The sequence below is a fragment of the Ixodes scapularis genome, unplaced genomic scaffold (assembly GCF_016920785.2).
Source record: "Ixodes scapularis isolate PalLabHiFi unplaced genomic scaffold, ASM1692078v2 PGA_scaffold13__105_contigs__length_92229423, whole genome shotgun sequence".
In the NCBI taxonomy this organism is placed as follows: Eukaryota; Metazoa; Arthropoda; class Arachnida; order Ixodida; family Ixodidae; genus Ixodes; species Ixodes scapularis.
This window is the reverse complement of record NW_024609839.1, coordinates 24,180,260-24,252,348: the sequence shown is the minus strand read 5'-3', so window position 1 is coordinate 24,252,348 and position 72,089 is coordinate 24,180,260. Positions and strand designations below refer to the sequence as shown.

General features: G+C 46.3%; 2 protein-coding genes across 2 annotated transcripts; both read right to left on the bottom strand.

Moving 5' to 3' along the window:
• Positions 1-46,904: 46,904 nt before the first annotated feature.
• On the bottom strand, positions 46,905-48,014 carry LOC121835416 (beta-1,3-galactosyltransferase 5-like). The gene has a single exon (XM_042289597.1). It carries the CDS (start codon positions 48,012-48,014, stop codon positions 46,905-46,907), a length of 1,110 nt encoding a protein of 369 aa, XP_042145531.1.
• An 8,576-nt stretch (positions 48,015-56,590) lies between these two features.
• Positions 56,591-60,050, bottom strand: LOC120844454. Its single transcript, XM_040216247.1, has 4 exons — positions 60,010-60,050; positions 59,008-59,185; positions 57,799-57,921; positions 56,591-56,811 (listed from the first exon to the last, which is right to left on the bottom strand). The coding sequence occupies exons 2-4, from the start codon at positions 59,153-59,155 to the stop codon at positions 56,591-56,593; spliced, it is 492 nt and encodes a 163-aa protein (XP_040072181.1). The 5' UTR covers positions 59,156-59,185; positions 60,010-60,050.
• Between the last annotated feature and the right edge of the window lie 12,039 nt (positions 60,051-72,089).

Here is a 72,089-nt window from a genome sequence, read left to right as displayed (position 1 = left end):
AACAAAACAAAACAAAAAGGTGATAAGTGGCAGTTGACCAGCATTCTCCCGGCTAATTGGGTTGATGCTCATGTCCAGTCAAGCCTTGCGCAGCTGGTCACGGTGGCGTCGATGAATGTCGCCGTTCTCCAGCTGCACTCTATACAAGACTGTGCCCATTATGGTAACCACAGCTGCTGCTTTCCATCGCGGGCCACGGGTGAAACTTCTCATGTAGACCGCATTGCTTAGTTGGAGCTTTTTCATCTTTGGGACTGGTCTCTCCGATTCTTTAATCGGATCCGGATGAAGCCTGTCTAGTGGCGAACGTAACTTCCGTCCCATCATGAGCTCAGCTGGTGTCTTGCCGATCCCTGAGGGGGAGGGGGGGAGGGGGCGGAGTGCAGCTTGAATAGAAATCGCGAAATTTTCCACTGGGTATCTCCTTGCGATTGCGTCTTGAATGTCCCCTTCACCTCCCTCAATATCTGCTCTGCCATGCCATTTCTCGCAGGTTAGTATGGAGCTGTGTACGCAACGCGGAGAGCATTCAGCCTGAGGAAGTATTGCATCTCCTGGATGAAAACTGCAGTTCCGTTATCAGACAAAATGACGTCCGTCAAACCATGTGTTGCAAGACACTTGCGCGGGCTTCTGACAACGGCAGTCGAAGTCGTCGATGGCATGATCTCCACTTCCGCCCAGTTGTAATATTCAGAAAGGATTACCAAGAAACTCTCGTTTTTGACTGGACCTGCGAAGTCGATGTGCAACCTGCTCCAGGGCTGCCCTGAGTGATCCAAAAGTGTACTGGTGCCTTGGGGTAGCTCTGACGGTTGGTTTGGCGCTTGTCACAGTAGCGCACGAACTTTTTTGTCTCTTGGTTGAGTTTCGGCACCAGATAAGGCTAGGAGTCGTTGCCTCCATCACTCTCATCGCAGGATGATCTGCGTGCAAGAGCTGTAGGACCTGACCCCTTGGGGCTTTTGGGATCACCACAGGGTTACCCCTGACAAACTGTTTCAATGCAATGATACCTCTGTTTCTTTCTCTTCGAAAAAGCCGGCGCCTTCGCCTACCACGACAGGCCTGGTGCCTACGCACCGGGTGGGCTTGCCGACAGGTTAAATTCCCAATGAAGGTAAGCCCCAGGCGCCTGGGTTTGATCCCCTCAGGGCCGGCACATTGGGCGAAGCATGCAGCGGGGGCCGCGAAACCTCGAAAGGGGTCGGCTGCAGCTCGCTTACGGTGAAACCCGGCTATCTGACCCTCTGCAAGGTTTAACAGTGGCGGAAAGGCCCTAGCGTCAGCCAAGAGGCGGCTGCAACGGGGGAATGCACCAGCGGAGCCGAAAGGCAGCTGCCGACGTGGGAGTGAACGGGGCAACGAAGGGCAGCAAGTACAGTCTGACGCCTGCTTCAGTTGCGGACAGCGTGGCCACTTCTGCAACGAGTGCAAATAACGTCATATCCGTGAGCAGAGCCAGGAAACCATCGATGCCAGCGACGCTGAACCGGTAGCTCTCACCGCCGAAGGCCACGGCCAGCCTTAAGACCTGTGAGTCGCAAGCATGGCTCCCTTCTGTCGGTCAATTCGGACTACGGACCAGGATATCGACCCACGCATGACAATTTGTTTTCTTGAAGTGCCTTTTGTCGCACCGGCCGACACCGGAGCTGGAATTTCCTTATTGGAGACGTCGTTTTCGAGCTATGTAAAACAAAGAAAGTAATACTTAGTTCGTCGAGTAGGCCTTTGCAATTAGCATCAAAGTCACTGCTTGACGCAGCGTGCGCCATAAGGCTTCGAATTTTTTTTAACGTAAAGAAAAGTATCAGCGCTTTTCCTTATCTGCCCGGATTGACCCTTTTTATTATCTTGGATCAAGGCTTTATCGCACGCGAAATATTTCGCTCAACTTTGCTTCTGGCGGCTACCGGTTGAGCAACCAGCCTGATGTAACCCCTTTTACACAAATGAAATTTAGGCATTTTACGTGCCAAACCAACGAGGGTCATCTGGCACGTCCCAGCAGAAGACCGACGATTAATTGTGACGGTATCTTTTGACGTGCAACCGAAAGCTGTTACACGGCGCCTTCTCGGCAATAAGCCTCCGTCAGTTTGCGGGCACCTCGGCCGGAATTCGAACCCGCCACCTATAGATCCATAGGACGGCGCTTTGCCTCAAAGCCACCGAGGCACCCTCTTTAAAAGGCGAGAGGACTGCATCACCGAGCCGTCCCTACAAGCCCACTTCTCAGCGTAACCTGCTGCTGCCCATCCTGCCGGCGTCCAAGACTCCCTGCAGGCGTGTCCATTTCTCAGCGTGCAGAAACGGCAGCTAGAGAGCATCTTGCGGCCGTACACACCGATTTTGACGAACGATTAGGGCGAGGCTGACATGCTGATGCGTCTCATAGAGACTGGTGACGCCAGGCCTTTGCGGTGAAACCCGAGACCAGTCAGCGTCCACAAACGAGCCCTCCTGGACGCCGCTCTACAGGAGATGCTGGACACCGGTGCGGGTTGAGAGTCCCAGAGTCCGCGGGCTTCCTCCGTAGTCTTGCCACCGAAAAAAGACGGCTCTGGACGCGTCTGCTTGGACTACCGCAAACTCAACGCGGTCGCGCTCGGAGAGTCATAAATTTTCCCTTTGATCGACTCGTTCATGTACGCGATTGGCGGCAGGAAAGTGTTCACCACTCTAGATTGCAGTCGAGGTTTTCTGACGATCGAGGTAGACCACGCTGATGCCCCGAAGACCACATTTACCTGTCACAAAGAATTGTTATATCGCCTTCCTTTTGGTTTTTCGAACTTTCCCACTAGTTTTCAGCGCCTAATGGACATTGTTTTCGGTGACAGGAAGAACAGATTTACGATAGCTTACATGCATTACGTCGTTGTTTTTTCCCATTCTTTCGAGGAACACCTCTAACATCTTAAGATTGTCCTCGAGCAATTTCAACCGGCCGGCTTGGCAGATCACCCTTCAAAAATGCATCTCGCTTTGTCAAAGATTAACATTATTAGTTTCGTAGTGGGCAACGGAGTTCTCTGTCCTAACCAGGATAAGCTGAGTGCGATAGCCGAGTACCCGCAGCCACACAACGTCAAAAGCTTGCAAAACTGCTTAGGATTGACTGGGTTTTATCGCCAGTTTATCCCACAGAGCGCTCAGATCGCTAATCCCTTGAATCTGCTTTGCGCAAATGAGCAACGTAGCGTTGGGGACCAGAACAACAAGAGGCTTCCCATTGGCTCTCAAAGGCGATAAACGACGCCACTTTGTTACAGCTGCCGGATCGTGACCCACCGTTTGTTGCTCAAACAGACGCAAGCAACTCCGGACTAGGCAGTGATACCAAATTGAACAGAGAGCTCCAGAACTGAATCCTAAAGACGGGATCACACTGCTGTCAATGAGTTCAAGAAAAAAACTTGGCAGGCGGCATTCAAACAGCGGATATTGCGGTGAGTCGTGTTTGCAGACTGTATTTTGTATAGTGTATGAGCTGTGTGGCCCCGGCTTAAGGGACCACCATAAGGAAACAAAAGACCTCAAGACAAACATTTCCTCTCCCACACCTCTTAACTCTCGCTCAGCGAACGCTACAGCCCTATTCTACACCGGAGTGACTTTGTTCGTCATCCCGAAACGAAACACAAAAGGCCACGTCACATAATCTCCTTGATCACTTCAATAAAAAAACATTCAAGGTCACCACCACTCAAAACCCAGGACACGCCACAATCAAGAGGTACCTATTACATAATGGGAACACCCATCATGTTCCCTGTGCTTCTTCGCAAAACCTGTATTTGTTGAAACAAATAAATGCGAACACTAAACGTGCTGGCCAGTGTTTTGATGCGAAATTTTCTGCGAAAGTCGGGAAAGACTACTCGCTTCGAAGGTTAAGTACTCTTTTGAACCAATGTGTCAAAATATAAAAATATACTCCCGAGGATGACTTGCAATTATGAAGCGCTATATAAGTCGATTAGGAGATTAACTAATGGAATGAAAACTTGACTTTTGAACTGCTACATTGGCAAGGTTCCGAATTATTCCTACTTTTACATGATTTGAGTGGCAGCCACTGAATGATGAGGAGGTTTGCTGCGTACTTTCCATATTCTCTACAAAGGCCGGTATTAGTTTCAAGTTGAAGACTCAGGTATCGTATGTAACCGTCCCTCGGCCTTTCTAAAGACAACTTTAACTCCGGAGCGCTTTAACCCACTTATTTCTGAAGAGATTCTCTAAAGACAGGTTGGTAGATCAAACCAAAACATCGTCAGCGTTCTTCGCACCTAAAAGAGTTTTGTTGAACTCAAAAAGCGTCGTTTTCAAGTCACCACTTTCTCAACAGCGGAGGAACTTCAAACGGGTGGATTACGCTTGTGGGCGAAGCTTCGGGACTGTTCTTGACTTGTCAGAGACTATAGGACGTCTGACCATCGACTGGTGTCGCCTTGTTTCGAAAGTCACGGACCTCACGGCAGCCTGCCCCGTTTCGATTTGTTGGTGCTTCGCGGTTTGATGAAAGCGGATGGGAGGAATCGCTCCCGTAGCGACAGGCAAATCCACGCGATCCCAGCCGCTTTTTGGTTGAAAACGCGCGTTTCGACTGGAAACGGATGTCCGCTTCCAGTGTGAACGGACCAAAAGTCTCGCACCACTTTTTTTTTTCCGGCAACTCCCAAGCGACAGCACTAGAAAGTCCAGAGTCTGAACTGGGAGAGCGAGTCACCACATGCCTCCCCCGCTTCACGGGGGTCGCCATATTTGACGCCGAGGGAGACCGGTCCTCACTTGCATTTACATGCCAGATTATCCATCTTTTTCTAGCCTACAATATTTAAGTTTGAAATAAAATGTACTTTTAGACTATTAAAGTTTCTTAACACCCCGGTGGTGTGGAGCTTAATTTATGTGTGACGAATCATACACTACACTTCGTCTCACCCTACGATGGACTAAAGGCAAAAGCTTCGAACCACCAGATCCAATCACGAGCCACTTGGAAATTGCCTGGTATTTCGCTGCGATGAACGTTACTGAGCGACTCATCAATTTTACATTGCAAATAAAGCCACGACATACAGGTTCTTCGCAGTGTCGAAGCTATAGAAATGATGCAGCGCATTTTGATTAGGAGCATTATTCGTCCACCCTTAATCAATGTTAAGCATGCCATAGTTTAGCGTGGAACGTGATTGGATCCGGCGGCCCGTAGGTTTGCCCTTTAGTCCATCGTAGGATGAGACGAAGTATAAAGGTGGAGATGGGTTTGAATGACACTTACCAGGATAAGCCACACCTGAAAACGCAAGCAAGACAAACTCAGAAGTTGAGGCAGTAACGTGGTACATATCTCTCGAAAAAAAAAGTATAAATAATGTTTAGAGACATCGGTTACACAGTTTGAAAACATTTACCAACATGATTACACACCAATCTAAGGCAAAGGAGTTGATAAAAAGCACTGGGTGTTCACGAAGAAATAAAAACCGCGTGTTTCACAAAAAAAAAATATATATATATATATATATATATATATATATTTATATATATACATTGCCGGACGCTATGTCTGCACTCGCCACCCAAGTATAGTTTTAGCGCCTGAGACCAGATGCCAACGTTTCAGGATTTGCCGTCATTTCATTCAAAATTTATACACGATTTTTGAACATTTCAATAAGAAAGTTCACCGACCAACGAGCCCTACTTATAGATAGAAATAAATGGTCTCTGCTGCCGAGAAGTATTTTTATTTTCTCACTGACAATGACACCGTTTTAAGGAATAATCTGGTTTTAGTTTGTATCTTCGACATTCATGGATAATGTGCTGGCGAGCGTTCAGTTCTGAGACGCCTACAATAACCTTATTGTCCTATTCGTGCTCGAATTATTCTCTCCTAGTTATGATTGTGAAGAGTTAGACTGCTTATGAAAGCATAAACTGATTTCTAACGGTGCACTACCATCCCAAAATTTATTGCATCCCTCCGTTTGTGCATTTTTCGTTACATTTACCGGAAAAATAGATGTCACATGACGACGTCACGCGATCTGTTTCTTACTAAACTTTGCGGGAAAATTTACGCTACGTCAACTTAGTACTCAGTTTCCCTTTTATATTGATCGTGAACTTTTGTAGAAGTAAGGGTCTTTTACTGCCCGAAACGAACATATCATGCCGTCTAAACAAAATTAAACGATTTGTTTTCAAATCCTGCATTTTATGCATTGGAGATAAGCGCCGATGTCAATGCTTGCATTTACTATTTAAAGCACTTTTTTTATATCGTATTGTTTTTTAAATGTCCACGAGAAGCTTCAATAACGATATACAATCAAAAAATTTCCCGCGTACTCAAAGCCAAAAACGAAGGATCGGATCTCGGTATGTGAACGCGAAAGGAGACAAGGGACACACAAAAACACGTCAGATCCGGACAGCGTTCAACGCGCAAAGAGTTTATTCTCTCTTGCAGCGTGCATAGTCCGCGTGATCTTGACAGCGTCCTTGCCGGCTCAAGGTTTTTCTCATCCCTGTTGCCCCTCGCCCCCCCCCCCCCCCCCCCCTTCCCCCGAACCGAAGCTCCCTATCTCATGCTCGAAAAAAACCTTCACCTTTTCTGCTCAAATAAAGCGATTTTTTACTCATATTGTTGTCGCTTCTCTGTATGAGGAAGGCCTCGCCCACTTCCCGTCCCAACCAGTAAGGGTGCTTTTTGATTGCTGCCGCTTCGTTAAAGATGGGCTTGCATCCCTCGCAGCTATTCACATGCACTTTTGGGTGTGATTCTCCTGTTACTGAAAGCTAATATGCGTTATTTTAATCTTATATTAGACAACGCCCTGTCTGCCCAATGTAAGTCTTGCAGCAAGGCAGTGGAATCCTATATACTGCCTTCTCTTCGCAGTCGTCAAATTTTCCTTTGGGTTTCTTTTGGCATTTCTTTTCTAGGCTATCTTCTTCATTAAATTTTTGTATAATTTTTGAAAGTTTGTTCTTACACGTGAAGAGTGCGTTGTAATCATCAGAGAACAGTGTTTTGATGTGGTGAAAGAACCTGTAAGGGCACAGAAGGGTAAGAAATCTCCTTGGGTGTTTCTGTTTCCTTTTCACTTTTCTTGTCTGCTAATAGCCGAGAGGCCACCATTTTCCCCAGGTATGCGGGGTACCCTGCGCTCCTTAGTCGCAGAGCTTGGTTCTTTAGGCTGTCCTCCCCATGATGAGGACATGACTTTATCAGTGATGATGACCATGATTGACTTAATTATTCCTTGTTTAAATGTCTTTGACTGCGAACTTTTAAACGGAAGTAAAGGTTTATTTGTTCTCTGCTCGTAGATCCAGCATGTCTTTTTTTTTTTTTTTTTGCTTTTTAACTTTAGAACTAGGAACTGTAGTACTTCGTTTTCTGTGTCGTCAGTGAAGTGTAATCTCAGCGACTGCATCTGAAAATATGAAGTTGCGTTTTTTTTTCTGAATTTCATTTGCGTGCATTATCAGGTAAGCATCTACGAAGCTAAAAATATGTGTCTCATTGAAACGCACAAAAGGGCACGCATTTTTGGAGACCAGATTATTGGGGTACTTTGAATCATCATAGAAAATATTTATAAAAACCCAACTACCAACCCACACGAAAGCAGGTGATGTCGGGGAACCTCAAGGGCCTGCAGGTTTTCTCAACTCCTCCAACCGGCATCTGTCACCCCACACTGTAACAGTCCTCAACGAAGGACCGAAGTTCAACCCAGCCGTGGGACGGTCTCGTATCCGTGTAGTGGCGACTATTCATCGAGCGTCAATCATGGAGCCAGGGACCGAGAGGGACCAATTCGTGACCTCAGCGGTGCGCTTAAGTATTCAAGGAGTGATCTATGATGAAAAACAAAAAAAAGTCAGAAGCAACCTCAACGCTATTCATGAGCTAAAGTCCTTTGAACTGCGCTTACTTCAATCAAACAAGGAAGGAGACTTAGTAGTATTGAGTGATGGAATGCATAATAAAGAATCCTTAAGAGCGGTCAAGAAAAGCTTTCCTGAAAAACGATCGAACCCTTCCTGAGAGCTTAAGGAGAAGGTGTGCGAAGTACTGAAAAAGAACGAATTGGAGACTCTTTGTGCATCTATCAAAAAGAAAAGGAAGTTCTCCGGGGGGGGGGGGGGGGGGGTGCTTTTCTGCGCAATTTTTTGTACATCGGCAACTATCAGTAGTTTATTTTAGGGAGTACATTTTACAGCATATATATATCGCCATGTGTGCGTCGCTGTGTGTCAGTGTCGATCACCGTGCGAGCGTGTACCATGTGTTCATCGCCGACACCACGGTGCACACGGCGGCAAGCACAAATCTGAAATCTTTAATAGCGAATCAGTCGGAGTCGCTACTAAACGGACTTTTGGAACAGCTCTGGAGGAAGTAGGCGCCCTCTATAGGAACTTCCGGTTGTTTTGTTTATTTTTTTTTTCTGGTGGGATATCGTCGCAAGATGGCAGGCTGCTATGGAAGCAGACCAAGCGGACGTAAAAGTGATCGATGCCGCGTTACCTTCTCGCCAGAACTGGAGATTGAAGCTAACGGAAGCACGCTAGGATTCCATTACCAATGAATTTAGTCAATAAAGGCAACGTGGCGTTATTTTGCTTACATGCCACTACTAGAAGCTCGTTACATGGCACGTGAACAGCGTCTCGGTATGCTCGGTAAGGATCATGGCCCGTGGGGGTGGGGGGGGGGGACGGGGGGGGGGGGGGGGGAGGGGCTCTGCTTTGCTTGAATCTCACCAGGGGGGAGGGGCACGAGCCCCGATGCCCCCCCCCCCCCCCCCCTCCGTAGTCTGCGCCTATGGGCAACAGTGTGAGTCACGAATCCCTTAATTTCAGCAGAGAGGAGGATTGGTTTCTGGAGAAGGAGATAGAAAGCCTCGGTTGGCGGAGAGAGCAATGGGCGTGACCTTGCGCCGGCAGGTGCGCTCTCAAGATCACGCGGGCTCTGCACGCCGCAAAAGATAATAAACCTCCTGCGAATTGAACACTGTCCGTGTCTGGCGTATTTTTGTGTGTCCCACTTGTCTCCTTTTGCGTACGCCTACCAAGATGTTTAACCAACTCACTCTCCTAATTCTATCGAAGTATCGGATAATGGTATCGAATCACAAACGCAATCTACTCAAACGCACTACCCCTAATAACACACAAGTGCATTTTATAGGCTTGGTATTTCGACGTCGAAAATTTACTCTAGATTACCCTTCACGACACAAAATACGTGAATAAAAAACAAAAATATACAAACTTACAACTTGACACAATGGACACTAGTAGAAGAACGATGGCCAGATTTCCCATGACTGTGACTGAAAAAAAATAATGTACATAGTTCTACCTTCTATGAACACTGCAAATAATCGCAATAATGAAGCGTCTGAACTAAAAGAAAAATAAGTACATAATATGTTATCGCATCGGTAAGTCACGTAGGGATTTTTTTTTAATCACGAGATTACAAGTAATGTACTCACGGACTATTTATGCTTAAAGCTGCATCTCCAGCAAATTTCACGATATCACAAACTGTGTACTTTGATCTTTTTCGCTGATAAATCACCAGCGCGTTAGACCCAGGATGTCTTTAGAAACGTGGGTGAAATAGCTCCTCCAAAAACTACGCATAGCGCGAAAAAAGGTGGAAGCAGTAGTGGGTTGTGACAAATGCTCCATTAAATAATATGATTAGCGTTAAGTATAATTGGGTAATTAACACATTTTAGTACTTCACTATTTTATAATTTACTTTATCTGTACGGTTTCATGATGAACAACAACGCGAAAAATAAGAAAACAGAGAAGACAACACACAAGACAAGGCGCTGACTATTAACTTCGTTACTGTTAGGAACTGTGACCAGACGACGATGGCGAAGGTCGTTCTTGTGGCGCCGAGAGCACGAGCAGCGCCGATCTGAATTCGGACATCATGAAATAAACACGTTCGTTCTTTTGGCTTCACAGTAGCAGTGTTACATATCACCATAACGGCGATTCGGTTAGCACTTTGCTCCATTTGCGACAACCACGGATGACCACGCAGGAAACGGTCCCCTGATCGGCGGGCCACCACCGGTAATCTGCTTAGGCATGGCTTACAGCGTTCCTCCCTTGGACGATGTGGCAGACAAGTGTGAATCGTATCTTATTAGAGTCGAAGCTGACTTCGAAAGAAATCGAATCACGTCTGCAGCTCAGAGGCGAGATCTTCTAGTCTCGGCAGAAGGAACGAAGGCTCTCAGCGTCTAATCCGCGACTTGCTTATCTGCAAACGTGTCTGAGCTAACCTATGACGCGACTGTCAAGCACAAGGATAGTTACTTCACACCTAAGCCAACTGAGATAGCAGAGAGTTTTCATTTCTACAATCGTTGACAAGGAGGTAATGAGACAGTTCACGATTTCCTGGTGATTTTACGTCACATCGCGAACAATGTCAATTTTGGGTTGCTGCCCGAGCGCATGTTGCGTGACCGCATTGTTTGTCGGCTGCACAACGAGAAGCTGCAACACACTTTATTGCCACGCCGGGACCTGACGTTGGATTCGCAGTGGGTATCGCTGTTGGAAGAGAGGCGGCCACGAAAGACGCCACTCGGATGGTGAAGGCAGAGGGAGGACTAGAGATTATGACAGCCGAAAGGGAGCCGAGCTTCTCAAACCCAAGCTTCAAGCAAGGTTCACGGGAAGATGAGAATATCAAATTTCTAAAACCGTTGTGATAGAGCCTGACACCTACCCAGTGACAACGGGTTTTGAAAAAAGACATGTTTTGGCTGTGGCAAGGTTGGACATGTTGCGCAGCGCAGTACTTCACGCAAGACAACATCGGCTGCAGAGGGCAACGTCTTTTTTGGAAGTCTAATGACGTCGGCGGTATTGATATCATTTTTCCGCGACCGCATCAAGAGAGCACGATCAACCTGATTGCGCAAGTTCAGCGGCAGTTCACGTGGTGCAGTGTTGAACTGCTCATGGGAACTGGACAAAGGCTTCCCGGTCTGCACCATTCCGAAAAGAGTATGCTAAGAGAAAAACGCAAACTGGCCTCGTTTGCAACACACCGCATTAAGCTTGTCATGCCAAGTTGGCAACATTCCCGTCAACGCGAAGTTGAGTTTGAAGGTCCGTAACGAAGGACGTAACGCGAACGCGGAGCTAACCGTTTTGGGATGCAACGGACCAAGTCTGGTTGGCCGCGATGTTATTCGAGCGTTCGGCCCTCTGCCAGCTCAACTTTTCTCTTTAAAGACTGAACGTGGAGACTTGGATGAGGTCTAGGCAAAATACCAAGAACTATTTCAACCAGGATCGGGTCTAATCTAAATGAAGGCTGTGCGTTGATTTTAAGCTCACCGTAAACAAGGCATGTCCGACGAAGCAGTATTCGTTACTACTGATCGATGACATTTTCGCTTCCTTGAATGGTGGTGACTGCTTCAACACGCTGGACCTTCTGGAAGCTTACAACCTAGTTACTCTAGATGAGGAGTCCAGGAGGTTGTAAGTATTGAACAAGCACAAAATATTGTTCTGTCACAACCGTCTACCACTTGGCGTGGCATCAGCCCCTTCCATTTTCTAGAGGAGAATGGAAACCCTGCTATAAGGTATATCAATAGTACAAGTGTATCTGGATGATGTACGGGTCGCGGAGAATGGGGACGATGGTTAAAGACTTCGTCGGGTTTTGCAGGTGCTCCGCGATAATGGAGTCAAGCTGAACAGGGAGAGGTCTTCCTTTTGAAAAGCACAAGTGGTGTACCTGGGACACAGGATTGACAGTAAGGGGCTACATCCCACTGGCAAGGGTCTGGAGGCGCTCAGGGATGCACCAGCTCCAACGAGCTTCAGCGAACTACGCTAGTTCCTGGGCCTCATAACCTACTATAATTGGTTTGTGCGCACAATGGCAGAGCTGTTGTGGACACGACTCCCTTTATCCGATGAGAAACGCGGTGAATATATAGTATGACTGCTGCATTCCTTTGTCTTTCTTTGCTTTATATGTTTGCTGTTTTGGGGGGGACCCCCTTTGATGTTACGGATTAGTTTCTTACATCCAGATGAGATGTATTCTTGTTTAAATGCATACATTCGTATTACAAAATTAGCTCCCTGGTTTCAACTATTAACTAATATATACCTGGCAGAAATGTTCGTTTTAATCGCACATTTTATGTCCATTATACTGATTTCACGTCACCCTCAGGCCAACTGCAAAACTATTTCAACCATCTGGAATCAGATGACAATGCCATTTTCAACCATAAGTTACCCCAATTCAAGAAGTGCTTGCTTTATGTACTGGCATAATGTTTATGCTTTGTAAATATTACATTCTTTTCTCGTTTTCATAAAGTGTGTGAAATGATTAATCCCTTCAGTTTGTATTTTTATGTAATATACGTTGTTGCTAACAAGGACACCAATATGTAGGCTTCAGCCGTTATTGTGGGCTCTCAAAATAAACAAATAAAATTACAAATACCTGTGTTGGGAAAGTTCGAGTCTCTGAACCTCGCAATTCGGGCGGAGAATCTTATTTTCATTTTGTGGATGCAGGATTTTGTGAACGCTCACCTCGAACCACCAAGACCTCAAATAAGGTATTCGTTGTTCGAGATTGAAACATCCATCACACGTTTTTAATTGACGTCCACTAGAAAATAAAAAATAAAAATTAATTTCGTACTTCTTGGGGACTCAACGGTGAAACGAAGGCTTAAACCTTCTTTGGTGAATGACCTTAGCGCGTCTTCAATCGTCCTGCTAAATTCTGCCTTCGCTATGAAGACCAAGTAGTCATCTACAGACTTGAAAATGTGTTTTCTATTACCTACCAATCTATGTTGAAGGGCCCCGCCTACGGTTTCTAGAATATTATTGCGAAGCATAGGGGTCACCCTTGAACCCATGCAAACGCCTCTCTTGTGTACATAAACGTTGTCCTGCCAGCCGATAAATGTGGATTTTAGATTAAGTAACAAAAGTTCAAGGAACTCTTCTGCCAGGATTGCGCTTCATGTCCTGAACCTTTTTCATCGTTTTGGTCTGAAATACATTCTTTTAAACTCTTCATGAGTTTATCATTGGGCATAATATAACTCTTTAACATCAATACTGAACGCGCTGTATCCTACTGGATTATTATATGTTAGAAATTCAATTACCGTCTTTAAGTTAGGAATACAAAATGTGTCATCTATCTGTAGTAAGTTAAGGTGCTTTTGTATGTACGCCGAACCGCCTGAAACCAGGTATCTCGCTCTAACACTATTGTGCGAAAAGGTATTCCTGGTTTTTGTGTTTTTGCAGCAAAAAATACCACCAACATAAGGCTCTTGCCGTTTTTGATTTCTTCTGTGACCTTTCCCAAGCTTACCCTGCTGAGTACTTTTAAAGGGATACTGAACATAAATTAGGATTTCGCAAAATAATAATAATAATAATAATGAATCTTTATTTTGGTTCATCACTGAAACGGCGGACCAAGACAAAAAGCTACTGCGGCAGCTTGACGCAGGCCCTGGCCCCCTTTACAGCAGGCGATTCCCAAGCAATTTCAAAAATGGGCAATATAGCTACATTGAGAGAAAGAACAGCATTTTAAATTTACAGACCACAGATCAAACAAAAACAAGAGAATAAAAAATAAAATTAATACATACATAGTGGTATACAATGGTACAGTGATCCGTATGTCTTAGCCGTACCTAAGAAAACATCTCTAAAATAATGCTCGTACCTCTGCCAGCGTTATTGCACGAATATCAACACCTTTTAAAATAATTCATTTAATAAAGTGGTTAATAGATAATTTAGCGTGTGGTTATAATATAATGTATGTAGTGGTGAAACAAACCTTTTTTTTTAAAGGCGGAGTTGATATGAGGAAGTGGAAAGGACTAGGTTATATAATTCCTCAAAAACTTTCTTTTTGAACTGCGCAGACTTCTTGTACGCCACAAGAAGGCCGCAGAAGCGTTGAGCGAGACGCTACGAACGCCAAAACATGACTCATACATCGGTAATCTCAAACGAATGGCCGTACTTTTGGAAAAGAAGGGCGCGATCACGCGAGGTTTTTGATGTCATTGTCCCTCGGGAGAATTTGAGAATAAGGGGAAGCGGTCTCGCTTCTCTCCTCCTCGCTTCCGTTCGCCAGCTCGACGGCACGTAGCGAGGAAGAGAGGGAATGGAAATCGTGACGTGACCTGACTCATCGGCCTCGTCGGCCGTGTTCGGTCCCACATTTCTTTTCCGAAAATACGGCGAACCGCTAGAGACATCTCTGTGTGAGCGATATCTCTAGCGGTTTATGCAGCTTTTTTCCTCGGTCTCCCTCCGTCATACACTTCTTGACAGAAAATGAAACACAATAATATTATTATGTTTTTTGGGTTTTGCAGCGTCCCGTCTATCCTTCCAGCCTTGTTTTGTGAGCTCGAAATTTCGATTCACTATCCCTTTAACGATTCATGAAACACGCGTTCGTTTTTAACGACACTCAATATAAAAAAAAGTGATGTGTGTATATTTATAAAACAGGAAGTCAGTCTGCCTTACTAGGCGTATAGTGCCTTAGCTGTAGATGAGCAATATATCGTGTGAGGTACAACCGCTAGCCTGGTGTCTTTAATGTGCACTAAGACCAAGCTGTAGTGATACACGACGGCACGCCGGTACCATACTCATTCAGTAGGAAACGGGCAGGGTTGGGAATTAAACCCAGGATCCCTGGGTTCTGCAGCGCGAACTTTCGCTCCACGTGCTCCGAGCAGAAGCTGCGAAAATCCCCTCTCAAACTAAAAGTTTAGAGAATTTCTGCCAAACTTGTCCCAACTTGTGCCTTGTGTTATTTGTGCTAATTCTGGGTCACATGGGCACCTACCCAGGGCACTGCCAGATTGCCCGGCAGAGGCTGTTTTACTGACTATGCATGTTATCTTGCTTGCTTGTTATCTTGTGATCAGCGGCCCGTGGAATGTTTTGGCGGAGTGCCGAAAATTGCTCGCGTCGATATGAAGCGGTATCAATGGCGTGAAACCGCGAAGTTATCAACTAACAGCTATTGCGTTTTAGGCGAAGATTTTGGCGCGTTCTTCAGTCGTATTTCTCTTTACTTGTATTCTCTTAAACGCCCTCAGAACACAGCTTTTTGAGGAGACATATCGCAGAATATATTGTCGCAGTTGGAAACGGATCGATGAGCGTAAAACTAAAGATAGAAGTTAAATCGGCGAGCTTGTGCCAGAAACAAAAGAAAAAAACGAGCCTCGAGAAGGCAGCCGCGAGCGTCGAGGGCGCCAGCAAATAGCTGCGATATCTCGTCCGGACAACTGCCTAGCGCGAGAAGGTGCGTCGTAGTCGGGAGAGGTGTGTTGACAAGGTCACGGTCAACTTTTATACTACACTGAGGATTTCCGATATTTTACCTAGAATGCTCATACGTACATTTCTACTTTGCTTCTGTCTTTCTCCTGTTGGACTGACGAGAAAAAAGTTTAACACACGCTTCTCTTTTCCGTGTATCTTTCTGCTGTACAGTTTTGGACTGCAAAATAATGCTAGATTACTCTTTTAACAATGAGCCTACTTCCTTAAACATCCGCACACACTTAGAAGATTGAGTGTCTAAAAAATTTAGAATAATAAAAATAAACATATTTTAACAACATTTATTATTTTTACCGTAATTGCAATATTTGAAACATGAGCGTAGAAGCATATATTTTCGAACGGAACAATATATTCTTTGTCTTAACAGTAAATTCATGATCTTGTGCCCGTGCGTCTTAGCTCAACGAAGTAAAGTTACCAGCATTAAACAAGTTTATAATGAACGTCGAGGAGGGAAGACACGCTTGTGTCACAAACTTAAGTTACAAATTTAGTCATGGCTTTTAGGTTCACAACATAAGTTTAAAAATGGAGGCTCTGGGACGCCTCCCTGCGCATGACATACCAGTAAAATTATGGGCTTCTCACCTCATGCATATCCAGTAAGCTTAAGAGAGTAGAAGCAGTGACTCATATATAAAGTAAAGGAACAATAAAATTAGCTTACAAAATCCATCGTAATGAAGTTTACAAAGCATAATAGTATGCAGGATCAAAAGTTATTTTTATATCGATTTATTTATTTTCAAATGCTGTCGGCCCATGGGCCATTACTGGGAGATATACTAGACGTAGCATGCATGATAGTTATATCTCCGTTAACATAAATGCAAACACTTACTTGAAGGCAAGTCTGATGCGTCGCAGTCCGTAGACTGAAGAGGCACATACAAAGGAGAAAGAAACACTTTTGGAAGGCATATCCTGGTGTTTTTCCACTTTCATAGAATCACGGAGCACGCCAACTATGTACTAGCATTATGTTCTCAAAGCTTCCTCAATGTGTAGTCTTGTTCAACTAACAAAAGTAAGCAAATTCACGGCGTTTCCTAGAAGACAAAAAAAAAATTGAGAAAGTAGCAGTCAAGTATTCCTATTTCGAAATGTATGTGTCCGTAACAATTGCTTTAGGATTTAGAAGAACAATGAATTTGTGGAAAAGTATTAAAACTATATTTCTTTTTTTTTCCTATTTAAAACCGGCCTTGGAGATAAGTTTGTCCTTTGTCCCCGTTGTTCCCTCTCTCTGGGAATTATCGTTATTTTTGCCCAGCTCGCTTGCACCTTTGCATTAATTACATTATCAACATTCTTTAGTTACCTGAATTTCCTTAGAAAACAACCCATACAACAAACAAATATTGAAGATATTGGTTATGAGGAGAGAACGCATACCAAGAACGCGTTTTACTGGCCGTATTGGTAGGTCATCAGGCAATTTAGACTTTCATTTTTTTTTCGCACAATAACTTATCACTTGCAACAGGTTTAAAACATAAAAAACTGCTATTGCTGCTGCCCGTACATTTGCACGCTTAAGCGCTACCGCTTGTAGTAAGTTAATTTAAAAGCATTCACTAGACGCGCTCAATAAAGAAAGTTCACTCAAACTTACACCGCCTCGTTTAATCTTATTAGGAGGCAGACGGCTTGAACTGTAATTTAAAACAGTTTTTTTCCTGGAACAAGTCTGTACAATGCTTAGTTTCCTTGAAAACCAAGCAACGGTACTTGGCTTTAGATTTCTGTAGCAGTCCTGTTAACTGGGAGCGATGTGCCTTACATGACACTAGAACGCACGCATGAACCGCTTACCTCCGTTCGGAACAGCGGCCAGGCAAGCAGTGGTCTTCGACGACGATTTGGTGTTTCGAAGCTATACTGGCTTTTTAAATAGAAAATTTTGGCAAGAGCCATGGTGGCTATAGCCAATCAGGTTACTCCGAGAAAGCTCATAAGGCAACTGTTTGAAAATGTGGCGCAAGACGTTAACACGCCTGCAACATCGAAGCGGCTGTGCTGTTGCCAAGGGGAAAAAAATTACTGACAGTGCTTTATATCTCCATGATCGCAAGCGAAACGTCCGATGTACAAACCTTGATAATATAAAGTTTTAGTATTGCGTAAAGGAGGAAGAGCGTTAGTGTTGCGTCTCCATGATTGGCATGCGTCGACGCATGTCATGCGTCGTCGCCATGCGTAAATCCAAGTCGCACTTTGAGTTTCATACGGGCGAAGTGTCGAACACGCAATGCTAACGCAAAGAAACAGTGCTTACGTTTGCTCGCTTACGCAATACTAAAACAATAACCGACGACAATCAGATGCAACGTCTACTAAACGTATTTATTTTTTAATGGAACATATAGTATTACTCGCTTTTACTGCCTTCACCACGAGCGGACGAAGGAGTAATTATGCTTCTTAAATAAAAAAATAGCAATATCGCATGGTCTTTTTGTTAATTTCAAATAAATCAAGGGAGAGCAGCAAATTCTAGTGAATGAAACCATGTAGAACAGGACGGGTTTCAGCATAGCCTTCTGTAAAAGTGACTGCCTTTGAGCATGGGCCCGGCTCGGGCGGGGCTGGAGATTTCACTGAAAAGTTTGGTTTATTTTCTTTTAGTCCAGGCTCAGGTGCGACAAAGGTGCGTCGCATGAACTCGCACTTTGTAAAACGTTAGGATACGAGCTTATGCGTGAATTTGGCTTGAAAACACTAAATAAAGAACGCGGACAAGCAGGAGGGAAACAGGGGTGATCCCCTCGAGAAGGACAACATGGCTCACATTGCACATTCTCTTACTTTGCGAACAGTGTAAAAATGCGGACCTTCGTGTGCATGGAGGTGCTAGTGTTTGTGAATTGCACTCCTAAATGTTTATTTGAGTTTCAGTCTTCGTATAAATTAGGTCATTCTGAACATAGCGACCGAGAGAGATTGTCGGTAGGCACTCTCAACTGTATTTTTTCTGTAGAAACTCACTCTCTGGTTTTGTCTTGGTCAATCCTTCAGTTTATATTTCATGTTTTGGTTGTTTGCCTCTGCATAAATACAGATTTGACACATTGAAATAAAACTCGGACGTTCCGACGCGGTGAATTTCGCTGTTACCAGTCGTCATATGAAGAACGGTCATATGACAAGGGGGGGGGAGTCGTAAGAGTGAGGAGCTGTACTACTTTCTGATTACATGGAGTAAGATTCGGTTGTCGGTGAGACTGGCATCTTGGCAGGCAGAGCTGGTCTGTTCCTTCGTGTGCACACTGAAGCGATTGCTTGGCATATTCAAAAGTGCAACCCAAGCCACTGTTGGGCCATTGACTGGTGTCAATCTGTGATCATGGTTTAGTTTAGCCTATATGCGCAGAGAGTGTCAAAATGTATGATGATATTGATCGTGTCTTGTGAAGAATATGATCCACTAATTAAATTGAGGCGAATCTCATATCGGCTAACTAGGCATTAAATGTCCGTCCATTTTCACAAAAAAGATGTCTTTACACAATACATCGTCATATCTGTTGAGCTCTCTCCTCTTCAGACCGCTCCTTCTTCTTGCCAGGCATTCTGAACACTGCGGCACCTCCTGTGACCGCCTTGACCTGACACCCGCACACGTGCGCGAGAAGATCACTGCACATCATAACTTTTTTATCTTCCAAGGCACAATGGTGGAGCATCGGGCTTGAAAAATAATATTAATATTATTAATAATATTGATACTCATAAAAATTAATAAAAAATCTCTATTGCAGGAGCATATAAAACGAGGTACATATTCGAGATCATGAAAATCATCTAGGGCTTGTATGAAAAACTCCCTTTTGATGAGCAAGCATGCAATTCTTGAAGAGACAAAACAGAAAAGCAAGTGCTCACAAAATATGTTTCCCGGTACGCGTAAGTAAAAAAAAAGTAAATTTAATATAACTTACAATATATATGTGACATCAAACTACCCAAATATCTAAAGGAGGGGTGGGGTACACAAATATAAAATAAAAAAGAAAATAATAATAATAATAATTATAATAATATTAAATTCATTGTTCCTGTTTGAGACTAGTACAAATATAATGCAGATTCGTCAAAGCCATCGAGGGCTGGTGGGACATAACCTAAGTTGAAGTGACATCGAGTGAAGTTTTAGGAAAAGAAAAGTTAAGCATCGCAGTAGCATCAAGAAAAGTATTAGAAAAAGAAAGCTGGAGCATCGCATTGGTATTAAGTGAAGAAAAAAAAGCTTGATCGTCGCAGTAACAGTAAGTGTACAAATGAAAAAAATTTCAGCTTTTTCACAGTCTTGAGAAAAGTTTGTAAAGTTTCACAGGTTGCTCATTCGACACCAGAATGTCAAATGTTTTACGTACAAACAGTATGTACTCTGGAGCACCAAGCGTTATCATCAATTAGCTCTAGTATACATATATCTCTCAGTAGTCGGTCCTTTCGAATCACAATCATTTTACAAAGTTAGAAAAAAAAGTAAAAAATACAACGCCCACCATAAATAGAAACTTTAAAAAAATGTTGCAAACAGAAAAAGCAGGAAGGTTTCGTCTTTTCAACCCGACAAAAAACCGCAACCAACAAAGAAAAAGAAAACGCGGGCCTTTTAAGGCATTTCGTTTAAGGAAGTATAATGACGTAGAGCTTTTTCTGTTTGCTCTACGTCTCATCTGACATAGGCATTATCTTGGACTGGCCCATTTGTAAATATCTATCTGTAAAATATGCAAATAACAAATGTGTCAGCAAAGAACGCCTCTCGGTATGTTGACCACATTAGCAAGAAGTGTGCATTTTATATAGTTGAAATTTCTACGAAGATCGCTAAGGCGCATCCAATCGTATTCTGGGGACTTGTTCAGTTTCAGACTAAACGTTGCTGTCTCAAGGTCGGAAAGGGTCATTTGTGGAAGAAATACCGACGCCATATTTGAGTTAGAGAGATGGGAAGCTGATGAGTAATTTTCTGTGGCTTTGCCTGAAAATTTTGCCAAAACATTGTTGAAGGCATGAGCCGCCGTCAGTGGACTGACAATAATAATAATAATTATTATTATTTTTTGTGCGCCCAAAACCTACCAGAAGGCCTTCACTTTCGAGCCCAAATAAGATACTGTAAACGACTAAATTTTCGCGAGGACCTAATTTTCGCGAATTTCGCGAATCACCTACAATTCGCGAAAAAGACGTCCCGCGAACAATTCGGCCAAGATGTGAACGCTACGGAAGCTGCACTCGATTCGCGAAAATTAGAACTCGCGAATAATTTCAAATATTCAGCTTTAACCCGAATCGCGAAAATTTGAGCCCGCGAAAATTAAGTAGTTGACAGTATATGAAAAGAAAAAAAGAAAGAACGAGAGAAAAACCAACAAAAAAAACGTCAGACAAAAAAAACAAAAAAAACATACCCTCATTTCGCGAGGTGGAAGGAAACCCTTCTACTTGCTTTCTGAATATACTGAACTATCGGAATAATTCTATACTTGAATGATTTATACGTTTAAAAAAATGAAAGCCGTTTACAATTCCCTGTAACGCCTGTTAGAGCGCAGCTCTTGAGGAGGAAGATGGAAGCGTACTAAGGGATAGGTGACTCCTTGAGGTCACGTGACCTCAAGGGGGTCACGTGACTTCAAAGGGTCACGTGACCTCAGGGGTCACGTGTCCTGAGGGGGTCACGTGACCTAAGGGGGTCACATGACTTCAGGGGTCACGTGGCCTTGGGGGGGGGAGGGGTGACCTGACCTCGCGGTTACGCCGACGGCGACGCCGATGGCGACGCCAACGCCGACGCCGCTCAAGCCGGAAACAGGCCCCTAAGAGCTGCACTCTAAAAGTAATGAATGAGCATTCAAAGTGACGAAAAAATATATGGTATGAACATAAGACGTACAATATGATTTCTAGTCAAACAAGGTGGGACATGAATATATGCGTGAGCAGGAAGCATATTAGTATTTTTTTTTTTTTACGATTCAATCTACTAGCTTGCACGAGGAGGTTAGTTCACGCTCTGCTCTTTTATCAAAAAGTGTCATCAGAAAAACTTAGCAAAAATATTGAACTCCTGGAAAATATTCTCCTTAACAAATTTATAAGTTTTCTTTGTTCTCTTTTATTTATTTACTTATTACTTTCCCGAGCATGCGCATCTGCTTGGTGTTACATATATCAATTCCCTATTGGGGCTACCCTTAGAAAATATATCGCGTTTAAATGTGACAGCGTTCACCACGCCTCGAACAGAGCTAACTAAATTTCACTTTCAATTACGTACTGACACAAACGGCAGAGTATAATAATCCTGTTATGCACGTTGCGCTGTTGAGAACCAGTACAACGGGCGCAGAAAATGTTGTCAAAAACCGCGCAGCGCAAAAAAAAAAAAAAAATCTAGCCGGCTATAATAAAAATAATAACACTGTTTTATTTTTCTTTAGTGCCCACGCACAGGTGTAACGCATTTTGTGTGGTGCACTGTCATTTCGTGTTTACAGCAACACTATTTGAAATACAAACAGGCACGAAATTAGACAGACATTTGTAAGGACACAAATAAAAGTCTGCAGAGCAAATACAAGCTTAGACTAACTCTCGGATGGATAAAATACACTTTTTCAAAGCCGACTTGAAAGTAACAAAATCAAGAAAAATATCTACGTCACAATCACGTATAATATTTTAGGAAGACTGCATACGACAAAACGGCGATGATTCACACATTCTAGTAGTATAAAATTTAAAAAATGGCGACTAGCTCTGGAGGGACATGAAAGTCTATATTCATCAGTAAATTTTCAGTTTTAAAATTACCATGCACTACCTTATAAAGAAAATGGGTGCATCTAACAGCCCTCCTCGTTGATAGCCTTTCAATGCTAAATAAAGACACCAACAAATCGTAACTAAGACAGTTTCCGACCAATGTATCGGTCATAAATAAGTCGAAAAATTTCTTCTGCCCACGCTCAATTATTTCCACTTGTGTCAGAATGATTATTAGTTTCAATACTCATTTAATCGTTCAATTGGTATTGGTGATGCTGATTAAATAATTAAAGTATCACACAATTACCAATGTTACAAAGTGCTGTGAATGAACATAATATCTGGAACACCTATTGTTTTGCAACGCTCTAATATCATGTCTTAATGCAGCCGTCGCATGTTTTTATAGACGTGTTTACCAGACATTTAAATACACCGGCTCATTGCATGAAGTGGAAGAAAGAACAGAGACAAAATACATAAACAATTTTAGTGACGTTGTCTTGTTGTCTGCTATTACCGTAAATTCCGGACTACAGTCTGTACCCGGTGAATAATCTGCAGGCACAAATATCACCTGAAAATAAATCGTTTTCATATAAACAAATACTATAACGCCAGCATTGTAGCACTTTAAAAGTAAAGGAGGCATACAGGTCTCTCTTTGCTACGTACATGTTAAACCGCCCGTGAAACAATTTTTGCGCTTTCAGTACATATTGCCGCGCGCAGGGTCACGGACTTCTAGAACTTTCTTGTTTATTCTTGCTCCGTGCGTAACTTTTGTCGTTTATCCCTGCTTATGTTGTTCTAGAAAGTGCGTGTTCATTCTCGCCCCGAGCGCACTACGCTCGAACCTTCTCCGCCGAATCTTCGAGATAGCGACGCACTCTAGATAAGAGGCCGCCCGCGACCTTGTCAAGTCAGTTTTCGCCTCAGCGTTCGATCTTGCTGCTTCGCCACCTTCGACGCCCGCGACGCTCTGTTGTTATCTTTCTTTCTGCTTTTACTTTTTGGGCACAAGTTCGCCCGATTAAACGTTCAGTTACTCCGTTATTCGCCGCCTCATCACTTGTCCTTCGTGACATTTTGACCAGTCGGCGGAGACTGAAATCCACACGGACGCCAGCAATACCGGTCTCGGTGCGGTACTCGTTCAGCGACAAGAAGGGGCAGAGAGAGTTATAGCTTACGCAAGCCGGGCGCTGTCTAAGGCAGAACAAAATTATTCAACGACCGACAAAGAATGTCTTGCTGTCGTCTGGGCGATAACCAAGTTCCGCCCGTACTTGTATGGGATCCCGTTTCGCGTGGTCACAGACCACCACGCCCTCTGCTGGCTCGCAAACCTCAAGGATCCGTCCGGACGCCTCGCCCGCTGGAGCCTTCGACTGCAGGAATTCGACGTAACCGTTGTGCATAAGTCCGGCCGCAAGCATAATGACGCTGACTGCTTGTCTAGGGCTCCAGTCGAACCTCCAATCTCCGGCGCCGACGACGATGACGACTCCCTTTTTCTAGGCGCAGTTAACGCTACCGACATGAGGGCACTGCAACGCGACGACGCAGAACTTAGCTCCGTGATCGACCACCTCGAAGGTCGAGGAAGCTCTGTCCCAAGGGTCTTTTCTCGGGACCTACCGAGCTTTGTCCTACGGGGGGGCGTGCTCTTCAGAAAGAATTTCGGAACCAGCGAAACTCCTTGGCTACTGGTTGTCCCCGCCAACCTCCGAGAAGAAATTTTTCAAGCGTGCCACGACGACCCAACGGCCGGACATCTCGGCTACAGCAGGGCCCTTGCCCGGATTCGTGACAAGTACTACTGGCCAAAGCTTCCGAAGACCGTCCATCTCTACACACGATCGTGCCATGAGTGCCAGCGACGCAAGAAACCGCCGTCAAAGCCAGCAGGTCTCCTCCAGCCGATTACCCCGCCAACCAAGCCCTTCCAGCAAATTGGAATGGATTTGCTGGGTCCTTTTCCACCGTCAACGATGGGGAATCGCTGGATAATCGTCGCCACCGATTATCTTACTCGTTACGCCGAGACGAAAGCCCTTCCGTCGGGGACTGCGGTCGAAGTCGCCAAGTTCTTCATCGAGTCCATCGTCCTCCGGCATGGCGCCCCCGAAGTACTGATCACAGACCGAGGGTCATCGTTCATGGCACAGTTGACCCAAGAGATCCTTCGTCTAAGCCACACGGAACACCGTCGAACAACGGCATACCATCCGCAGACCAATGGGTTGACGGAGCGGCTCAACAAAACAATCGCCGACATGGTCTCTATGTACAGTCGGCCGCAAAATTTTGCGGGACATGGGAGCGCCAGCCAAACTGCATTGCCGCGCCGTCTCGTGGCCCGCTGCCTGGTGTCAAGACCCGCGCATTGCGCATGCGCGGTCTTTCATACTAGGAGGCTTGTCCTGTTCCCTGGCTTCCGCCCGACACGCTCCCGATTACTGCGACCGGCGCAAGGTGCCGCTTCGCAACCGCTATGCAGCGAGTCCATAGAGTAATATAGTAAACGTAAAGAGAGGACACAGGAGCCGATTCGCGGCCCAGGTAGTGCATTTCATACCCTCCGCTACGTGGCGCTTTTCTACAATTTGGTTAAAATTAATTAAAACTCTTTGTGTGAAAAGTGTTTATTTTTTAAATAGCAATGCTTTAAAATTGTTTAAAGTACTTAAAACGACTAAATAGATAAAATCAAATACGTCACAAAAACCACGTGATGAATGGCGCCTGCCATGGCCTGCCTGCCTGCACGCCGTCGCCTCTGCATCATTCTGCATGGCCTCTGCTCGTCCCTGCGTCGTTCGCCTGTGCCGTGCGTGCCGTCCATCTGTGCTTTCTGCTGCATCATGTACGGTCGACTTTGCATCAATCAAGGTGACGCATGACCGCCCGCGTGCTCGCATGCTCGGCGTGAATTCGTGGAGCCGATTGGTTCGAGCTTCTCGCGCTGTTGTTTCTGCCGGGCTGTCTGGCTTCACTTGAACGTGTGTGCATGTTGATTTTCGATGAGGTTGTTTTAAAAAAAAAAGAATTTAACTTACGACCTTGCACACGTCATTGTCCATGGGTTAACAGATGACGGTGTTGAACGAACCTCTAACATTGCAGATAGATAGAGCCTTGGTTGTTTAGCTGTCTGAAATTTCCAGGAGGTGCGTTTGCACACACTGTTGTGCACACTCTAACAACGTCTTCTGTTTAACGCAGTCTCCTCATTTCTCTCATTCGGGAGCTTAAAGGGGCGTTGCAATGATATTCAATTGGAATGTTTTTCACTTTACGCGAGCTTACTGGCACTAGTGGGACTCAAAGGTACTCGCACGCAACGCCACTGACCAAGAAACTCCTCTGTTGCGCTGTAATTTCGAGGACAAAACCCAGTGTTTTTATTTAATCTCTCCTTCGAAAAACCTGATGACATAGCTGGACGGTAGCAGTACCGCCCAGTGACGATATTTGAATACGGCTCATAGGTTGGACCCGAGCATGGCGTGGACACTCGATTTGGGCTCGTGATAATCGATAGCCCGAGAAACATTCGGGTAGTGTCCTGTGTCAAATCGCTGCAATGACGACAACAGCCGAACCATAACAATGTCTGGAACTCAGCGCGTGTCCAGTGCCTTGCCAACCCCAGCGCATGACTATGATCAACATTGGCGGCATATAATCGGCTCCAGATCACGGGGCCGCTTGTTCTGGCTGCGAGTTGAGGGGGTGAACTCTGGTCGTTTTTCTTTATTTTTTTCTGCGACTTCGATTGCGTGTGGTGAAAACGAACGGGTATATTTTATGGATCATTAACGTCAGGGATTCGTTCTAAGCGGTATTTGCGCAAAATACAAATATCAGTGCATCGCCCCTTTAAGACTGTTGGCTTCACAGTAAAGGCTGTGGTCGGTGGTTAGGGGGCTTCAAACGTAAGCTTGGCGTGTGTGGTGATAAGCCATTTTTTGAAGTTGACAACGAATACGTTTACTTTGTCTTTGATGTTCCGCACCTTCCCAAAACAACCAAGAGCAATCTCCAAGCCCACAAACTTTGCATTGGAAATGAGGTCATTGAGCGGTCTTCTGTTGTTCAACTTCATTGTTCTATCCATGAGATTAGCTTGCAATTGACTCCGAAACTTACTGAGAGACACATTTTTTCAAAAACCTTTCTGTAACATGGAAGAAAATTGTGCCCCACAGGTACTGAGTGCCTCAGTCTTTCTTCTAATCCTATCTCTTGCTTATCCAAAGGAACTTCCTGAGGCAGCCATGGCTACAGCCTATTTCTGTGATAGGATGTGCATACTTTTTGATTGTCTAAATAGCTAACAAATTCAAGAAGACAGGGCAGAAGTTCCGTCATGCCATTCTGAAGGGAGAATCTCAAATATTTGATTTTCTCCACCAGTAACTCGGATGGATTTCAGCATGGCAGTTCCAAAGTAGGAGGCAGCCATAAGCCATCATTGGGTGGCAAGTTACTATAAAAAGTGTCCTCATGCTCTGGGATGAGCTTTCAAGCAGCCATGACTAAGCTCTTACTTACACAACGCCTGCAGCAAGACACACTTGAGAACGTTTTTGGAGCTACCGTAATATCCCGAGTCATCGCCCACCCCCCAACCGCCTGAAATTCGTTAAAAAAGTGGGGTGGGCCATGTCTCGGTGGGTGAGCACAAACACTTGAAAAAAACCGCAAAAAACCGCCTATTTTTCTCTGCGTATCTAGCGCTGATGCACAAGAGATACATCAAACTCAAAACTCGATTTAGTTTCATTGTTTTATAGAAAAAAAAATGCTCACGAAAGAATATTTTACTATAGCGAAGTCCGTTGCTTGCATACGCGCTAGAAACACCGCCGATCTGCATATAGCACAAACGTTTGTTCCGTGAAAGAATGTCACCATTATGTTCTCCTAGTTAGTAAAAAAAAAAAGAAAGAAAGAAAAGTCTACAAGAAAATAGAAAAACCGACCAGGCGCAACGAGCGAGCGAGCGAGCGAGCGAGCGGACCAAAGAAGCGACCAAGAGCAATGCTGGGAAAGCGGGAAAGCCGGCGGTCGCGTTGGCAAATACTTTGGCGTCGGGCCAAGTCGGGCGCCTTGTCAGTTGCAAGCTCTTGCGCAACTTTCTTGTTTGGTGCGTACATACGTGAGTCCGTGCACGGCGGGCTATCAATGCACGGTTGGGACGCTCTGCAAACGTCTGTGTAGGGCGTTCCAGCAAAGCTTTATTTACGCTTTGGCTTTGCCTAAAATATTGCACAACAGCGGTCGCGACGGGCGGGAAGAAGGAGCGGGTCTGCGGTGAACTTACTTCGGCGGAGACAGACTTTGACCTAACACTCCGCGGTTACGTTAACAAACTCTTATTTTGTTATCTCCATCGTTTTCTTTTCGCACGGATACACGACCACTTTGGGGTCGCTCGCGGAGGAAATGCGTAAACAAAAAGAAGTGTCTTTCCCCCCTTCGTTTTACTTTGTCACGGACGTCCTCCAACTGTAAGGTCCGCGGCCGCGTCATTCGGGTAGGATGAGTGTTCGCGGATCGCAGAGTCCGCACTGGGGTATTTGAAGGGGTGGGCGATGACTCGGTGTTTTTTCGGAAATCGATATTGGCCCAAAAAATGGGGTGGGCGATGGCTCGGGGATGGGCGATGACTCGGGATATTACGGTATATACGACAAATGCTGGGCTGCAACACAAACCCAAATGTGAATCAGTTCACCTCAGGATTAAAACACCTCTGGATAAAGAAACTGTTCAAACTGTTGGACAATGAAAACGTAGAAGATGACAAGGCTGCTAAATTCAAAGGTGCAAGCGAGCTGGACAAGAATGATGAAAATAATCCCTGGAGAAGGGGAACAAGAGAAATAAAGGACAAACATAAATCTCCAAACACAGCTAAGTGACTGGTGAGCGACCGAAAAAATCCGCCTGGTCCGGGTATCGATGACGGGACCTCTCCATTACAGTCACCTAGCTGTGTTTGGAGATTTATGTTTGTCCTTTGTCCCTCTTGTTCCCCTTCTCCAGGGATTATTTTCATCATTCATGACAAGGCTGACCTTCTAAAGGAGCTGCAAATATCTTCGCACCATGAAAGTTTAATTTCAGACATTGTGGAATGTCTTCCAATTGATAACTTCCCGCCACAGGATATTTCTGAGCTGACATCAGACATCAGGTCTAACATAATTGATTACTCGTCCACGTTTTTATTGCGTTTGGGGCTATTTGATCAAGCTTTTGCTTGAACAGACAACTTACAGCTGTGGCTGTTCTCAGCTGCTATCGGATGAGTCTAATAACTTGACCAGGCCTCACCAGTACTGTCTTGTTCCTAAAGCATACCACGTGCCTGGAACATTCTTCGGGAACTTAGTAGCACCATCACAGGCTGCCTTTCATTTCATTCAGCAACAAGAAAATCACTTTCTTCCCATAATGGAGAGTGTGACACATGTTCGAGGAGTGTGTGCCGCCTTGTATAGCGCACTTTGAGGTCTGGGTGGTTTCTCGCCTTTGCCCAGAGGAGTACCACAAAGGGCTTTTAAAATTGTTTTGCAGAATACGCTTGTGTTGACATGTTTGATTTCTTAACCGGAATTCGGACAAAGTTCGGTTGCACTCTTCAGTGGCTAGTAAGAACGAGACAGGTTTAACTGTTAATAGCGTATTAACAGAGGCGGTTGCCAAACCAAAAACAAAAAGTGCTTATTAAGTGGGCGGTGCAGCTTGCTCTCCAAATATTTGTTTCCCCTTTTTCCAGCGAATGTGTATCACGGCTCCCTAACAAAAATATTTGTCCACTTTCTAAAAAAATTCGATGGAAAATAGTGTATAGAGGCTAACAATATCTGAAAGAAAATGCATCCACTTTTGTATCCACTGTCCATAGTTTTTTAGCCGCTTTTTTCTGCAGCCATATTTTTTTTCTGAACGATTTCGGGGAATATTTAGGGACGTTGAATCTTGTCAGATTTCGAATAGAGTTCTCATTGTTTGGTAATGGCTCGCCCGCAGTGAGTTTGAGGCTATGCAAATTGGTGTTTTTTTTTATATTTGCCGGAAATCGGGAATTTGTCCTATCCGGCGTGTGCTTCGCACTGTTATTATACTCTTATGACTGGTAATGGTAGCGATGTCTTATTTATTTTTGCACTTACTTCCCTTACCCGAGTCGGCGTGAAAGTGAATGTATGATACAGCATGTTCTCCGTGGAAGGGTTTTGTTAACTTGGTTCCGCTAAGAATCTATTACGAAGTGTACGAATGCCGAAGTCCTTCATATTCATTTATTTTTGTGAGTATCGATCTCTTTCGTATAAAACATACAGAGCTTCTGAAGTAAATCATGTGTACATGAATGTCGTCCAATAAAATGTGTTCGAACCACTTACTGTTGTTGACCCCAAACTGCTCCACCGGCCAGGAGTCAATGCGGTGATTGTGTAACTTCAATGCTTTACAATATAAAAAGAACAAGAAATATATATACTTCTGCTTTGTGAAGTTGAAATATTGTTTGACACATTTTGCACGGACTCTATCGTAAAAAATAAAGCAAAAGTGTGTCAGTATTAAAAACAAACAAAAAAACAGCGGCTTGGGGAGTCAGGGTGCTCCCGAGAGATGAGCGGGGCGGGGAGGAAAGAGAGAGAGAAGGGTATTGAAGAAGCGGAGCAAAAACGCCCAAACCAAAACCGAAACTAACTTGACCGGAAACGGAATCAGATTATACTTAATACCGCCCGCTAGGAGCGCTACCTGTCACTGGTCTATCTGGGCCGCTGGGGCCTATGGCAGTCTCCGCTCTTTACCTTGTGTATATTACTCTATGGCGAGTCTGCTTCAGCCGGCGCGACGGGCAGCTGGGCTCGCTTGAACCGTCTTCGCGGCGCGGTACACTCTCCAGATAACATTTCACTGGAATCTCTGCGACGGGTTGAGCAGCGAATAATCTTTATTCTGGTATTATCCATGACCTTGCAGGTCGTGCCCTGAAATTGAAAATGAGTGTTCCGCGCACCAAAAGTGAAGCGAGGCGTCCCGTCAATGACAGGCTAAGTGCAAAAGGGCGACGGAAAAGAAGGATGGGGAGGAGAAAACACACGGAACGGTAGATGAAAAAGGAGAAAGCCTCCGTTCCCCTCTACCGTTCCGGAAGCTATGAGCCAATACAGCGCCACGAGAGTAGCACGTGATCTTCTAATTTGGCGGAGCGACCTGGATTGGCTCGGATTACTCACAGCGTCCACTGCGCTTAGACTGAAGGTGAAAGGGAGTATAGAAGCAGAATTTTCTGGGTCGGCTTTTGGAAAATTGTGTAGTACCGAGGTTTGTGCTAAGAAGGTAGTGAAGGGAGTTGCACAAAACGCGAAATCAGCAAATGAAAATAAATTGGAAATCATTTACTTGCATGAAATAAAAAAAGGTGAAATGAGTCGCCCAGACATATCGCCCTGACTGCAGAGCACGGCTAACGGCCAGTGAAATTACCGTCCACGGAAATCACCTCATCTAGACGTCGTGGCATTGAATTGTAGAGCAAAGCCACGATCTCAGTGCGTTCACGCAGCGCTTCCCATTCTTGACTTATTGCGCTCCAATGCGCGTCGGCCGTGGCGCTGCCCAGATTCTGTGATGCGAGGCGTGTTTTCATGAGGCCCCACACGTTTTCGATTGGGTTCATGTCTGCCCCGTTGGGTGGCCATGGAAGCTGGCACACGCCGCGATCTTCGAGGAGCGCGTCCACCCTTCGTGCAGTATGCACGGGGCTGCGGTCGTGCTGCAGCAGGTAGGCACAGTCCGGAAAAGGCCCGTCGAGGTCATACGGAAATAATTCCTTGTCGATGATGTTGCAGTCCGACGATGCGTTGAACCTCCCTTCGATTCGTACGAGGGGACCGAGGCCATCCTTGGTGATGACACCCCAGACGGCGACCGCGCACCGGCCACTTGAAAGAACAGTTTGAACGTAGCTTGGCAGGTATCTATGCAGAGAGTAAAAAAAGTGGCGTAAAAATGTGCACTCTACACGATCGTTGTTTGATACCTCTATTTAGACTAGAAAGCCCAAACATATTTATCGGTTATTAACTGGTATTAGGGACGTTCCCTCCGTTTTTCCGACGAAGCCAAGCCACCGAGCCACCTGGGGCACTACGGCTTGTTTACAAATCCTAGTTGGTTTGGCATTCCACGAGCATTCCGCAAATCTACACGAGTTTCGCAAGATTTCTGTCTTCCAATCGGCTTCTATTCATGCGTGGCATACGCGAATGGTGCGGTACAGCATGTCCGCTTGAGTTTCAAGGGTCCTTGTGAACACTGCACTGTGTTTCTGAAGTGCGCATTTGTTTTATGATGTGCCGTGAGCAAGATTTAATTTTTTTTTCCGTTCGCCATCAAGCAATAAAAATGGGGAGGAGGAGGGAAGAAAGAAAATCAAGACAACTTACAGTTGTGGAACATCTAACATAACGTGCGCGTTTGGGTTTTAAAACGTGCTGAAATCACTTATTTTTAATATTGAAGCTGCTGGCATAAACAATAGAGGAATAATATCAAAGGCAGCGACGATGATAGAAGTGATAATTCCGGTAACTGAGGTAAAGTAGTTGAGTGACTTCCCACAAACGTCTCTCGGCTGCTCTTTTTAGCATCATTATTTTATAACATCTGATTTTCTTCGAATTTCTGTAGGTTAAAGAGGTTGCTAGTCAGCCATACCTGCAATTCCACGGCCGCCAAACACGCCGCTTTTGGTCCCACCTGGTGAAAAACGTGGACTCATCCGTGAAGATCACTTGGGACCAATCGTCCACGGTCCACTGCTGGAATTCCCGTGCGAAGTCCAGTCTTTGCTGACGCTGTCTCTCGGTGACATGCGGTTTTTGTGCCGCAACACGGCTCTCCAACCCTGCTTCCTTGAGTCGTCGACGTATCGTGTCGCACGAAATATCAAGACCCAGCTCTTCACGAATTTCTTGCGCGTTTAGGAAAGGGTCGGCTACTGCTGCAGCTACAATTAACATGTCGTCTTCTTGCTCTGTGCATCTTCGGCGGCCAGAATGCTTTGCGTCAGAGAGTCTTCCCTCATCATCGCGAAAAGCTTTAATAATTCTAGTTACCGCTGTTTTCGACGGTCCCGTACGGCGACAGATCTCCCGCTGTGGAACTCCTTCCGTGAAAAGTCTTGCAATCAACCTCCTTTCCTTGATTGGAACTCTGGGCGGCATTTTCTCAGAACTTAGAGCATAAGCAAAGCGAGTTGGTTTATATACGCTTTATTGCATGTTGGTATCCAATAACACGGCCCGGGTTTACAAGAAAAAAAAAAGAAAGAGTATCCAATAAAACCGCCCAGGTTTACGAAAAAAAAATGGGAGAAAAACAATCACGATCACTGTCAAACACTGAAGAAAATGCGTCATTGCCAATTTCAGGGCACGACCCGCAAGATCATGAATAAGAACAAAATAAAGATTATTCGCTGCTCAACCCGTAGCCGAGATTCCAGCGAAATGTTATCTGGGCTTCTAAACTCGTCATGCACAAAGTTGGGGCCGAAGTTGACGGAGCGCACCGATGGGCTCGTCACGACGACGACTTCGCGCTTTTTGCGCCGACGTCCAATGGGCGCGCTCCGCGAACTTTCGGCTCATACTTTGTGTTTGACGAGTTTAGGGCCCTAGTGCACCGCGACGCGAAAAGGGTTCAAGCGAGCTTGGCTGCCCGTCGCGCCGGCTGAAGCAGACTCGCTGCACAGCGGTTGCGAAGCGGCATCTTGCGCCGGTCGCAGTAATCGGGAGCGCGTCGGACGGAAGCCAGGGAACAGGACAATCCTCCTAGTATGAAAGGCCGCGCATGCGCAATGCGCTGGTCTTGACACCAGGCAGCAGGCCACGAGACGGCGCGGCAATGCAGTTTGGCTGGCGCTCCCATGTCCCGCAAAATTTTGCGGCCGACTGTACGTCGACGTGGAGCACAAGACCTGGGACGAAGTATTGCCCTACGTCACGTTCGCCTACAACACAGCAGTGCAAGAGACCACAGGGGTGACACCCTTCCAGCTGGTGTACGGCCGGGCGGTGACGACTATGCTGGACTCTATGTTGCCGCACGAGTCAGTCGACGACGGGAGCGATGACGCCCAGGTGGTTGCTCAACGGGCAGAAGAGGTCCGCCAGCTAGCCAGACTACGAATTCAAGACCAGCAACGTGTCGACGCCGGCCGCTACAATCTTCGCCGGCGTGACGCCCACTTTCAACCCGGAGACCGGGTGTGGGTCTGGACACCAATACGGCGCCGCGGTCTCAGCGAGAAGCTTCTGAAACGCTATTTCGGACCCTACAAGATCATCCGACGGCTCGTCGATCTGAACTACGAAGTCCTTCCCGACGGAACGCGCCCATCTGCAAGACGTCAGCCGCGACCCGAGGTGGTACACGTCGTCCGGCTGAAGCCGTATTACGAACGATAAAACTTTTTACTCTTGTCGACGAGTGAACTGTGAACTCTGAACTGTGGCTCGCGATTCTGCTGTCGTTTTGTTGTGGATTTTTTTTGTTTGTTTTGTGCTGCATCAGGACGATGCGCTTTTAAAGGGGGGGATAATGCCGCGCGCAGGGTCACGGACTTCTAGAACTTTCTTGTTTATTCTTGCTCCGTACGTAACTTGTGTCGTTTATCCCTGCTTATGTTGTTCTAGAAAGTGCGTGTTCATTCTCGCCCCGAGCGCACTACGCTCGAACCTTCTCCGCCGAATCTTCGAGATAGCGACGCACTCTAGATAAGAGGCCGCCCGCGACCTTGTCAAGTCAGTTTTCGCCTCAGCGTTCGATCTTGCTGCTTCACCGCCTTCGACGCCCGCGACGCTCTGTTGTTATCTTTCTTTCTGCTTTTACTTTTTGGGCACAAGTTCGCCCGATTAAACGTTCAGTTTACTCCGTTATTCGCCGCCTCATCACTTGTCCTTCGTGACAATATCCTGCTTGGAACTAATCCTTGACGTCGACAACTTGCGGACAAAAGCAGTAGCCTCACTCTCCATGAATAGCAGTCGCACAGATAAAAGCTGTGCCCCCCCCCCCCCCCCCTGCCACTCACAAATTGAACAAGCGGCCGCGCGCTCTTGTTCCAGTTATCTACCTCCGATGTTCATCAAAGCCACGCTCTGGGAATGGCAAAGCATACGCCACGGGCTGAGCTTCAGAAATTGTTATTAAAGTTCGTCTGCTTCGATCTTTGATTGAACACGACTCACTACTCGAATGTTGGTCGACGCTATGACTGTCATAAGCCCCAGTCGAGGTTTTCGGGCGCACGGCAATCGTGTGCGTCCTGGTATACCTGGACACAGGCTGCAAGCTGTGATGTCACCTGACGTTACGGTCTCAACAACGCATACTGGATCTAGTAACGTTGGGTGTAATGGCTTAGCGTAAAGTGATGTCATCGCGTATCGCTATGCGATGGCTGGACGCCATGATGCCACGTGACCACATCGTATATTATCGCGTGACCTGTGACCGCACATAATTATTTGAAGTGCCAATACAAACCCGCCATGATGTTCCACCATTTCTCATTTATTACAATTATGTATACGACGATGTTCTAATGGGTATTTAGAAACCTGGGTAATTCTTTCTATTGCTAAATCTAAAATATTCAGTTTGTGGTATTCACAATTTGTTTTGAGCCGGTCACCATTAAATATCTTTCCGGTTCAGTTCTGGTTCAGCCCGAAACGCCGGCGACGATTTTGGTTCGGTTCCGTTACAGTTCAACCAAAAACAAAAAAGGTTCGGTTCCGGCTTTGGAATTCGGTTCACGTTCGACATACTGGTCTGAGTTATGTGGAATATCATCATTAGCTAAATATAAATTTTGATTTGTAAAGTAAATAACATGAGTTCATTCATTTTAGATACTTATTTTTAAATGTTTACTTCGAATTCTTACTTCGACTTTATACGCTTATCTAGAATTATGTATTTAATTGTTCCTCGTTCATATTTCTCGTTTTTTTTATTTTTATTTATTTATTTATTTTATTTTTTTTGCCATGAAGACAGCGACGAATTTCCAATATGCACCCCTAGCCAAAATGTTTTGGGACCTCTGGTCTAGATGACAGTTCAAAGTAAGATGTATTGCGGGTAATTGAAAGTTGCAAAGTTGAACCTACTGAAGTTATTTATTTACTCCTCAGCCGTTAATATCCGAGGTTAGCTTCCTTTTTGATAACGCCTTGAATCTTCAATTTGTTTATTTAGGTCATTGCTGGAAAGTGCTCGGAAGTTAACCAAAAGCGTACATGCGCAGACGGCATACGTTTTACCAAAGTGAAGTCAACCATAAAACTGTGGAGTAAAAATATATATCTAAAATTGCTGCAAACGCATCTAGACTTTCCTATTGCAACATATGGTTTCGGCTGTGGCAGATCTCGTTATCCGAGTTATAAAGTCGTATGCTGTAATTTGGAATTACAAGTGGTTGTGACAGCTGTGACATCAGCAGTATGAATATGCAAGCGGACTGTTCTTACAGCATATGGGGAAGTAAAACAATATTTCCGCTATTCGCCATATTTTACGTATTCGTTCGGCTGCATTTATGCAGGCCCTTGTTCGTTCTGTCAGAGCCAACCTATAAATTTTATGCGATAAGCCAGTACACGTTGCACGCGTATGACGAAATCTATTTTGCATTGCAAGTCTGGCAGCAAAAGTTTATCGTTTTCTTCACAAAAAAAACTCCTTCCAGTTGACTCTTTCACTCTAGTTATTAAACAACGCATTTAATATCGATTTCTTTAAGTACGTTAGACTAATAAAGAAACATAACCAAGTGTCCACTGCATTCACTAATTCCCGTCTGAAGCCGTATCATTTTCTTTAATTACTATTGAGGAATGGAACCTGCTTCGGCTAGAGGGCGCCGTTTGTAAGAGCGCGTTGTACAATTTTACTAGAGTTTAAATCATATGTATTAGTGCATTTATTCACAACACATCAGACGCTTTAAACACGCACCAGATTACAGCCGTTATTGCTGCCCTTCTTTTATAACGGGCGTTGACGATCCTCTGCAAATGCCACTGCAGAGAAGGACAACATAGAATCTAAAATGGCAATAACTTGGCCTCCCATGGTAATAATAAAGTGAACAGAACTAGAGGAAACAAAAACTGAAGATAATTTCGATTATCATCCTATATGAATGACAGGACGAGCTTCACCGTGATATGGTGTTATATTATTTTATACTGGTATGTGAATTGCAGCTGTACCAAATGTAGGTATATTTCATATTCAAAAGTGTATTTTTTTTGCCTCTCCAATAATTTGTCCCAACCCACACCTGCCTGAGCTCTTAACAAAGATCCAGCAGCATGTCTAAAAATATAAAAGAAGCAAAAGCACCTGCATCGAGCCTCTTCGGACAAAACATCCCTTAAAACGAAGCTGAAGCACTTTTCAAGAAATCGGAGTAAGGATCGGGCTACTATCGCTTTTTAACTTAACTTGGCCACGAAGAAACGTAAACCGCCAATATGGTGAAAACTACTCGCATCGATTGCTGCGGGCCATGCAGCTGACCTCTCTCTGCCGCCTGTTATCGGTTCAAAGCATCGTGACGTCATCGGTTGCATCCCGGAGCCAGCTTAGTTTTCCAGAAAGGCTCATCTGACCCCACCGATGTCGTCACTTTTGCATGTTGTTTCTCCGCTTTTACGCTCTAATGCTGGCTGTGCTACGTCGAATTTTAATTGGCGATTACGGCGCTCCTACTTATATAATCTTGCGCGCAACAAAGACGAGGACTAAAGCAGAGAAAAGGACACAAGAACGTGTTTAAGATACGCAGCTGCGAGCAAGCGCAAAACGCTTGCTCGCAACTGGGTATCCTAAACACATTCTTGTTGCGGTCGAGGAAGGCCTTCTAAGAAAGTGCTGGCTCGTGGAAAGCAATGGGAGCCGGCCGGTAAGACAAAAAGGAAAATTTGTTGTGATACCGTATATACACCGAGTGTCGCACAATTTAAAGAAAGTAGCAATGCCAACAAATGTAAAGGTAGTGTTTTCTGCGCCCAATAAGCTCATGGACCTGTGCAAACTATTAAAGCCTCGTGTGCGTGCCAAACACGGATGTGAAAAAAAGCACAAAACGAAATTTGTCGACTGTACAGATGGCGTGGTTTATCGCATTCCGTTGTCCTGTGGCAGGCACTACGTCGGGCAGACGGGGCGCTGCCTAAATGATCGGCTACGGGAGCACAATAACAACGTGCAAAAAAAGAACGGTAGCTTTCTTGACTTGCATTCCAGGACATGCGGTTGTACCCCACTGTTGGATGAAAGCGTAAAAATTGGGAAATGCAAGTCAGCGGTAACACGCGAAATCATAGAAGCCGAGCACATTGGTCATTTAAGAGATACGTGTGTTGCTATGCCGTGGATTGCATTATCGGAGAAGGAATTGTTTTTCCTGAGAACAAGATAGTGTTGTTTCCCAGTTATGCTCTTTGATGGTGTCTTTCCTTTGTTTTTCCTTTACTTTTGTCGTTTTGTTGTCATTGTGACGATGGTGGTGACTATATATACCAGAACACGTTTTTCAATAAAATTCAGTTGAAAGTTGCGCCTTGTTGTGTCCTCTTCTCTGCTTTTGTCCTCGTCTTTGTTGCGCACAAGATTATAAAAGATGTTAAACCAACTCGCCCAAACAACCACGCTCCTACTGTTAAGATGAAGAAAACAAACTAAGATACGTCATTTTTCTAATGCCTCCATTAAAACTTCGCTTTTTTTTCAAGAATGTTGTGTTTCTTTTTAAATAATCGTGCAATCGAAGTATCGACAGAAAAAAAACAGACTAAAGAACACGTATTCTCTAGACTGCTTCATCTCCGCTAAATAAAATCAAGCATATTCACTTCCGTAGGTTATAAAATCTCGAATAATTTATTGCTATTTTTATTATAATCGTTATTGCATAACTGTACGTGTATGCTGATAATATCCAGGTTTCAGATGAATGTAGATCTTGCAGCCAGAGGATCACTTTTGAGACTTGGTCAGTTTGCTTGCAGATGACAGTCGTGGGCGTTCATTTTTATGTTCGATATTATAAAGCCACTTTTAGCGTTGATTTCTAATCATACAAGTTATTTCTTAGGTATGCTCTTTAAGTGCACACAAAAAGGGGACTACAAAAAAAGAAAACAAAAAAAAGAAACAGAATGTAGTTGTTTAAAATCGTGGATTGAATTTTACACTCTTAAATTTCAGGCATCTTCAAAGTACTCTTTAACTGATACAATACACTTGTGGAAATATGTCTACCAATTGATAAGGTATCATTTAAATTCTTCGATATTGATGACTTTCAGGTGTGCCATTTTTAGAGTAACCTCTTCCAAATCGTCAAAGAAGTTCCTCCTCACTGGTATGAAGGAAGTCATCCTCAGAGAGGACACCACGAATGGTGTTAAGTGTACGGTGAGGGCTCACCGACACTTTCAAGTCAACAATGTTGGTCATCTTAGAGAGTGTTTCACTTTGGTTTTTTTTTTTGTTTCTACCTCCACAAGGAGGTCTCCACAGTGGAGCTTCTTAGCCTTATAGGAGAACCCTACAAGGTGCTCAAGAACTTTAGCTACAACAAAGGGTGAGAGTTTTGCAACTGGTTTCTGTTCATCCAGCGAATGAATGACAAAAAACTTTGTAAAGGCTTCTTCTTTAGATTCTTTTTCAATGGTCTTGGGTTCAAGACAACGCCTTTTAGAGGCTTGCCCTCAACGGGGTTTGGAGGGGTGGGGCGCCATAGGAGGGCAAAGAATGTTCAGAATCCGCGGTGCACCGCCCACCACCGAGCCCAACAAGGGGTTAGGTAACGCGCCATAACAAGAAGGGCTCGGCTGGAGACGTTACGCTAACAGTGCTGCCGGGAAACTATACCCAAGTGTGGATCTGGACGAGGGTGCCTGTCACCACCCAAGGTTAGCCCTTGCCGCCAAAGAAGGTGAAATAAGAAGGAAGAGGAGAAGAAGAAGAAAGGTATAGAAAGGAGAGGTGGAGAAAGGCGACTGACTGAATCATCCTGGTCGGGCCAAGCCAGGACACCCGTCTAGGAGAAGCAGGGGCCGAAGCAGTGTATTGCCTCGCCCGGGGGGCCCCGAAGGGTCCAAATATACCCCGGGCTTGGCTCAACCACCAGGGTCCCCCTTTCCCCGGACACGGGTACGCCACGCACAGCCAGACGTGGGTGGGCGAACCCACATGGCTCGGGGTTCGTAGTGACGCCACTCACCAAGCACCTACTAAAGTAGGTGCCCCCTGCGTGCGGGTATGGTGGCCCACGTGGCTGGGGTTCGTGGTGACGCTACTCACCAAGCACCTAGCACCTAAGGTGCAGGTGCCCCCTGCGGGGCTCGGGGTCCGTGGAGACGCCACTCTCCAAACACCTGCTTTCACAGGTGCCCCCTGCGGGGGTGCGAAATATCGAAAATGAATTTAAATATTCCGAAATGCAATCATATAACATTTACCAGAAAACGACAACCTGTTTCTTTTAGCTATTCAATTGATGGTGCCCCACTACAAAAGGTGGACAAAGTGAAATATTTAGGTGTTCAGTTTTCGGAAAACCTATCGTGAAGCGCGCATGTAGACTACGTGACAGTTAAAGCTAACCGTGTGCTAAATTTCTTGAGGAGGAATTTTCGCGATTGTCCTTCCAATTTAAAAAAACACCCTTTTTCTTTCTAATGTGAGGCCTATCTTAGAATACGCTTGCGTGCTCTGGGACCCTAAAGAACGCTATCTAGAAGAGAAAATTGAACAAATCGAGAGCAAAGCTGCTAGGTTCGTTACAAAAAATTACAATTTCAAACAAAGTGTTACTGCCCTAAAACGTCACCTAGACTGGGAACCTCTGAACTCCAGACGACGCCGCCTGCGTTTAATATTTTTACATAGGATTTACCATGATCAAACTGGACTAAATAAAACTAAATTCATTGAACTGCCACACTTTGTGTCACGCAGATTAGATCATTCCAAAAAAAAATTAGAGAATTTTCAGCTAGGACAATTATATTCAAAATCTCAGTTTTCCCTAAAACCATTAAACAATGGAACGAATTGCCAGAGGAAACTATTTCAATTCCATCGTTTGATAATTTTTTTGATCAACTGTCACGTGATAGCTGGGAATAAGGAAAGTGAATTTTCTCTTTGTGAATGTGTATTCAGAATGCTTGGTCTGTAACACCGTGCTTTGTCTTCTTACCTTTACTTGTACAGAAAATTATATTGGTGGCTAAAGCTTAATACCATTGTGGATTGTTAAAGTGTTATAATTTTGTAACATAATTGTTTTTTGCGAACTTGTTTTTTTTCCATGTGTTTCTGTATTTGACGACTGTAATTCTTGTGCACATGTACTCTCACACCTCCCCCCCTCCCCTGCAATAATGCCTCTTGGCACTGCGGGGGTAACATGTAATAAATAAATAAATAAACTTCAGAGCCTTGTAACTCATGACTTATTATATTTGTCGCGTGGTCCGTCTCGACTTACCACAGCGTGGTAAGTCAAGACGGACAGAACGAAAACTGGAGCCAAAGCGAGAACCTGAGACGGCGGCCCTTTTGTTTGAACGAGTGTGTGCAGTTAAAAATAAAAGTATTGGGTTTTGTTCAAGACTGAACGATATCTCTGATGCCAAGAAGCAAGGAATTCCCACATGCACAGAAGGCAGCGAAAGCAGTCACTTAATGTCTCTGCAGACTTTTAGTTTCTCCACTTTGTCGCACCGAGCTTAATGCAAAGATTGTACAGGTATATGACCCCGGTCTGGCTACATGTAGAGCTCGTTCGGTTTTCTCCGCCCTCTGTGCCCTGGCTTTAAACATCGGATAATGGAACATCCGCTGCACCGCTAAATATCAGACTAAGGAATGTCAGTTGCCATCATTAAAAATTAATAAAATACAATGTAGCCAAGCACGAGTGTTCTCAATCGAAATTAATTTACCCGCTGCATTTGAACACACAAATAAGCAGTATAGTCTTTGCAGCGAAGCCGACCTGCGGAAACTGCGTTTGGCCGTTCAGAGAACGTGGGAGCGATTTCGATCACTTCTTGAGAAAATACAACAAGAAAAGGGGGAAATCGCATCAAGCCAATTGAAAGTTCATATGATCGACAGCAATAATAAAAAAAAATTGAACGAAATAATAAATGGCCTTTTTGGATAAAGTGGGTTGAAAATATCAATTGATTTCATTTTTGAATCCTTGCTTCTTGGCATCAGAGATATCGATCAGTCTTGAACAAAACCCAATACTTTTATTTTTAACTGCACACACTCGTTCAAACAAAAGGGCCACCGTCTCAGGTTCTCGCTTTGGCTCCAGTTTTCATTCTGTCCGTCTCGACTTACCACGCTGCTGAACTTCTCGGGTGCATCCGACCGCTGCGGTACAAAGTTCAGTGAAAATAAAATAAACTAAACTTTTGCCCGTCGATATTCCATGTGTAGGGCTACACCCGCATGGTATTTGGTAAGCGACAAATATAATAACTCATGAGTTACAAGGCTCTGAAGTTGTCACCGCATTGTCTCGTGGGGGCGATTTTGATCACTTCTAGAGAAGATACAACAAAAAAGGGGGAAATCACATCAAGCCAATTGAAAGTTCATATGATCGGCAGCAATAATAAAAAAATTGAACGAAATAAAAAATGGCCTTTTCTGATAAAGTGAGTTCAAAATATCGGTTAATTTCATTTTCGACGATATTTCAAAATTTATATAAAAAATTCAGTAAAAATAAATAAACAAAACTTATGCCCGTAGATAGCCCATGTATAGGGCTACACCCGCATAGTATTCAATAAGTGGCAAATATAATAGCTCATGAGTTACAAGGCTCTGAAGATGTCACCAGATTGTCAAAGAGACAATGTTTGGCATTTCTTACCTCAATAAACAAAACTACAAAAGTATTTTCCTTTGAACTAAAACATATTCCAAATAACATGCAAGAGCACAAAAAATTAGTGTGAGTTTTGTATGCTTCCCGTATTCATATCAGCGTACAGAACTGGTTAGAAAAATCACGGAGTAAAAAACAGATTTTCACCCTGCTCCGCTCAATAATTTTTTGTGAAGCGAAATATTTTTTTAAACCATTTTGGAAAGCGGTTTTGTTCTTTCCAGAAATGGGGCAATTACATATATTTTTCAAAAAAAATCAAAAGACCCACCCCGACAAGCGTGTTCGATTTCAAATGAAACCACCCACATAAAAAACTTCAGTGAAAATAAAATAAACAAAACTTATGCCCGTCGATAGCCCATGTTAGGGCTACACCCGCATAGTATTTAATAAGTGATAAATATAATAACTCATGAGTTACAAGGCTCTGAAGATGTCACCGTATTGTCAAAAAGATGATGTTTGACATTTTTTACCTCAATAAACAAAACTACAAAAGTATTTTCCTTTGAACTAAAAAATAGTCCAAATAACATACAAGAGTACAAAAAATTACTGTGAGTTTTGTATGCTTCCCGTATTCATACCAGAGTACAGAACTCAGTAGAAAAATCACGGAGTAAAAAACAGATTTTCACCCTGCTCCACTCAATAATTTTTTGTGAAGCGAAATATCTTTTTAAAAAATTGTGAAAAGCCGTTTTGTTCTTTTCAGAAATGGGGCAATTACATATATTTTTTCAAAAAAAAAATCGAAAGACCCACCCCGACAAGCGTGTTCGATTTCAAATAAAACCACCCAAATATGGTCTAACATGACCAAAATGAAATGTTTGATTAATTTTAACCTTCTAACCCTTTGAGTGCCGCGCCCGAGTATACTCGGCCGCGCTTTCCTAAATACTCTCTGCCGCGCCCGGGTATACTCGTTTCGGGTTTTCAGTTTACTCCCTGCCTGTCACAAGGTAAATAGCGAATTGGTAGAAAAACTATGAGCATTACATGCACGCTAAATACGGTTGTGTTATCGATTCACTCGATTGCTCACGCAATGGGAGCACGTGTGATAACCGAAAGTATTCACGGCGACGGCGCCGTCCATTTTGACGAGATTAGGGACATGAATGAACAATTACACAATGGAGGCGCTCAATAGCACTTTTAAGAAAAGGCTTACTCTCAAAACGAAAGAAATACTCAGGTTTGCTCATCTTGATAGCCTGTGCGTCGTACCTCCTGCGGCCAAACAGCAAGACCGCGTGACAGCGCACCGTTAGCATGCAGTTAGAAATGACAGCGGAAAGTAGCACGAAGATTGGGAAACGACCACGTATCATAGGTATATAAGGGTACTACAGCTGAAATCTTCGAATCCGGCGGTTGCTTGCGCCACCCTGTACCCGTGCCGTGTACTTTACTGCGACGAGATTGAATGTTGCTAACCAAGCTCTCGTTTACCGCTAAATCTAGCGTCGCCGCAAACTTTTTTTTTAGTTTTTGAATAACTTTGGCGCAGTGTGGCGCAATTCTGACCGATTTCACGTTTTTGGCGCAACTAGGCGCAGAAAATTGGGTTTGTATCAAATTAGCTCAGATGTCACACCCCTGCTCATTGTGCCCAAATTAAATTTGTTCGTACAGTGAAACAAAAAAAAACGGCTCAGGGAGATTGCCGGGTCGGAATAGAAAACCCGCACTTAGAGGGTTAAAGGCAACATTTTGAAGGTATGTGGCATGAGTCCAAAAATTAATGACTTGGCGCTTATACTTCGCTTCACACTAAACTCAGACGCAGCCGACGCTACGAGCTAATGGACTCAATGAAGCAGCGTCAAAAGCGCAAGTCACTGGGCGCTTTTTTGTTTATGATTGGTTCAGCGATGATAGAGCACGTACAGAAACAGGAGGAGCACCAAGGTGGTGCCCTTTTAACGCTCTCTGATTGGTGCCATCAGCTCATAACGTCGGATGCGTCTGGACTCAAGGTAAAACGAAGTACATAAACACGAAAAAATATAGTGCAGCTTCTGTTAAGTATTTGAAAGAAGGAGTAACAAGTAACGTAACTACGCTACCCGTTGCTTGAGATAAGTAGTGTAAGTACGTTAGCCGTTGCCGTTTTGAAAAAGTAACGAGTACGTTACCACGTTAGCGCGACGCCATAACGGTAACTCCATTACTTGTAACGCTCTACCGCCAACACTGGTGACAAGTCAGACTTCCGGGCATCTGCCAAGAACGCACCCTCGTGCAGTGCACGCATCGTTCAGGGCAACATGCTCGTGCTTATAGCTTTGGCTTCGGTCTCGCATAATGTAAAAAAAAAAAAAAAATAGCAATATTTTGAGGGCAGCGCACAGGCACGCGAGCTTGGATCTGCCGAATGCTTTTGTTTGTATGTGAATTTGCTTTGAAAATGAACGTTCCAAGGTCGCACGCTTGCGGCACTGCTTTTGTCACCATTGCAGTTGCTTGTGCGATAGAATACAGACCCAGTGAAAGTAGAAAAAGACATGCCTCCAAAGTGCACATCATTGACCGTTGTATATAAGTGAACCATACCACTGGCCGCAGTGAATCGCTCGAGGCGGATTAATACAACGCTGCACGAACCCATGAATCAGTGCGACGTGAAGTTTAGCTAGAACGATCACAGGATGACGCCACTGCGTAAAGCCCAAAAAATTCGTGTTTAGCGGACGAAGCTTTGGTTTTTACCGGAGCGCAAACTTCCTTAAATCAAATTGTAATAACAATACATCGAGGAACTTTATTAGCCGATGTAGATTTACCAACATGTTTTTCGCTGCATCGCGGTACTACAATTTGCATTTATCTTTTCATTTAATTTCTCCGACGCTTGAAAAGGAAAGCTAAAAAGAAACGGTGGCACAGATGAGAAAACATCTTTATGGAGAGCCTTTCTCAACAGCAAACGGGCGTACGACAATGTGAGTTCGGAAAAACTCTGGCTACAGCTTAGAGAGTATGATTCAGATGCACATTTGATTAGGGTTTTATCGGCAGCAATAAAAAAAAAAAGGAACTCACGCAGGGTTGTCCGTTTTCGCCCTGCTTTTTGAGATATTCCTGAATAGAATGAAAAAAAAAAACAGAAGACTGCAATTTAGGTTGTGATGTGCCATATATGGAGAGAGGGGAAGAAGTAAACCACGTAATAACAGGAATGTTCTACGCAGACGACATTGTGCTGTTAGTTGATCGCCGGGATAGTCTACAGAAGCTGATTAAGATCTGTGAAGAGGAAGGTGACTCTCTGGAACTGAAAATCAGTAGCGACAAGTCAGGAATAATGGTTTATAACTAGGGCTCCGTGTTTTCGGAGTTTAATTTTCGTGAAATTCGAAGGGTGTTTCTCGGAGTTTATTTTTAGTGAAAATTCGGTGTTTATCGGAGTTTATATTTCGTATATCCCCGATTCTCTGAAATTCGGACATTACTTTTGCTGTGTTTCCTATTAAAAAATCATAAATAATAACCGGATGCAAACGTATGCCAGAAAAAAATAAAACGCGCTTGTATCAATTAAGATTTCTTCAGTTCAATTTGGCGTTGGTGTCACTGGCAATACTAATTTGTCCTACTACAAAAGTCGCACACAATTGTTGCTTCGATAACCGTCGATACCTTAAAATCAATAAACTGCCGGAGGTAGCCGCAAGGAAGCTCGTAGTCAACCCATCAATCTATCCCGCGGCCGCGGGAGGTGGAGTGGTTACGGACGTAGTAGAGAAGTTTCAACTGCGCCTCTTCCCTATCTCATACAATCTCTATGGTGCATAGCTTTCGCTGTTACCCCCACAAACATAACCTCTCCTTTCTCTAACTCCCAAATCTCGTGGCCCAAACTGGAAACCAAAAGAGTGGCTTTTGTCGTGACACGAATGGTACGATGACCTGTTTCCCTGAACCAACCTCGACGAGACAAGCCGTAAGACCCCCTTTTGACAACGGTCCGAGGCTTCAAAGATAATTACGACGTAATTTTCCCAGTACGATTGATCCTGTCCGACTCAAATTAAAAAACAAAACAAAAAAAAACGTTCTTTTTTTCTTTTTTGCTGGGGGGGGGGGGGGGGGGGGGTGGCATGGGCACATAGCAATTCGGAAATAATCGGTTAAATCCGAATTGACAAAAATTTTACCGGCGGGTGTTTTTCGGATTTATCCGTAAACACGGAGCCCTATTTATAAGTTATAACCATGATAGGGGGGACCCACTGAACATTCAAGACATTTTAATAGACCAAGTAGAGAAGTATACCTATCTAGGAGTATGCGAATGAGAAAAAAACAATACCTAGAAGAAGAGGAAGAAATTATGAAAAAAAAACGGAAAAATGAATGCAGCAAAAGGAATAAAATATGATAAAAAAAATTAATGCAGTACGTTGGAGTAAGCGTGCACACTCGCAGGCCCTCTTCCACAACACAGCTTATTGGTTCCAAAATGTAAATGATAATACATAAAACAATAAAAAATAGAATTAGAAATAGACTGCCCGCACACCTTGAAACTGCCAGATCCCACAAATCGACTACAGCCCGTGTCCCGGAAACAACGGAGCCCTTCCCCCGCACATATCTACTACAAATGCAGTGCGTAGCAGCGAGTCCTGTTCCACAAACGGTATATAAACTCGGTGTCCAGATCCCGGAGTCCCATGAAGGGAGGCGGTTCTTGCGGCGCCTGTCCCAGCCAGGCGAGTGCTTCGTTGCCGCTTCCCCCAAGGTGGTCCGCGATGTCTACGTGCGTGAGCCCGATCCGCCGTGCGAGGATCCCCGTGACGAAAACGTCGTCAATCCAGAAGTATGGCGTCCCGACCGACGCGCGATACAGGTCGAAGACCACGTCGGGCGACATCACAACCCCGAACCCCAAGCAGTACGGCGGGTAGCGACGGCCGCGGTACTCGCCGAAGCTTACCCTCCACTTGCTGCGATAGCTACGCTTGACGACGGCCCGCCGAATCAAAAGGCACGCCATCAGTTTGGGGGGCGCCAGCGCGCCAAACACGGACCGCAGGTACGACGTCAGCTGAAACAAGTCCATAAACACGTCGTCGTCCGTCTTGAGCACGTACCGCGCGTTCCGGCAGAAGTAGGTCACCCACTTAAGCCCCATCACGTGCTTATATGTCAGGTTGCGGTAACTGTCCGCGAAGTCCCCCATGACCAGATCGCCGTGAATGCTACCCTCGAGCGCAAGCGTCTTGAGCTCGCGCGCGTCGTCCGGACGGCCAACCATGAACACTAGCGCCATCTTCTCTGCGGTGACGGCCCGCAGGACACTCGCGTTGCCCCAGGTCTCGCGGATGGTGCGCCGCCTGTCCCAGTGCGCCGGCGCCGAGTGCACGAACACGACGAGGAAGAGATCATCCAGAGGTGCCTTGCAGCGGTCGCTGTTGACTATATAGTGGAAGTCATTCTGGTCTATCAGTGTCCTCCGATCCCGGCGTTGGTCGAGCGCAGACAGGTTGTACGCTCCCTGAGGGCCGCTCCAGGGTGGAGCAGGGAACGTCCGCTGTGGTGCAAACCACTCGTAGTCGATCAGCTTGACGGCGTAGTGTACAGATCTTGGTACCAGCGAAGGGAGCGTCAGCAAGCCCAAGATAGCCAGCATAGTCGAATGACGCTTACAGTAAAACAGCAGCGGTAGAGGTCCACTGCTCTCGGGCCTAGAAAATGAATCAGGCATGCATCGTTGAAACGGACCTTCGTCGACTCGGAGAGAGTGATCCTAATCATGCTCTCCTCACTGTATCAGAGAATTACTACTTGTTAACACAAACACACCAAGAACATTCACACCCCCTATGGTCTACATCCATTAGAGCAACAAACAGACACAAGCAACACTAACACACCCCAAACATGTGCCGGGTGCGCACGACGGCATCTCCGGCAGGCTTGCAATCACTCGTACTGCACAAGTGATTGCAAGCCTGCCAGAGTGGCCAAGGATGACATTGCCTGCATTCTGCTTGTGTCTGAGGTCTGTCAGTGTCGGCTCTTTTTGTTTCTCGTTCCAGTGAAACTCCAGCCTTAGGGCGCAAAATGCGTGTTTTCTTATGCTTACACCCATGGCTGCACACTTTCAGCACCCTTAATTTTGAGTAGTACACCCTTATTAATGGTAAAATAGGGTGCTGCTGCATGGTACACCCTACACTTTTGAAGAGTGGAAAAAGGGTGTAGATAACGAGGCTACGAAAGTAAGGCAGACAGCCTTTTTGAAGACTGTTTGTCGCTTGACACCTGCTTCATACAGCCTTAAAGGGGCCCTGCAACAACTTTTTGACTGATTTTTAATTTGCACCGATCCTGAGCGCACTGAACGTAGAACCATAATGAAACTTTTCTTTTCTCAAATTTTGCTTTAGTTTAAAAGTTATAGGCAAATTAGAATTACAAAAACAAGCAAAAAATAACCCCCTTCATGACGTAGTAGGTCCTGGCTTGAGCGGCCGTGAACTAGAGGGATAGTGAGCTTATCGAGCGCTCACGGCTGCCGCACTCCGTGTCGACGGCTCGAGAGGGCGCCACTAAAGCACGTGTTGGATAGGCTGTATGAAGCGGGCGTTCAGGGCGGCTCGCATTGCATTTGCAGCACGATTAAAGACTAATTCGGCATAACACTTCATTGGCCACAAACGACAGCAAACACGGCGTAAATATCAGTTCAGAACGGGAGCCACTTCGCGCTGCCATACCGCCAAATGGCAAAATCGCCAGCAAAGTCGGCGCCGAAAGCCTTGGGAACGCTCGGAACCGGTCGGATCCTCGACCGCAGCGCCGCCGCGTACATCCGGGACCTTTCTACGCACGTTGTTCGTCGGCGCCTCATCGCACCAGCCCTTTCTAGTATGCGCAGTTTTTTCCGCCGCTTGGTGGTGGGTATGTCGACGGGTCATTTCTTGTTTCCGTACTTTATAAACTGCATTTGTTTCTTTTCTGATCTCATATACCGAACAAAAACTACTTTCATAGATATTTGAAACGGTTCGCGACACTTATATTTTGTATCTCGACTAAAAAAAAAGATTTTAGCGGTTCTGACCAGTAGCAAGCCCAGGACCAAAGACGTCAGATATCGCGCGCTTTCGCCAACGCGGGTCGCCCTCGTAGGTGGAGGAGGTTTCCGCGTCGTCCGGTTAAAATATGACGCACTGATATTTAGTTACTATCTCCATGCTCGCTGGCTTGCCCGAACCCCAAGAGACCTGGAAACCACAAAAAAGGGAGACGCCTAAATATGATTGCAGGGCCCCTTTAAAGGGGCCCTGCACTGAATTTTTTTACTAAATTTTAATTTGCACCGAACCTGAGCGCACTGAACGTAGTAACTTAGTAAAACTTTTATTTTCTCGTAATTCCCTTTATTTTAAAAGTTATAAGCAAATTAAAATTACAAAAACAAGCAAAAAAAAAATAACCTCCCTCATGACGTCCTTGGTTGCTTGAGAGTGACCGTGAACTAGAGGAGAAGTATTGAGCTCATCGAGCGCTCACGGCTGCCGCACTCCGTGTTGACGGCGCGAGAGGGCGCCATTAAAGCGTGTTCTGGATAAGCTGTATGCAGTGGGCAGCCAGAGCGGCTCTCATTGCATTTGCTGCGTGATTAAATACTAATTCGGCATGACACTTCATTGGCCACAAACGACAGCAAACACGGGGGAAAGATCTGTTAAGAACGGGAGCTACTTTCCGCTGCCATATACCGTGAAACGGCCAAACCGCAAGACCAAGCTTCTTGCCGAAGGCCTTCGGAACGGTCGGAGCCGGTCGGGTCCTCCTGCCGATATGACCGCAGCGCCGCCGCGTACATCCGGGACCTTTCCGTGTCGGCGACTGATCCCACTACTCCTTTCTATAGTCGGTTACAAGTCAAGCAGGTAGGAGAAGCTCCTCCCACAAGTGTGATGCGCCCGTTTCAAATCTCTCCGCAGTCGAAACAAGAGTTCACTGGAAACGCTCCCTGTTCCGCTTCAATGGATTCCCACTTGTCTCCGATCCCACTTTTTAAGAAAGCGACCTTTGTATTCATCGGAGAGGGAACCGAGCCCCTGAAAGCAGCCTTTGTATCCATCGGGGGGGAAGCTAATCCCCGAAAGTTGCATTTGTTTCCGTCGGTGGGGGAGAACTCTAATCTCCCTCTCGTGGCTTCCACAATGCTAAGTCAAAGTCGAAAGATAAAGCAAATATGTACAGAAAGGCAAGACACTCCTCGCGCGTTGGCCGCGACGTCACGGAAACGGCGGGACGCTATTGGATGCGGAGGTGGCGGAGGGATATCTGATTCCCTTTGAGGGGCATTTGCCGCTACCTTCTTAACCTGTAACTGACTATAGTATGCACCGCCTTTTCCACCACTTGGTGGCGGGTATGTTGACGGGTCATTTCTTGCTTCCGTACTTTATGAACTGCATTCGTTTCTTTTTTTTATCTTAAATACTGAACAAAAACTACTTTTATAAATAAATGAAACGGTTCGCGCCACTTATATTTTGTATTTCAACTAAAAAGAAGCTTTTAGCGGCTCTGACCAGTAGTAAGCCCATGACCAAAGACGTCACATTTTGCGCCCTTTCGGTACCGCGTGTCGCCCTCATCGGGGGAGGAGGTTTCCGCGTCGTCCGGTAAAAATATGACGCACTGATATTTAGTTACTCTCTCCATGCCCGCTGGCTTGCCCGAACCCCAAGAGACGTGGAAACCGCAAAAAAATGTAGATGCTTAAATATGATTGCAGGGCCCCTTTAACAGAGGTTATGTCGAACACTGATTGCATGTACCAATGCTTTTTTACTTGGGAGAGTCATCCCTTTAACTTATGCTATACGTCAAATACTGACAAGAACAAGGCAACAACATGTAACCTTAAAAATTGCGGAGATGGACACCTGCAAATACGCGATGCATCCCGTCTGTTTGTCCTTATTGTGCATGCAGCAGAACTACATGTGGTGCTCCTTGCTTGTAAGCTTGTTCCTCGTACAAGAGATCCCCTGGAGGCTGCAGAGATTCCCAGAATTCTATTTTTGGGGTGTTCACGCGAAGGTGCGCTCGAAGCGTGGAAATAGCTTGATGAAACGAAAGGCAAAGGGGCATTTACATCACGAACGGACAAAGCCGATGCAAATACGTGCACGAACATAAACTGAGATAAAAAAGTACCGTCGCTCGCCGCTATGAAATACGTCTTGTAAATTGCGTAATACCCGGCCGGATATCCCTTTTCTGTGACTCTAAACTTCCCTAACGGGGCATGCCGACGAAACGATCGTCGGGATACGTAGCAATAGACCGATCTCACCAGCCAGTTTATCTACGCCACCGCTGCCACGATGCATTGTGACAGCTTAGTCTCTGTGCATTGGGCTGGTGCGGTCCCGGGCGGAGATGCAGTGAAGATCTGGCTGACAAACAGCCTTGCGCGTAAGGCGTTGGCACTGTTGTTCCGTCAAAAAAAAATTATTTCGCTCCGCCGTTATGACGGTTTTCACGTGTTTCGTCCCTGTCTGCAGCAACAGCAACACTAGAAACAACAATGTCGGGTTTCATAGCTTTTCGAATGCCCGGCAGTTGAGAGACGAATGGATCGCCAAAGTTCAAGCAGCCAGTAACTCGAGTTCCACTAGAGCGACAAACAGAAACAAAGGACAACAACAAGCCTCAAACACATACAGCATGCCCGCGATGGTACCTTTGGCAGGCGTTCAGTCGCTCGGTGCTCGTGAAGTAAGCACGAGTGATTGCAAACCTGTCAAAGATACTCTCGCGTGCATGATGCTCGTATTTGAGCATAGCCTCCCTTATTCTACCAAGCCTGTCAAATCGCGAAAGACCCTGGTTTCAGGCTTGTAGCTGTCGTTTTTTTCTGTTTGTCACTCTAGAGGGACTCGGGCAAAAGGGACGGTAGACGAGTCTTCGCTTGTTCGAAAAAGCTAGGTAATACACGTTGTGTACGCGAAAACAAACTCGCGCGGGCCCTGGTTGCCCAGTCGCTGAAGGTGGATTATGAAAAAAACAGACAGAACCCGTGGTGTGACCCCTGGGTCGGAGATGCCGTACGATCGTGCTCGCCTCCGAACGAGTTTAAGTCCCGATAACTGCGGCATCTCGTGATCGGCGCTAATTGTTTAAACACAGGTTTGACGACGTAATCGTGTGACGTACGTGCGAGGAAAGTATAGTGGCAGTTCAGCTTAGTTGGGGTATTAACGCAAGTGGTAATTTTCGACACAGGTTGCTAGCCTTTCCAAGTAAAAGGCAAAGAAGTAGCGAAGTTGCATTCGCACTGAAAACGTCGCGCGGTCTACATTTTTTCAGATAGATGTTCAATCCAATGGAGTCAATCGGGCAGCAGAAATAAATAAGTTAATGAACAGATTTTAGTTTATTAGCCGACCTATCGTTAGCTCCCTATTAGGTGTCCCCTTGGCCGTATAACTCACCTGCACAAACCGAATCAGTCTAACCTTAGCGGCTTTTCTTGAACAAGTCTATAACGCCTAAACCGACGTTGGCCTAAATATCTTCCATAACCAATATTTCATTTCTCCAAAATCTATATGAGGTTATTTCGTGGTATTGGCTGTTCCGCTACATTGCAGGAAATTCAGAGTTTTAAAGAAGCTCCAAATTTCTTAAAGGGAATCACTGACAGAAGATCAAGCGCAGGGCTGTATCTTTCAGGTGCCTCCAACACAAGCTAGTTGCCTTCGGTCGTGCTTTAGCTGTGCGTGCAGGGTCGAAGCCCACTTTGAGAAGTGCTCCATATGCTTCACTACAGAAAGAAAGTCACTCGATGACACTGGGCACTCGATATCGCGCTTGGGTTTTTCGCTACACGACACATGGAACACGAAGTAGGCGTTCGAAACACTACGAGCGCGAACTCACCGATCTGCCATGATCCTCTCGAAGCTAGAGGCGGCCGGAAGAAGGACGCAGCCGCCGGCGGGATGGTCGCACAAATGCTCGCTCTTCGTATTATTCGTAGTCGCAAAACGGGGCCACCTGGTCCTACAGTTAACGCAAAGACAGAAACACGATATTTTAAGAACTCCAGAGCAAAAACAAAAGCAGATTCCGCGCTCGTGACTGTCTTCTTCGATTTTTTCCAATACTTTCCCGGCGCCACGGTGTCTCGCCTCGTACCCCAAGCTTCAGCTCGTGGAGCGAAAGCTCGCGCTGCAGAACCCAGAAATCCTGGTTTCAATATACCGATCTCACCAGCCAGTTTGACTACGCCACCGCTACCGCAATGCATCAGGGGAACTTTAGTCTTTCTGCACGTGCGATAACCTTGCTGGAGCTCTGCACTTGTGGAGCACGAGACGGCACGAGCCCTCGCATTCACGGCTGTCTGCATCCCGTGAACTAAAGTTATGGTGGCGTAACGCATGCGCCGAACGATCAGTGAGATCGGTCTATCCCACGGTGGTCTATCCTCATCCCGACCCGGTTTCATCTGGTCGAGCATCGTTCCGGCGTGGGTTCGCGTATCACTGCAACGCGATGCGCGTTCAAGATCCCAGGCTAAGAGTCGTACTGCACTGACTAAATGCCTCATCTACACTGAGTAACAATGTCGCCATATTCTGGCAGAAGAAACACTTTCCGTCTAAACGACCATGGCCTCTGATGTTTGGCGCGCAGGGCTCTGCTTAGGCCGTTCCATTCGCCGGGAAAGACTAAAAATAGGTAGTAGAGAGCCTGTAGTATGGAGGCGGGTGTCCTACTGCTCGTTGGGTGTCACGTGGCTTACGGGCCGCGTTTGACGATATGTGCTGCGAGGCTGCAAGCATACTGCTATACGTCACGGAGTGACGTATAGCAGCCATTCCGCGCGCGTCGAAAGAGCAGGAGTTTCAAATGTGCAAAAGTTGTGACTCCGACTAAATTACGTCCTGCGGCGTAAATATTCCAAGAAAAAATTTGTTTTTTTCGCAGAAGATTTGTTTTGTGACATGCTTGTCCTAAATAAACTGTTTAAAAAAAACTTTTTTTTTTCTTTGCAGTTACCTTTTAAGCATCATTTGCTAACTAATAAGCACAAAAATAAGAAATCCATGACTGAGGTGACTGTACGAAACAATGCGCAATGCATGACAGCGAACTGTCAGCATTAGGGTCATAGCAGAGACGGTAAAAAGAGAAAAAAAATGCCCTCCCCCCCTCTCGCCCGAATGTCGTCTGCTCCGCCGAGTGGGCAGTACCTAGCATCCGGCTGGCGTACAAACTCTGTTTAAAATCGCGTCATTTGGGAATTTCAAGCGCAGATGCGCAGATTTTGGTATGCCAGTTATCGTGTATTACTATGCTAGATACAAAAGACTAACCGAGTCCAATTGCGCTGTTATCTGCGTGCAAATAAAAAAAAAGGGAAAACTGTGTCAGACTGGCCGGTCTCTCCGGCGAAAAGTGAATCCGGTGGCTGTAGCTTTTTTTACTATACAAAGTTCGTATTAGTGTAGGCCTTTAGCGACCATGAGTGGATGTCTGAAATAATAAATAAAAACGTGCTCTCCTGCCGCGATACACGCAGTAGTTGAGGGTAGTACTGCCGGCTGACTCAACTGCTATTTAAGTAACGGAAAAAAGATATGTCAGTTGATCATTTACCGAAGTAGAACAACAGAGAGCTCTAGGCTGATTTTGGAGTAGCCATAACTATTCTAAGAACGCGAACCACTTCACAACGGCAGCCACGAGCGAGTGTTCGATGTTCCGTACAGCCCGCCGATACAGCCCAACGATGGAGAATGGCAACCTCCCGTTTTGTCATCTGCTAGCGGAGTCGGGCACGTGCCCTCTCTTTCGTTTTACCCCGCCGAACCCGCTGAATTTCCCGGATGTATGGAGAGGGCGCTCCTGTCGAACAAAATGGTGCCGCCCAGACAGCGCTAAATGGATTGGTCTATAAAAGCGGAATCATGACAACTAATCAAAATTACGAGACATTAAATTATGAAGCATCCTTCGATATTACATTTTCCAGAACTTCCGTACTGATATATTGCAGGTTAAGAATGTTATTAGACCTCAAACTTTTCCCATTCAGTTACGGCAAATTGCAGTTTCTTAATATAAAATACAGATGGCCACCGTTTGTTTGTTTGTTTGTTTATTGTGGGGTGTCGGGAGGGGGGGGGGAGCTAGGAGAAATGTGGGCCTCCAGGTACAGGGGCAAGTCGCTACCTAGCTTTTGGGGAATGGGAGAAATAGAGAGGAAAGAGAGAGAGAGAGAGAAAGAAAAAGAAAAGAAAGAATGATTGAGGCGTTTGAACGAGGCGTTGAATCGTTAGCTGACAGGCGAGTAGCGTGACTCTGAATAGCCCCGTTTAAACGGGCATCCATACTTTGTGGAGGAAGCAGATGTGGCACAATTGACTAGTGCGTAATTACGCTAGAGCCGGCTTGCAAGTCCACTTTCGCGCAGATAAGCCAGGAGACAACGAAAGGCCTTCTCGGCTACTCCTTGAGTCCCGTTTGGATTTAGAAGGTCTTCAAGATTGGAGTGGGAGAGGCCGGCCGTCGCATACCGCTGAATCAGAAGCTTCCGATGCTGGTCGTGGCTTGGGCATAGAAGAAGAGCGCGCGCTGTGTCTTCAGGGTCACCGCAAGATGGACAGTACGGGTCTGACTTGCGGTCGTACATGTGAAGGCGTTTGGAAGTATACGCACATCCAGCTCGAAGCCTGTGCAGCAAGGATGCCCCGGCACGTGGGAGTCAACGTGGAATAGCAGCGGGAGGTCTTCCGGTCGCCACTCCTCGGTGTGGATGTTGTTGTCTGAGGGATATCCGGATTAACCGGTGAGCCTCGTTAAAACGATCCAAAAGTGCTGCGTAGCTAGCGCACATACGGTGCGTGGACGACTGACGAGACCAGCGCTGGGGGACTGGAAAAGAATGTTTATTCGTCCGTGAACAGAGTATTTAACGCAAGCAAGAGAGAGGGAGTTGGGAAGGGAGAAAGGGCGAGGAAAGACATAACGCTGCTGTTGTTGATACGTCACACGCCTGGCTCAGGCGGCGGGAGATAGCATATCAAGATGATTTACAACATTTCTCCTCCCTTAGTATTGAAGACGCTGTACAGGCTTCCTTTCCCGAGTAGATCGTCGCAAAGCTTGAGGGGGTTTCTGCGCCTTCTGGATAGGCGGCGACGCTTGTGCCGGCGCCACCTGGTCTGTAGGCTGCTCGTTCAAATCGCCTTCGTTGTCGGTCGGTGCGGGCGCAGCTGCAGCCGAAGGGCTCCCCTCGTCTTAGTCTCGAACGCCGCTCCGAGCGGATGCCGGGCTCGGCCTGGAACGCACTTGGTCTATGTGACGTCGAACCACCCCAGTAGGCGTTTGTATGGTGACCATGCGTGACCCTGTAGTGGACTGCACTTTCCCTGGTGTCCATTTCTCCCCCTGGCCGTAGTTACGGGCGTACACGGCTGTGTCGGGCAGCAGTGTCCACTCTTCCGTCTCCTGGGTTGACCCTGGGAAAGGTGGGAAACACGAGTCCAAGCGCGAGCGGATCAAGTAGCCGAATAGAAGTTCGGAAGGGGATTTTCCCTCGTGGCACGGCGTTCTCCTGTAGTTGGAAAGAACTTTGACTAGCTTCTCTTCAAGTGTGCCTTCGCTCATCTTCTTTAGCGCTTCCTTAATCGTACGAACAGCTCGTTCAGCAAGTCCGTTAGACTGTGGGTGATACACAGCCGTACGTAGGTGTGCGATGTTATTGTTCTTAACAAAGATGGCGAATTCTTCGCTAGTGAACTGCGTGCCGTCGTCCGTAACTATTGTGAGTGGAACACCGAATCTGGCAAAAATGCTGCGCAAGCTGGCAATCGTAGATGACGTGCTTGCCTGCCTCATGGGCACGGCTTCAATCCACTTAGTGGCAGCATCCACGACTACCAGTATCATGCTGCCTGCGACCGGCCCGGCGAAATCGGCGTGGAGCCTCGACCATTTTTCCTTAACGGCTGGCCAACTGATGGGTTGAGCAGAGGCCGGCATAGGAAGGTTTTGAACGCAATTGTGGCACGACGCTGAGAGGTGTTCTATCTCTCGGTCTAGTCCCGGCCACCAGAATGTCGATCTGGCAACCGCCTTCATGGCCAAGGACCCTTGATGCGTTTCATGCAACATGTGTAGTACCCGTTCTCGTGCTTGTCTGGGAACAACAACTCGATGACCCCAGTATACCAACCCGTGAGCCACAGATAGTTCCAACCGGCGTTCCGAGAATGGCGCCAATCCCCCGTCCTTTACATGTGTAGGCCAGCCGTGCTTCGTATACTCCACAACCTTCGTTAGTAACACGTCCTGCGCCGTTAGCTGTTTGAGTTCCTCGACAGACACAGTGCCATCATCGAAACTTGCCAGCGCGTGAACATACTCGGGGGGTTCGCTCCTTGCTGGTGGTTCTGGAGTGTGCAGCGGTAGCCGGCTGAGTGGGTCGGCGTTTAGTAGCAGCTTACCGGGCGAATACTGAAGTTTGTAGCGAAATCCACCGAGGTAGAGAGCCCAGCGCTGTATTCGGGCTGCGGCCAACGCCGGTGTAGGCTTGTCCGCTTTCAGCAGGCCCAGGAGCGGCTGATGATCTGTGACCAAGGTGAAATCTCTGTTTAAGAGATAGTCGCGAAATTTCGACACCCCAAAAACCAGAGCCAAGGCCTCACGTTCTAGCTGAGAGTAATTCCGCTCGGCACTGGTCAGCGTTCGCGACCGGAAGCCAATGGGCCGGTTTACTTTTCCGACCGTATGAAACAGCACTGCACCGATGCCATGCGGAGAAGCATCACACTCCAGTTTCAATGGTTTCGCGGGGTCGTAGTGAACGAGTACCCCTGCCGCAAGTAAGCACTGCTTTGCGTTGGCAAAGGCGGCCTGCTGAGCTTCTCTCCAGACCCAACGCGCATTTTTCCCCAGCAACTGGTACAAAGGTGCAAGCACGGATGACATATTCGGCAGGAACTTAGAGTAATACGACAGCATGCCCAAAAACGAGCGAAGTTCCTGCACATTTGTCGGGTTAGGAGCCTGGGCGATTGCTTCCACATGTTTCTCAGTGGGATGTAGGCCGTCTTTGTCGATTTGGTGCCCTAAATACGTGACTGAAGGCTGACTAAATTTGCATTTGTCTCGCCGGAGTTTTACACCGTGCTCGCGGAAACGCTGCAGTACCGCTCGCAGAGTATCGTTACTTCCTTGTCACTCCGCAACCAGCACATCATCGAGGAAAGCTTGCACGCCTGGTAGTCCCTGCAGGACTGTTTCGATTTTACGTTGAAAGATGGCTGGGGCAGACGCTATGCCAAAAGGCAGCCTCTTGAAGCAAAATAGCCCTCGATGCGTGTTGATTACGCATAACTTCTGTGATTCTTCGTCAAGCGGTACTTGGTTATACGCGTCACGAAGATCGAGAGTACTGAAGTACTCTCCCCCGTTTAGGCACGCAAACATGTCGTCAATCACCGGCAATGGGTACTGCTCCAGTTCGCATACAGGATTTAACGTGATCTTGAAATCGACGCAAATCCGAACTGTTCCATCTTTCTTTAAGACAGGCACAATGGGCGTAGCCCACTCCGCATGCGCAACCGGTGATAACACGCCAATTGCTACCAGTCTGTCTAGTTCTTGAGAAGCCTTATCACGGAGAGCAAAAGGGATGGATCGTGCCTTACAGAACTTTGGTGTAGCTCCCTCCTTGAGTTGAAGGTGTACAGGGGGACCGCTGATGCAGCCGAGTTCCGCACTGAAGACGCCTTGAAACTCGTTGGCGATGTCGTCCGCGGCCGGGAGACTCGTTGGCGATCCGGCTTCCGCAGTCATGTGAAGAATAGGTGACCCTGCGTTGCTCAGCTGAAACAGTAGATCCCGCCCGCATAGACTAGGACCGGGGCAATTCAATACAATTAGGGGGCACTCTACTACGGCACCCTTGTAGGCTACCTTCATGTCCAATTGTCCTAGGACGGGGAGCTTGCCAAGATAAAAGGACAGCTTGACACCTGAAGGTTGCAATGGCGGCCATCTCTCCCAGTTCTTTTCATAAATTTCGCGGGGCACAACACAGACGGGCGACCCCGTGTCTATCAGCATTGGCATGTCGACACCGCACCACGTGAATGTCCTGTGAATTGGGGGCTCTAATTGCCACTTCCGAGAAGAAGTCAAAGCCCAGAGGTGCATCGCTTCGTCTACGTTCCCCTCCGCACAGTCTTCCGCCATCGCCAGTGCTCGTCCCCGCATGCCTTGTGTCGACGCCGTTTCGCGTTTCCTCAGAGCGTCGCTCGAGCACATTTTCGCAAGATGACCCGGCCTACCACAGTGATAGCACCTGCTCTTGGCCCAGCGGCATGCGTGGCTGTTGTGCTTCTTACTTCCGCAACGCCCGCATTTTAGAGTCGGCTCGTTCGTCAACACGCGCTGCGCGTCAACCTTCAGTACGGTGGTTGTATCGCCCGATATCTTATTTGCGTCGTCATCTGCCGTTTCGGCTGATAGTGCTATCGCTTCGGCCTCTTCCAAAGTCAAGTTTGCTTTTGCCAAAAGCTGTTTTTGCAAGGCCTTTGATCTGACGCCACAGACTATACGGTCGCGGAGCATTCGTTCCAGCATGCTGCCGAAATTGCAGTTGTCTGCAATGCGTCGGATGTCGACAAGGAAATGTTGTAAAGGCTCACCTTCGTGCTGACATCGATTGAAGAACCGGAAGCTTTCGGTGATCTCGAGGCGCTTTGGGTCGAAATATTCATTCAGTGTTGCAACTACTTCTTCGTAGGTCAGACTGTTGGGTTTCTTCGGAGCGACTCGTCCCGCTAGGATCTGCACAGTCTTTGTGTTTAACGCTGCTACGAGCAACGCCCTTTTTCTCGCTGTGTCGGTAACTCCCGTTGCCTCGAAATAAGCTTCTGCCTTGATGACGTACGCTCTCCAGTTGTCCCTTTCGCCGTCATACTCGGGAAGATGGTGGTGAGCCAAGGCTGGCGTTGTCATTGCTGCAGGTTCTTGAAAGGCCGTACCGTGGCTCTGCTCGCCGTGATCTTCTTTTAGTGCATGGGTTCCTGTCTTGCTCGTCGCCACTGCTGCGTAGCAAGCGCACATACGGTGCGTGGACGACTGACGAGACCAGCGCTGGGGGACTGGAAAAGAACGTTTATTCGTCCGTGAACAGAGTATTTAACGCAAGCAAGAGAGAGGGAGTTGGGAAGGGAGAAAGGGCGAGGAAAGACATAACGCTGCTGTTGTTGATACGTCACACGCCTGGCTCAGGCGGCGGGAGATAGCATATCAAGATGATTTACAACAAAAAGAAATGTTGGAGACGGGTCGTCATGTGCCCTAGCTGCAAGTGCGTCTGCTCTCTCGTTGCCGAGGATTCCAACATGAGAAGGTATCCACTGAAAGGCCAACTTCCAGCCAAGGTCTTCAATGTTTGCCGCCATGAATGCTACCCTTGCCAATAATGGAGTGATTTGTACATGTCGTTGAAGCTGCTGAAGGGCTCCCCTGGAGTCGGTGAGAATTACAGCTTTCGCTGGAGGTGAGACATTTTTTATTGATTCGAGGGCCGCCCAAATGGCAACTAATTCTGCAGTCGTGGATGTGGTCTCGAAGTCAATTCTGCCTGAGACGTCGTAACCCATTTCCGGAATGGTGACCGCGACCGTCACCGATTTTTTCGTCCTGTCTACTGACGCATCGGTATATACCTGAATCCAGCTTTCATGCGCTTCATTCAGGCAGTCTAGGGCAATCGACCGCGCGGCCAACACAGGGACGTTAGCTTTACGCTGGCCGATTGGTAGCGTCTCATGTATGACTAGGGGTAAGCGGGTTGAGTGCGGAGGTGTGGAACTCAAGTATTTTGCAGGACCACCAATCCCATGTTGAAATAGAGATGCTAGTTGTCCCAGCTGAGAGTTTGGTCGTGCTAGAAGGCGGGTAAGAATGTTATCTTTTGTGGGGACGCTGTTGATTCGTGCAATATGCCGCATAGCTCTTTCCTTGAGTCTCAAAGAAAGTGGCCATTTTTCTGCTGCTGTCAGAGTCGCCAGATTTTCGGCAGATGGTGGGAGCCCCAAGCAGACACGCAGTGCTATACGGTGAAATATGTCAATGTCACGCATTTGGGCCGGCCCTATTCTTAGAAGTGGCAGGGAGTATAAAAGCTTGGACATTATAAGGCCTTTGTACAACTGTAGCATTGATCGTTGTGGTGCTCCCCATGAAGCACCTCCAAGGTATCGGAGAACACGTAGAAGCTCACGGCATCGCTGTAGAGTTCTATGAACTTCTGGCCTCCAGGTCACACGGTCATCTATAATCATGCCCAAATAGGTGTGGTTTGTAACCCTTTTTACCAGAGTTCCTCCGATTGTCCGTCTCAGTGCTTGTTCTGAAGCACGGCCTGTTGGTCTATAAAAAATTGAGGCTGTCTTTTCAGATGATAGAGTAAGACCTAGATGTGAGATAGCTAGTACTGTTGCATCCAAAGCAACTTGAAGCCGGTTTCGGATTGCCATAGCGTTCTTCGAGAGTCCAGCACACCATATTGCGACGTCATCCGCGTATATTGCCATACCATCTGTACAAATATGATGTATGGCTGGGAGACAGTGAGGTAGAGAGGCCATTGCAACATTAAAAAGCAAAGGGGCTGAGCACGCTCCCTTTAGGGACTCCTTGGGTTGTTAGACGGGGAGTGCTTGTTGCGCCCGGCACTTTCACTCTATAGCTTCGACCAGTCAAAAAGGCTTGAATAAAAGACAGCAACCTGCCATGTATCCCAAAGCACTTTAGCCTCTGAATGATGATGGCATAAGGAAGCGTGTCGAATGCTCGACTGATGTCTAGAAACACACAATGAACCATTTGTCTGGCAGTTTTTGCTTCTTCAAAGGTTGAAACAAAATCTCCAATCGCATCGGCGGTGCACCTGCGTGTCCTGAAGCCTGCCATTTGGTATGGAAAAACATTTTTATGGTCCAAAACCCAGGTAAGTCGCCGCATGACAATGCGCTCAAGTAATTTCCCCAGACAGCTTGTCAGCGATATAGGCCTCTATGACGAGACAAGCTCCGGTGGCTTCCCATGTTTTGGCAGAGGAATGATCGTCGATTCTTTCCATGCTTGTGGAATGGTCCCAGTTCGCCAGATTGTGTTGAGTTGTTCCAGAAGAGCCGGATGGTATGTAGCATCGATATTTCTAAGTGACTGGTACGTTATCCCATCCGGTCCTGGGGCACTTTTTCTGTGGGAGAAATGAAGCATATATGTGAGTTCCGCTGTCGTTAGATCAGTGTTGCTTGCTAGTTCTGACTCCCTGTCTTGGGGTTGAGCGATCGATGGGTCCAGTTTCAGCAAGTCTTGGAGGTATTGCTCAGGTTGAGCTGATGATTGGGCGAACTCGTCTGCCAGAAGCTCTGCCACTTCCGCCATGGTCCTACCAGTTTTTATGGCAACTTCTGCTACAGGGTGTCGCGGAATTTTCGCTCCTTTGAGGGCTCTAACGAGGCGCCACGCCCGTCGTACTCCACCGGGACCGCCGAGTGCAGCACAGTTTCCCCTCCACTGCCATCTCTGAAGTTTTTTGGTGTGTCATCTGAAAGAGGCACCTATGCGATTGTACCGTGACCAGTCCCAGGGGGCATCAGTGTGAAGTGCTCTTCGTTGCGCTTGACGTCTGGCAGCTCGCAGGTTAAGCCACTCCAGGTCAGGTGTAGGGCTGGTGACAGGGATCGTAACGGTGCGTGAAGATTGTTTTAGGCACTCTGCAATGCAAACCGAGATATTCGGATGGGTATTATTTTCCATGGCGGATGCGAAGTGTTGACGAAATAGATCCCAGTTTATCACTTTGCATGTCTTAAGTTCTCTCGGAGAAGCACTGGGGTGAACCACGTTTATAGGAAAATGGTCACTACCTGCTGTGTCAGGCTCGGTGGTCCGTATGGCATCAATACCAGGCGAAACGAGCGTTACATCAATAGTGCTTGTTGTAGTTCCTGGCATGCATAACGTTGCTGAACCGTTATTTATGATACGGAGATTAAGCGCTCTGGCCATTGCTTCGATCTTTCGTCCTCTGGTGTCCGTTCGAGAGCCTCCCCATTGCTGGTTATGCGCATTAAAGTCCCCACAGATAATAATATTGCTTCGGCTTCTCTTGCAGACTTCTTCGATGGCGGTCGGGTCCCAGCTTACCTGTGGTGTAATGTATGCTGACACAACCGTCGTTTCCTGTCGGCCAATTCTGACTGTGACTCCAGCATATTCTTCAGACGGCGAACACAGGTCAGAAAGGTCCAGTGAAGCATGGTGTAGGCTTGCAGAAACAAATAGGGAGACTCGTGATCTGCCATTGGGGTTCGCCGCAGCGCTGTGAATCAATACGTACGGTGAGAGACGAACATCCCCGGATGTAATGTTAGTTTCTTGTAGAGCCAGGATGTCGACTTTCTTGTTTGAAAGAAATCGGCGTAGTTCAGACATGCGTGTCCGCAGTCCGTTTACGTTCCACTGTAAAATTGAGGGAAATATCGGACCACGCCCCCTTCGTGAAGTTCCAGGTTGCTGAGGCGTTTTCGGAGTCCTGTTGAGAGTGATTTCCTTGTGCATCGTGTCTTATATTTGGAGACGAGGGTCCCACTACCATCCTACCAGAAGTGGGAGGACCGTCTGTAGGATGTTTGAGATGGTGCAAGCCCATGATGCATCGATTTTCGCTAAGAGTGCGAAAGCAATGTTGACGGCTGCTCTGACAATCGATTGCCAGCCCTATGTTTCATTGTCGACGTTTTGAGAGTCTTCAGTTTCGTCCTTCCTTGGAGGTGACTTCTTCGTGTGGGAACTTTGAAACGTTTCTGCGTGGGGTGGTGGCTGATGCATAGATTTGTTGTTGTCGGACGTTTGACTGGCCGCGGAATCGGTATTTGGGGCAGCCTTCTTGTTTTTAACTGTCCCTTTGAGGATTGAGTCATAAGACACTTTGTTTGGTATGTCCGTCCTGCTTGTTGCCTGCAGTGCCTGGTTTGTGGTAGCTGCCGTGATTGGCTTTGGTGTGGTCTCCAGAACGTCCACAGTATTTTTGCCTGCACTTTTATGTACGATGGCGTACCGTGCCTCTCGAAATCCTACATTGTTATTCTTTGAGAGCGTTACCATGGTTTGCTCTTCTTTCCATTTGGGGCACGTTCGCGATGTGGCCTCGTGACTGCCACCACAGTTGCTGCACTTCAGTGTCGTAGACTGACACTCTGCAGACTGCACATCGTGATCTTCTGCACACCGATTGCATGCCTTAGGGCGTTTACATGCAATCTTCTTGTGTCCGAATTCACCGCAGTTGTGACATTGCAGTGGCCTGTTCTTGAATGCAACAACGGGCTGTCGAACATAGCCAAGTAGGACGTGGCTAGGCGGCCTCGTGCCACTGAAGACTATTTGACGACCTTCGAGACTCCGAGGCGGCGCACAGTGGCAATTTTTGTTTCTGATCGAATGTGTTGGATCAGCTCTTCTTGCGTGACTTCTGTGTCGACGTCATGAATGACTCCGATGGAAGTTTGGCCGGACGGTGGAGCATATGGCCGAACTTGAATCCCACAGAGAACAGTGGTGTTGAGCAATGTCTTCGTAGTTTGCCCGTTTCGAGTGTCAACTGCGATGAGGTTGAGCCGATCGTTGTAGCGAACTTCGTGTATACACTCTGGGCATATCTTTTTTAGGACGTCTGTCACCTTGAGTCTGGTAAGGGAAGTCAGTTTCTGCTCAGCATCCACCGGAGCAAATACAACAGTAAGGCTGACGTCATCGTGTTTTGGTGAAGATATTGTGTCGGGGTTGGAATTCGAGTCATTGCTTCGGACACGTTTTCGGCTTCCTCCAGCTTGTTGCCATGGGCCTCGTTGGTCATTGCCCTGGTCCATCTCCATAGCCTCCAAGCTAGGAAATTCGCCAGTAGGGTCATGGTGCAGTAGGCTGTTGTCAATAAAAACCGAGACTGCCGTGTCTTGTGCGGTCATGATGTGGGTTGTTAGGCCATCGGTGCTGGGGGCATCGTTCCTGAGCGAGGACATTTCTCCTCACAGAGAAAGTCTGGCCCCAGGTAAAGTGCCTGCTACTTCACCTGTCGATTCAAGGATGTAATGTTCCAGCGCAAGAAATAATATTAGATTGCCAGTATTCCGGGAGCACAAAATAAGGCGTACCTCAGCCGGCAAACTTCGTCGTCCTTTTTCCAGATGGCGACTCGTGTTCAAGAATAGCTTGATATGCATTTCCCGTCGTGTGCCGCTTGGAACGCCACGTGAAAGGCAGAAAAGCGCCAGATGGCAGGGTGTCAGATGACTGGATGCCCGCAGGGAGCGAGCCAGAGATGTCAGAACAACATGCGCGAGGCTGCGGGTGCACCACAGCTGCTTTTGCGCGCGTTCTATTGTGCGTCGGTACACTTGTCCGACGCGATCTGAATGAAATGGGCGCAATGAAAAGGATTCCGTCATTTTGGATTCCGCCACGTACGCGAAAACATTTGAATCTGTTTATCACTTGCGTAATCTTTTCGCAATGAAATTATGCTTGACGGAATGATTTGACTATATTTTGTTTAAAAAACCACCTCGGTGGCTCGTAAGCGGCAATGATATGAAAACAAAACACAAAACATTAAAACATCTCAGTGTTTCTGAGCCAACGCGCTGGCCTATGAATCCATATTTGTCGGGTTTAAACACCGGCCGAGGTGCTCGCAATCTGACGGAGGCCAATCTGAGATTTCGGTTGCACGTCAAAAAGATCTCCAGTTAGTCAAAATAAACCCGCAATTTTTTTTTGTATTTTTTTATTGGGGCGTGTTAAGTGATTTTTGTTGGTTTGGCTTGTGAAACCCTAAGATCTGAATATTTGCTTTGCTTTACCTTAGTTCGGAGCGCAGCCAACGCTACGGGCTGATGAAGCCACTGAAGCAGCGCCAAGAGCGCGAGGTCAAGCAGTTCGTTCTCTTTCTGTGCCTCTGAGGTCAGGCTAAACTAGAGCCACTAAATAACCTACGCTTCATACACATCTTGGTGCTCAAATTGGTGGTTGTCAGTTATCTGAAGCTTTATCTGAAATCAAAGGAAACGCTTTTTCGTCCTGTACAAAACAGTTCGCTACAAAGCAAAGCAGTATTACGTAAGCTTCCTCACACCGAAACTAATGCTGGGGAAGTCGCACTTTTGAATCATGACTATCGGCAGTTGCGCTTGATTTGTTACTAACCACCAAGATGGCGGCGCCCACAACAGTATTGGCGAAAAGAGTGTCGATCCTGTAAGGGTAGCTCATTGGGTTTAGCTCAAAGGCTAAATCAAGTGCGGTGGCGGATCGTTGGCCGAGTGTGTTGTGGCACCGCAGACGAGAGCACGTGGAGGGATGTGCGAGTGCGAGCTTCGTTCCAAGCACGGAACCCACGCTGCCGAACCCGTAGCGACTAAACCCCTGGATGTGTTTGCGTTGGTCTTTTAAGTAGCCTTGAATGTGCCCGTGCGCGAGGCCCGTGTCTCTAGCGGCCCTTGGAGGCAAATGGCGGCAGAGCACTAAAACGACTGGCCTTTGAAAGCGAATGGCGGCTGAGCACCCGCTCGGGCACGTGTCTTGCGCGTTTTCACAAGAATGGTTGGCGGTACTTGTAGAAAACGTCTTTCTCAGGGGGCTTTAGCAGGGACCCTGGGCTCTGTCGCCCATGTGCATCCTACGGTCGTGAGATCATGTATCGCATATACTGCAGGAGTGGAACGGCTGCGCGATTTGCGCCATTTTGCGCCAGACGCATTTGTCTGCGCTATCCTGCGCCATTTCACGGAACCTGCGCCACAGCCGATACCTTGCGCCATTATGCACCAAATCGCACAACGTGCGCAAGAAAAAAAAAAAGTATTTTGTCTTGGTTTCGGTTTCTATCGACTCGATTGGCAACAATGAGCGCGTTTAGCTTGGTCGGCCTTGCAATCCTTTGTTCTGTCTGAATCCCGGAGAAAAGCTCACCGGAGAAAAGCTCACCGGAGATAAGCTCACCGGAGAAAAGCTCACCGCAAAACCGGCGGATGTGGAGAAAACCTCACCGGCCATTGAGCGTATATGCGGAGAAAAGCTCACCGATATCTTTTTTTTCTTTTTATATGGAGGCTGTTGGACCATGCGTGACTTATATCAATTTAGTTTCATTAAAATTCGTCAGCTTTGTAAAAAAATAAAATGTCCTTTTTTGTAATATTTGTTAAGCTTATCGGGTATATTGCTCCCAAATTAATAATTGCGGGCGATTGTTTTCTGTGGCTTACTCTCTAGGCAACGAAAGATTAACTAAAAACTTTATGAACTTGAAGAACAGGAAAAAGTTAAAAAAACTTAATGATGACTGCCTAAAGCGTAAAAATCAAAGGTGTAAATGCCGAAAATCCAAAAGTGCACGCGCAACACCGCGGTGCCTGAAATTCTCTTTGAAGCTTTTGTTAAGATTTGAAAACAGAATAAAACAGTTAATAGGATATCGAGGCTTCTTTCTTCCACGGACATACACGCTTTCTAGCCATTCGTGCTGGCGTTTCACACGTTCCCTTTGTGTGATAGCGTCCTTCTACGGTGAGCCACCCATGACCTTAAGAGGTGCACACTGGCACCGTTGTTACTCTTGAGCTATGTAAGAACTAGTCTTTTGTACGTCAGGTAGCAAATTGGGCGAGTTGGTAAACGTTATACATGATGAAAACCGCTCAAACGACGACGACGGAGTGAAGACAACAAACAAGACACGACGAGGCTGTTCTTGCAACTAAAGTTTTGTTAGTGAAATTAACAGAAAGAAAACAGCGTAGCCGACACTAATTACATCAACAAACACCTACTTACCTATTAGGCACTATACAATATTTGGAGCTGAAACGGTTCACACCAGGGGTTTCCCCAGAAATAAAATTAGGGGGTGCCTAAATTTTTATAAGGGAGGGGGAATCATCGAAAATAGGGAGTCGTTGTGAATTAAGGGGGTGCCTTCAGAAAAACAAGGGGGTGTACACCCCCTTAGGGGGAGTGTAGGAAAATCACTGGTTCACACACCGCTATTCATATTAGCTCGCAAAAAACAAACCTCTCTATCTGACAGAGCCCTCGACGCCGCACCCTCAGCTGTCAATAAATTGTTGCCTTCTTTACCGGTGTGCGATGTTCTGATTTTATACTTGCGGCTTCATTAATTTACAGAATGGGTGATTACTAATTTATTAGGAATTAGTAAATATGCCCAATGAACTTCAAGAATATTACAAAAAGGGGACTTATTTTAATGAAGTGACGAATGCGAATTGTGTTGAATTGCCACGTTTGACGCAGAATCAAGCTAAGCTCAAAAAATATCGGTGAGCTTTCCTCCCATCCGCTGAAAGGCCGGTGAGCTTTTCTCCGCATCTGCCGGTTTTGCGGTGAGCTTTTCTCCGGTGAGCTTTTCTCCGCCGCCCGTTCTGTCTACCCTCCCTGTGTATTCCGAGTCGGAAACGCGCGGAAAAACTCAGGGATCGGATTCGAAGCGTTACACCTGCGACTGGATTATTCTTCTTCAACCATATCAGCGGTTAAGCAAGTCGGCCGAGGTGAGGTCGAGTTGTTAAGCGTCAGATTGCCTGAAGTAGGGTGCCTCCATGTGCGCTTCGCATAGGGTGATGCCAACTGCCTGTTTCCCTTTCCCACACCCTCGTCCACCGCCATTTTGTTCCTCATTGTTTCCCCGTGCGCCAAAAAGTGACCTTTGTGTCCATCGGTCCTCCTATCCGAGGGGAGAGATGCTAATCCTCTCTCCGTGGGTTCCACAATGCTGCTCCGAACTTGTGAGATAAGGTGCTTGTTCCCGGGAGGGTTATAAAGCCCACGGATTATCGCCGAGAACCAAAATGGCTGCTGGTTTGTCGGCGAGTGGTATTAATACAAAGGGTGGCATCACCCTAGCAAAGCGCACATGAAGGCTCCCTAGCCTGAGGCTTTGCGGCCCGGGATCCGGACGTCAGCCAGTTGAAAACACGTTAGCAAAATATTTCTTTTAATACTTCATCGTTAGAAGTTGGAACCGCATTTTTGCAAGATAAATTGTGATTTGATAGAACAGAAACGCGGTCCGATATAAAACCTTGGCGGCCAGCAGCTGTCACGCGGGAGGTGGATCTGCTCGGTGTACTTTAACCTTGCTCCTGCTAATCGCTTTGAGTACGATAACTCCGTTACTCGTAGTCTGCTGCTTCGATATTGAGTTGCACAATAGGATAAACTCAAAAATTGTTGCCCTGTTCCTCCACGCAACTGCACGTCCGTTGCTTACGCACGTCAAGGGGTTCGCACATATAATAACTATGTCGAGCATGTGTGCGCTGTGCGCTAAGCAGTGCTGGTTTGCATTTTGAGCAGCTGAAAGCCACTCAGAAAATATCATGGACACCATCTTCAGAAACATATGGAACTTAATTGCTTTTTAGTTCTCATTAAGGCTCCCAAAGTTTCAAGTTTTCGCATCTGTTACACTGTTGTCCCATTTACCTAGGTCCCTATCCACTCGTGTTCATCTGCGCTGCTAAACACAATTGAAATTGCTCCCATGCTCGTCTAACCCACAAGCTCAAGTGCAATAAAAACTGATCTGAGCTGCTCCTAGCCTGCTCCAGAATGTAGTTTTAGCTGCTCCCAACCTGCTCCAAAACAGCGGTTTCAGCTGCTCCCGCGGCCGCTCCCAAATACGTTTCATGAGTTCCACCCCTCTACTGCGTAATGCACGTTAAAGACCCCGAGCTAACAGTTGTACTGCACTTTTTATAATCTACTGCGAGTAACAATGTCGCCCTAAGAAACTCCTGCTCTCTAAAAAAACTACCGACTAATTTTGAATGCCCCGTTCCATTGCATTTTTAATGCGTGTTGGCGTGTTCAAGTTTTTTTTTTTTGTTTTTTTTTTTGTTTACATTTATGATTACTTGGCTCTTACTTATGATGAAACAGACTACAGTTGTCGGACTTCTGGAAAAATATTATATAACTAAGAAAATTGCACGTGAACGCAAAACACAAATAAACAACAACACAAAAAAGATTGCCGGCAGATACAATGTTAACATTGTCTTTTTTGCGCCCTGCAAACTGGCTAGGATATGTCTGATGATGACTAGAAAGAAGAAAGTTCTGTGCTCCACGAAGCATGTAAGCCAATATGCTAACTGTGTCACTAACGACATCTATAAGATACCGCTAAGTTGCGGGAAAGTTTATAAATGACAAAAAGGACGCTGTTTCAATGACAGGGCCAGAGAGCACAAACTATCTGTATGCAACAATACGGAGGGTCATCTGTCTGAAGCCTAGTTCACATGCAGCGGTTTTGGCCCTAGAGCGGCGCGATTTCTGTCGTCGCGGCGCTCTGGCCAGCACCAGCGGTTGAGCGGCACGAGCGCCGCGACGGCAGAAATCGCGCCGCTTTTAGGGCCAAAATCGCTGCATGTGAAACACGCTTGAGCATTGTAAAGCGTGTTTCACATGCAGCAATTTCGGCCCAAGAGCGGCACGATTTCTGCCGTCGCGGCGCTCGTGCCGCTGAACCGCTGGTGCTGGCCAGAGCGCCGTGACGGCAGAAATCGCGCCGCTCTAGGGCCAAAACCGCTGCATGTGAAACACGCTTAAGCGTTGTGGCGGCGAACCGCTTTTAAAGTCAATGAAGTTCTTGAAAAAAGCGAAAGAAAAAACAGACTGGGATATTATAGGGGCCTTGTTAAATAAAAAGAAGAGTGACAATTAAGTGCGTCAGCGCGCAATCTGTGAGCTCACTTATCTGACTTATCTGGATGGGTGTCTTATGTGACTTATCTGGATGGGTGTATGTAAAGTGTTTATTGGCTGTTGGCATTGTTTGATATGTAAAGGGCGGATGAGTTGTGCATGCAAGCGTTGAACGTACTTGCAATAAATCAGTTGAGAGTACCACCTGCTCCTGTCGCTTCTGTTATTTCCTATTGTCCCTGTCTGTTTGCGCCTTTAAACCTTATACCTAGATAGTATAAAACCTTTATTTTTTTTCAGGTCCATGCACCTCATACCCTTCTATTCGCCCTGCGACGCCATCAATTCTGCTCAAACGATATCCTGAAATCCAGGGCCTCTTAGTGGAGATCCTTAAACTCTCTAGCAGGAGTGCTGATGACTTAATATGCACAAAAGTCCTGGATGACATGTTTAAGAAAGTGTCCCTGTCCATGGACAAGGGAAAGCTTGTGAGGGTCCTCGCTGCCATGAAGGAACCTCGCGAGGTCTGCCATTACATGACTGCCTGCTCCAGGGGCCTGAGGGTGTCTTTTAAAGCTTTCAACTTTCTGTCAACTCTTGGCGATGCATTGCAGGAACAGTATGTCGCCAACATCATGCTCCTTTGCGATGTGGAGGACTTGGCAGTGGATACAATGGGTCAGTCAACGAAGCCACGGCTTGTTTCTACTTGCACTGTATCCTGCATAGCACAGACTGCGGCCAGATCTAGCAACCTTTAACATAGGTGGTCCTTCAACCCTTAACACCTTTCCGAAGTTCCCCGTTTGCATTGCCTGTATGCGAGTCTTAACTCTGTTGCTCTTTAGCCAAGGCTAGTTTTGTAATGCAAAAATAGAAGAAAGTATATGGCGATGCGTGCACAGCTGTCGAAGGCAGGGACCTTCATGTGCCAAAGGGCATTGTTCTGGGAACATTTGGAACAGCGCTA

Bases quoted from the DNA above. Each gene is read 5' to 3' on its own strand.
- LOC120844454 (XM_040216247.1), bottom strand. From the start codon at position 59,155: ATGACTGCGGAAGCCGGATCGCCAACGAGTCTCCCGGCCGCGGACGAC. The intron at 57,922-59,007 runs GTAAGGCACGAT...CCTTGGTCACAG, and splicing joins GGGAGCTACACCAAAGTTCT to ATCATCAGCCGCTCCTGGGC. The intron at 56,812-57,798 runs GTAAGCTGCTAC...CACCTTTCCCAG, and splicing joins CAAACTTCAGTATTCGCCCG to GGTCAACCCAGGAGACGGAA.
- LOC121835416 (XM_042289597.1), bottom strand. From the start codon at position 48,014: ATGCCTGATTCATTTTCTAGGCCCGAGAGCAGTGGACCTCTACCGCTG.